This window comes from Gobius niger, assembly GCF_951799975.1.
Source record: "Gobius niger genome assembly, chromosome: 14".
Lineage (NCBI taxonomy): Eukaryota > Metazoa > Chordata > Actinopteri > Gobiiformes > Gobiidae > Gobius > Gobius niger.
Window position 1 is genome coordinate 13,200,409 of NC_136865.1, and position 72,089 is coordinate 13,272,497.

At 41.4% G+C, this 72,089-nt stretch overlaps 4 protein-coding genes and 1 long non-coding RNA gene across 5 annotated transcripts in view; 4 read left to right on the top strand and 1 right to left on the bottom strand.

The window, feature by feature from the left end:
* Positions 1-1,277: 1,277 nt before the first annotated feature.
* Positions 1,278-3,873, bottom strand: LOC306974145 (1-acylglycerol-3-phosphate O-acyltransferase ABHD5-like). Its single transcript, XM_079571312.1, has 7 exons — positions 3,785-3,873; positions 3,325-3,407; positions 2,356-2,749; positions 2,055-2,206; positions 1,723-1,834; positions 1,476-1,656; positions 1,278-1,400 (listed from the first exon to the last, which is right to left on the bottom strand). Exons 1-7 carry the CDS (start codon positions 3,829-3,831, stop codon positions 1,308-1,310), a joined length of 1,062 nt encoding a protein of 353 aa, XP_079427438.1. The 5' UTR covers positions 3,832-3,873; the 3' UTR covers positions 1,278-1,307.
* A 5,918-nt stretch (positions 3,874-9,791) lies between these two features.
* Positions 9,792-17,693, top strand: LOC306974192. Its single transcript, XR_013793607.1, has 4 exons — positions 9,792-9,935; positions 13,059-13,164; positions 15,391-15,436; positions 17,359-17,693. It is a non-coding gene; the product is annotated as an uncharacterized lncRNA (long non-coding RNA).
* Positions 17,694-22,462: 4,769 nt separating this feature from the next.
* On the top strand, positions 22,463-25,423 carry topaz1 (testis and ovary specific TOPAZ 1; the record flags this gene model as incomplete). Its single annotated transcript, XM_079570371.1, has 10 exons — positions 22,463-22,597; positions 22,664-22,776; positions 22,882-22,933; positions 23,067-23,238; positions 23,318-23,418; positions 23,488-23,653; positions 23,741-23,893; positions 23,961-24,164; positions 24,245-24,431; positions 25,010-25,423. The coding sequence occupies 10 exons, from the start codon at positions 22,463-22,465 to the stop codon at positions 25,212-25,214; spliced, it is 1,488 nt and encodes a 495-aa protein (XP_079426497.1). The 3' UTR covers positions 25,215-25,423.
* A 1,114-nt stretch (positions 25,424-26,537) lies between these two features.
* Positions 26,538-45,369, top strand: trim71 (tripartite motif containing 71, E3 ubiquitin protein ligase). Its single transcript, XM_079571241.1, has 7 exons — positions 26,538-28,249; positions 34,815-34,982; positions 38,488-38,622; positions 40,610-40,852; positions 40,926-41,423; positions 41,493-41,633; positions 42,206-45,369. The coding sequence occupies exons 1-7, from the start codon at positions 27,524-27,526 to the stop codon at positions 42,776-42,778; spliced, it is 2,484 nt and encodes an 827-aa protein (XP_079427367.1). The 5' UTR covers positions 26,538-27,523; the 3' UTR covers positions 42,779-45,369.
* Positions 45,370-71,935: 26,566 nt separating this feature from the next.
* The window catches only part of LOC306974191 (cholecystokinin-like), a gene marked incomplete at its 5' end in the record, with an annotated part of 2,016 nt that continues 1,862 nt past the window's right edge, over positions 71,936-72,089 (top strand). The window contains one exon of the mRNA XM_079571363.1: positions 71,936-72,053. Coding sequence (XP_079427489.1) covers positions 71,936-72,053 — 118 coding nt within the window. The remainder of the gene's footprint in view (positions 72,054-72,089) is intronic.

Genomic DNA, 72,089 nt, shown 5'->3' on the forward strand with positions numbered 1-72,089 from the left:
GTAATTTTCCAAACTGTATGTGGTTATGTTGATAGAGGCAAACTGGGATCTCAGACGAGGCGGATAGAAGACCAACCCTGTGTTTGTGTGTGCAACCTTTTATGTAGTTATTTGTCAGCCTTCTGTGCTTTCAATTATATCCAACCTCAGCATGAAATCCACTGTCACTTTATACAACGCTATCCCTAATCAAATGTAGCCATGTGACTGCGTGGGTGAGGGAGATGAAGCAGGAGAGTAAACCTGCAAGCATTATGGGATGGCAGAGGCCTGTACACGTTTCGCACCTCAGCAGGTTGTGTGCGCATGTACCATGGCTCCTGCTGGATTTATCTGGTGGCTGACTTGACAATCAGCCAGCCTGTCTCAAAAACAAGCAACACATAATAATTTCCCTGTCCAAGCTCCGGCATCACTTCCTGAGAGGAGAGCAGCGGTCCAAAAGACTTCTCCGTGGCGACCAGTTGCCAGGAAACAGTTCGGATGGGTTAATGTCTCTCAAGTGATGGGCAGCAGGCAAGGTTGTTACACAATAAGATAAAATGTCATCAAACAGCAGAGCGTGATTTGCTTCTTGAACTAATTTTGTGTTTGGGTGCCAACAACTGGCTTTGATATAGTGGCATCTAGCGCTACGTATACCATTACTCATGGTGCGATAAAATAAGTAAGGGCAAAATAGAAACACTAACCCACACTACACACTACTGATGATGCATCTCAAGCTATTTTTAGTCCACTACTTCTCTGACCTTATTCTGTCAACCCAATTGTGACTTAACGCCAAGTTTTACGGCTTTTAAAGCATCACTGGCCAGGTCTCCAGAGCAGGTCACTCAACTCAAGATGCAGGCAGCCTGTGGTAGTCAGCAGTCCCTGTACTCAGGAGGGATGTGCTCTGAACTGTTCTCTGCTGCCCTCTAGTGGGGACCATGAGAACACTACACAGGGTAAAGGCAGCTACTACATCTTTATTTGCAGCATCTTTAAAAAGCCAGTGTGAGGGGTGACAAATAGTTAATTGAACAAAGTGCTTCATATCGTCTTACAAAAGAGGATTTAATAGAGATTTACAAATCAAACTGTCATGTAGGAGAGGCCTTATACACAATATATGTGAAGAACACTTGACTATATGCAGCATTGCGGATTTATTTACATTATGTACAATTATTCTGGGTTTTTGTGAACTTTTGACATTTTTTAAACACTGATTTTAATACAAACCCGAACAAACCACTTTGGAATAAAGTACGTAGGAAAGAGTCGTGTCCATGTGTATTTAACTGAGACCACATGTCCTAACCTTATCTCTCATCCTTTGCAATGATTTGAAGGACAGTCTGGTTGAAGTCTTCTGGGTGGTCAGCAAATACATAATGTCCAGCTCCTCTGATCACCTACAAGAATGACATGTTATAGGTTTGTGTTATATAATTTATATAAAAATGTTTAATTACATTAAATGGACTGACTTTAATTTCCACATCTGGCCTGGTTTTCTTGACTGCATATCCAGAGTCGCTGTCGATGCTTGAGCGGGATCCATATATAAAGGAAATAGGGATGGCAGCCGGAACCTGTCCAATCCTCTCCAGCATTGGCCTCTTTGCCCAGCCATATGGAACAGTCATGTTCTTGAAAGCAGTCTCTCCACTGAAACAAATAGAACAACGTCAGACCATAGACCGCATATTGCTACATCTTGTGCTTATGTCCTACCTTGGATCTTGTGCATTCAAATGGTAGATGTAGTCAGACACAGTGTTGTCATCAAACACAGAGGAGTACTTCTGTTTAAAATCCGACCTGATTGTCTGGACGAGCATAGGTCCTGTTTCATAAATGTAAACAGAAGTAAAAGCTTGAGAGTGTATACGATAGCTAACATGCGTATAGGCTACTGTAAATATGTGTGTATGAAACAGCAAGACCATGGCACACTGACAGACAGGGATAAATGGAGACCCTGTTTGCATTGTTAACGAAGGATAAACGATTTGGGGAGAAAAAAAGCAAGAATCTACAAATATGGTGATTGCAAGAGTGCTTACCAAGAGGGCCTGCCAGTCTGAGCCCTGCCAGAGGGTTGAAAGGGCTCATGAAGGCGCCCATGGCTCTGATCCACACTGGGATGGAGCTAGGGTTGGGGTTCACGGGGCGAGCTGGAAATCCCCATGGCTCCACCAGCAAGAGATGCTTCACTCTGCAAGTCAGGCACAAGTACACGGACAGTTTTCAGTGTGAAGCTATTGTTTGTAATGAAATCCAGATGCAATAGAATAATTTAAGCAAAGATAAAAAAGACAACTAAAACCCTAAAATACAGTGTAAAGCAGCACAACGATTGGTCACCTTTGTGGATATTTAAGTGTGTAGGCAGCAGCCAGGTATCCCCCGAGGTTATGCCCCAGAAGCAGCATTTCCTCTATCCCCACTCTCTCCCTCCACTCCTCCAGGGCATCCACAAACTGCTCCTCTGCCGCCTCTGGGTCGGTGCTGAACTGTGGTCGGCTGCTGCGGCCAAATCCCAGTAAGTCTAACGAGTACACAGGCCCAGATCCGGAGAGAGAGTCCAAGTTCTGTGACCAAAGTGCCACACCAGCTCCAAAACCGTGCAGTAAGACCAGCGGAGACCTTTGATGGGATGGGAGGGACGGGGAGCAGGGCTGGGAGGAAAAAGCCAGGGTCCATAGGAAGTTGCCATTGGATATCCGGACATGTTGCCGAGAAAAAGGGCCCCTCACAACTGCAATGGCACAAAGCAGAGGCGGGTTGTTTACTTGATTAATTTTTGCTTTTAACCAGTAAAACATATTTTAATTAATGACACAAATAAATATTTTGGCTCCTTTTCCTACCTCATCATGAAAGTAATATAGCACTATAATATTATGCTGTGTAAAGCAATGTAATCTAATTCGACACCCATATTACAACTAACAAGAGTGCTGGTCATGGTTTAGTCCAAGTTTGACTAATAGCCTACATAAACAGATTCATGTTTTTAGAAAGTGTGGAAATGGGAATGAGTTAATTTGCTCTATTTTTTTCTTTAATGGCCTGTACATTTGCAGAGTGACATGATAGATTTTTATTCCAGATCCCGCTTTAGCCATAATTAACCACATTATTGAATATGGAGAGGAGGACGAAGAGAGGACTGGGGGAAATCAAACTGGCAACCTTCAAGTTCACAGACAAATGATTAAACCACCACTCTGCCATGTCTGTGAAAATGACACAAATGATGTCAATATTGCAACGAGCGATACAGCTTCCGTATCCGTAAAAAAGATATACTGAGCAGTGATACATACATACTTTTAAGCATCTTTTCCTCCGCATCTTTTAACTGAGTGGGAGAGGTGGGGCGCCAGGAGGGAAGCCAACTTGAGAGCCATGAGCTGTGAAATAAGACATAACAGAACATTGTGTTCTATTGCACATTGACAAAATGTACAGTGACCTTTGACCGCTACACCGCTGTAATCGGGAAACATGGATTCCAATCAATATTACCATAGTCATATAATATGCACACAACAGTGATAAGAAAACTGTGTGAAAGACATAGGGAATTAGCTAAATATCAACACATTACAATATACACATTTTTACTTTATAATTAAATTAACAATCGTGGTAGTAGCCTGGGTCTATTTAACCAGCATGTATCACACTGCAGCCGTGACTGTACCGTAGACAGTCACGTCACACCTGTAATAACACTGACAAACTGTAGTGAGCGTTTAACTTGTAAAATGTTGTGAACTAAACTCACCAGGATTCTTGTGTGGGAGGAATAACCTCCTCTGCCATTCTTCGCATGGTTAGTGTGACAGCTCCATGGCACTGTTTTCAACTAGAGCGAACCTAGATTGGGCCATAGTTCCTAGAAAGGTCAGACGCGTTCAGGTGCCTTCGGAAATATTTCACTAGCCATGTGTAAATACAGTGGATTTTATAATTTACGAAGTGCACGCGAATCTGTCAACCGGGTTGGTTACTTTGTTGCATCCAGGTTTCATTTATTCTATTATTTTGCAATTTAAACGTATTTTTGTTTAATTTAGTAACAAAAACTTAATATCGAGTGAACTTCGAGGATATTTTTTGCTTACATGAAGTCGCATCATTTAGCTTTGTTGTAGCCAGGCTACTTAGCACCCGCTACTTCTATTAACAGCCCAATTGTTTTCCAAATTAAATTAATTGCGACTTATCAGTGGCCTTTGAAGTTATTTTGCTCAGTTGTCACTGTTTAAGCCCCGATAATCAAAGCAGTGTCTGCTTTCTATCTGTGACTGTATCTGAATTAATATAACATATGTTATGGAGGTTTATTATGTGAGAGTAGAAAACTGGAGCCTATTGTTGCAGGCAGCCAGGTACATGACAACAGAAAAGAAGGGAAAAAATCTGTAGTAGCAAACTTGTATGTTGATCAAAGCCAGGAGTAGGTCTATTATAAATGCATGACACGTGACACAAGTTCTGAGCAAAGTATTTATTGCTGATTATTAAGAATTCAGTAATCTATTTTAATTCTACTTTTGTTTTTCCACAGGTTTACAGTCTAGTACTGAACATGGTTTTATTCTGACATGGTTGTGACTAGACCCTCCTATCAGTTTAAGGTAATGTGTGCAGATTCATCACTATATTTTCTGTGTTGTACAATAATGTTAATGTTTTTTTTTTTCTACAATAGTGCTCATGGCCAGTGAGTCGTGTTTATACTTTGCCAATGTTTTTGTCTTCATTGCCAGCTAGTTAAAATTTCATAAGGCCACGGGTAGTTATAGGCCCCCCATTGGTTAATGCTGGCATCCTATAGATTAACCGTTAGTGACTGGGATTGTAGACAACAAGTGTAACTTTCCATTTTCATTTCATTTCAGACAGAAAAACTTGCATGTATGTGGAAAAATAAATGAGTCACTCACCAAACTTTATATTTGTTACTTGTGGCACCAAATAAAGGAGTTTACAGCAGCAACTATTCACTCAATTATCTGAAATTATTATTATTATTTCCATAATTTATATAATTTTTCTTTCCAGTTAAGCTGTGGAGATGTTGAAGCACGTTAAGGAAATGGCATTGACCTGTCAAGATTCTCCAAGAACAGAATAAAAGGTTAGTCTGCAAAAATGTGATTCATTATGACTACAGAAACTGATTTATCTTATATTATTGAATATGGCTTTGATTTGTAAATGATTAGAAATAGCTGGTTAAAACCATCTTTCTAGCTGGCAAGTAACAACCATGGATTGTTTTTTTTTGTTTTTTGCCCCATCCCTGGTCTCCTCAGATTAGTCAGCAACATTGAGTGTTTCTCAGACATGACCCAGTGCACTATGGGTAATCAGAGTTAGCAGGCTGTTCGGAGAAGGAGGATGTGGAAGAAAGGCGGAGGGTCTGTCTGGTTGCTAGGATACGTGGTCGGCGCCGAGAGTGGATATGATTTATAATGGCCCGTCTCACCGTCTCACTTTCTCCACTACTTTCATGTTTCCTCTCCTCCCTCTCACTTTGCCCCGGCTCCAGTCATCCTTTACCTCTGTGGGTCGATTAGTGGGCCTACAGACGGATGACGGTATTTTGGGCTGGCACTATCAATATTTGCCGTGCTCATTTCATTTCTGCCCTTTTTGACATACGCATTTACTTCATGATTTTATGTATTTTTAACATAATATGACATTGCTGTTTAATCCAGCCACATATAAAACAGCATAGAATCTGGTTTTATGCGTGGTATGAGTGTGGTAGTAAACAAATCAATATTCTGAAGAAAAACATAGAGGAGATAATAATTCAGACTTGTTTGCTTTTACCTCTTATCTTTAGTTCCTGTTGATGTCAATTTCAGGATAAGGGCAAAACTTGGCTGCGGCCTGCGTATTCTGATGCACTGAAGACAGCATGTTTATAGTATCAAGCTACGGTTGATTTCTTGTCTTGGCTGGACAATTCATTAAGAATGACAATCAAGAACATATACTTGTATATGTTTAGAGCAAAGAGAGTCAAAAGTGTGCTTGGAACTAAAGAGTGCTCATTTCTTTTGGACCTAAGTGATACAGCAATTCAGACTGGAGTGTCCATGTTCCTCTGCCCTCTCTCAGTCTGTCCAGTGTCTTCCAGTAAATGGAGGATAATTTTAGAGCGATAAAGAGCCCAGAGGATATTGAGGGGAGGTGCACTCATACACACACGCGCACACACACACACACACACACACACACACACACACACACACACACACACACACACACACACACACACACACACACACACACACACACACACACACACACACCTACGAGCTGGTCCTCATTCGCTCTTGCACCTGCTGACCTCACAGGATCCAGCCAGATCGACTACTGCTGAGTGTGCGGCTTCCACGCGCACAGACGCAGGAATGCATACACACTTTGACTAATAGGCCTAATGCTTCCTGAAGAGGGCACAGTGCTGCATTAGCTACGGATGTGGGATTGATTTAGAAACTGAAAGCCTTCTCGTGTCAGTGTGTGTGTGAGTGTGTGTTGATGGCAAATGCCTCTGAAGATGTTATACATGCAGCATGTATCCATCTCCCCGCTCCAACATTATCTATTTGTTCACAGATAATGATGGCCCACACAGGCACATAGCACATTTACATGATTTTACATTTCCATGGCTTTCATTTTGTAACAACAGCGCTTGCATCGCACTATTGGTGATAAAAATATAACAAAGCCATATTCATTTCTTAGGAGATAATTAAAACTGCATTGCACTGAGACAAAATTAATTAATTGCACTCGTTCACAGAGACATTTAAAATACAGCTACAGAATCCCTGTAGATTAGGCAGTTAATGTATAAAAATCAATTTTCTCTTTGTGCTAGAGACTGCATTTGCGGAGCCTCGCAACAGCTAGGTTATTGTTGATGTTCATAAAATATTAAGGAAAGACAATGTTTATAAAGTAATTAAATATTATCCGTCATGTTTTATAATTCAACTTTTAACTTGAACAAACAGCAGTCGTATCACTCTCAAATTTACGTACTTTTTGGGCCCGTATTTGAGAACGTATATAAAAAACAAATGCCGGTAAATAAAAGAAATAGACAAATGCATTGCCTTTGATGACCCATTCCCAACATTGCAAATACCACCAAAAGCTCCTCTTTTTTCCTATCTATATCTTACTATTTAAAAGTAAATGTTTGGAACAAAGACCATTTGGGAGAAAACAGAAATCAGTTAAACTAACACAATAATACCATGCATTTCAGACCATGTTTGTAGAGGTCTTTGCAAGGATATGAAGGACTGTCTGGTTGAAGTCTATGTGTAAGACCCTGTTGAGACGGGATATTTGGTTGTTTGCAGAGGACATTGTATTATCTAAATAGCTGCAGCCTTTGCAATGTGCTAAATTAGATAATTAGAGTTTGATTATTTGGCAATTTATTTTGCAGCCCTTGTTGATCAAAGTAAGAAAGCCTTTTGAACACCTTTGTAAAGTGGTTTATGGTGCATTAAAGTGACAAAGTGAGATGAGAAAGTGTGATGAGGCTGACCTGGATGCAGCGTGGAGCTAAATGAAGAAACAAAGATTGTAGCACAGAGGCATAAATCACTGCTCCCAAACCAGGTATGAGCCAGTGCGGGTGCTGTGGTGCTGTGAGCTGGCAGGGTAGGGTGTAATGGGTTAAAGTGTGTTGAGAGCAGAGGATGAGGTGTCCTGGGGGGAGGAGGAGAGAAGGAGCACAGATAGAGAAAAGCAGACGTGGAGGAGGTAGGGAATTGATGAAGCAGAAAGCTGGGTTATTCCTGCTGTGAATCTGTGTGTCTTTGCTGTGTGGATGGAAGACTGTGTGTGTGTGAATGCATGAGGGGTTGTGAATGGCAGGCTCTGGCAGTAAATGAAACTGTTTATCAGATCAATATTGCCATCATCTCACAGATGACTGTGGCCTCTACTGAAGAGCAATCATAAATCACAGCAGAATATGGAGGGCAGCGATCTATACACACGTGGTGTGTGTTGCCTTTGCTCTGTGTGTCTGTGCACAAGCACGCTGGGTTTCCTTCATAATTTCAGAGATTAGAGAGGAAGCCACTTTTTCCTTTTGTGTGAAGCACCGAAGATTTATTCAGAACGATCTCCGCTATATAGTAATTGCTTCAAAATTACTTTGATCAAATGGTAATTTAATGTTTCTCTAACTTACTTTTGTGATGCACACTTTGAAAAGTCAAACAATATCTTGTCATGTAACTTATTCTTTTGCTAGTGATTACTACATGCTCATTAATTAGATAAGCAACTGTTATTCAAACAGTATAGCAGCAGCCATATTGTAAACGTGTCGCTTCCATTGTTCCTCCATAGGGTTAACAGGAGTACTCTTGTTCTGCTTCTGACGGCCCCAGTGCTCACTCTGAATAATGTAGCTCCTGATATCAGTGACAAGAGTCTTGAAACCAAAATAGCATCTTGAGCTCTGATAAATATAGAAGGTAATTAAATCGGCAGGAGGAGAGAGACAGAGAAAAGCCAGGGAATGGAGAAGGTCTGTTTCATGTGTGAGGATAAAGCGCTCTTCTGCACTAAACCAGTCGCGATCAAGGCACACTGTTAGCTGTCCCTCTTTGTGACAAACCCCGCAATGACACCAAAAGTGCTCCTCTTTGCTGCACATGTCTCCATTAGGTTTGTGGAAACATTTTTCAGATATCGAGGTTCGCGACTGTCCATTTTGAGGCCCTGCCACTACCTCTTGAGTCAGTGAGTCAGCACTATTTCTGTAGTCAGTTCTCAAGCGATGCTGGCATGTGTGTGAGACACAACTTTTTATGGCTTTTTCTTTCTCCTGTTGTCTGCAAACTTTCCTCCTCTCGCACATAATTGTTCCTTTTTGTCATATGTTGTATGTGCAGGACAACAAAGGAGTAGGATCCTTGCACTGAAGACCAGAGTGGAGCGGGGTGAAAAGGTTGCGTAAGGGGTGACTCTGCTTGTCAGTGCAACCGGGCCCCATCCTTGACACGGTTCCCGGTGGGACTGTGTAGTGAAATGCGAGTGTGCGTCCATTCAGTGTGACAGCTTGTGACAGGAAGTGACTGACAAGCCCCCTTTGCCGCCGCACACAAGCCTCTGCAGACTAATGATGACAGTTAGCAGGTCGCACACGCACACTGCTCCCTTCTTCTTCCCGTTGCTTTCCCTCTTTGTCTCGCGTCTCTCCCTCGACTACCTCTTCCTCTATCACACGCCCACACAGACAATGGCATCCTGTATATCGCCTGTGACACAAAGGCCCCAAAGCGCTCATTGATTCGGGCACGCCGCCGCCGTTATCCAGAATATAAATTATAACTCACCCAGTCATACTAGTCTTTTTGATAAACGCCCCCCCCCCAAAGGAAAAAAAAAAAAAAACTACACCAGAAAGCTACACTTGCATTGTCTGTCTCTCTCTTCCTTCCTCTCTCTCCCACTCACTCACACACACAAACACACACTAACTGCACTACTCTCTGTCTTGGAATTTTACATTTTGATGAAGGAGGAAGCGCGTCATCCAATCAGGTCGGCCGCAGCGGGGAGAGACCATGTGAGCGCAGACAGCAGGGCGATCTGCGAGCTGCTTGCCCGGGCCGCCGCTGTCACTACTGGCTGAGCGTCCCCTCGTCTGCGCGTGGCCCAGTGGTACGCTCTGCATGCTCGATAAGAACCCCCACCCCTGCCACCCACCGCCACCCCCACCCCCCTCTCCTGGTCAGCGCTAGGGTGTAGCTACTGATCCTATACTACAGCACAAGAGAGTGTGGAGGGAGGAGGGACGTCAGGTGTCACCGCTTTCTTCAACCCCAGCTGAGGCTGCATCGCCACGACAACCGGCTCCGGGGCACTGCCAGGTGAGTTTGGGGACAGACACATGCACATGCACCGACTATGTTACTCTACATGCATGCTGTTTGGAAAAACTCACATTGGATGCGCACATGCACAGGTGTTCACTGACAGGCTCCAAGATGTATGTCAGCGCGTTGTCAGTCTTTTGCACAAGCACAATGGCACGGCAGAAAGTGATGGCGCGATGACATTTTTGCCAGCGAGAGCAAGGATGTACAGTGTCATAAATATGTGTATGTTTGTGTGTGAACGTACAGCATCCCTTCGTGTGCGGTGGCGGTGGGTGGGAGACAAAGGGTCTTCTCTGTCTGGCACTCTTTCGCACCAGTGCCTCTGCTGCCAGCGGAGCTATCGGAAAGTTCTCTGTGTCAGCAAAGATGTTTTATTGACAAAGAAAAAAAGAACTAATGTCAACTGATGCGTTTTTGCTTCCCTCCCCGTCGCTGTCTCCTGACTCACGGTGATAGGAGGACACGGTCACAGCAGATGATCAGCCTGTGGGTGGGGGTGGGGGGGGTGGTGTGCTTTGAGGACACGGGCCGAGAGGAAGAACGGTAACGCTGGTGGAGAGGGTTGTGGCGGTCATGACACTGGGGCTACTGTAATGTCTCAGACGTGCCACTGAGAAGGAGGTTAAAACACGTGTGGCTGTGTGAAAGGGGCTAGTGCGTATGTGTGTGTGTGTGTGTGTATGTGTATGTGCGTGTGTGTGTGTGTGTGTGTGTGTGTGGGGGGGGGGGGGTCATCTGCCGTGCATATGACTGCGAGTGTGAGTGCACATGTGAGACAGAGAAGAGAGGAGAAAGAGCAGCAGACATGTAACATGCCTAAGTGGCTACCATTACTGACCGATGAACCCAGACAAAGGGCGGCGATCATATGTGCAGTGGCGGTATGCTGAGTGAGAGCCAGATTGTGCATGTGTGACACTGGCTTTATGTCGAATGGTCTCAGTTGTGCTCATGTACAGTCTTTCTGATGCCAGTGCACATCCTGTACAGTCCCGCTGGCACCCGTACGCACTGCGCTGCTCTACGCTCGGTCCTCTTCTGTCGGCCTTGACGCCCTTATTCAACCCATCCTGTGTGACAGCACTTTGTCATACGTCCCCTGCACCGACCCCTCTCTTTTAGTGCATCAGCAGAGTCTCACTCGCAGGGACTGGCTTCATGGTGTCCATGTAGCACCAGCTTGTCAAACGCTTCTTTGTGTCAATGACTGTAACAGATGATCTTATCCTTATTTGGCCTCTGTTAAATCGCACTCATGTGATGACAGGGAGTGTAGTCCAGATTACAAAAGCAAATAATGACATTTTTTTGCTTGAAATGTACTCCTGCAAAGCAACATCTGATCAGTAATGAATGCAAGCATAAAGAATAGTTATTCTCTCAAAATATATTCTAAAGGGACCTTCACTTGCCGTGACATGTACTGCTTTTAAATGTAAATGTGAAAACTACGAAAGACTATTTCATTTCATTGTCTGTTTTTAGCACACTCACCATACTATTACTTAACTCAACAGAAAAAAAAAATTACACAGAGGGTGATGTGACAATTCTGGATTTTGCACATTTAGTATTATGAAAATTGAGCTCTACTACTTTCGCCCAAAATTAAAAACCACTGCAAAGAGGTCACATCCCATAACCATGTAAAAGTCGATTGCCAAACATGTATTCCACAATGTGTTTGTCACTTTCCCATCGGATCTGAAAACTCCTGACTCTGACTGGAGCGGCCAGTTCTGAAAGGCAGTGATAAGAACATGCTGTACAGTTTCCCTTCAGTGCTCTCCTCTTGTTCACTCTCGTTGGCTTTCTCCTCTTCGATTTTCATCCATTTCGCACCATTGCCATTCCCCCGATCTCTCACAGGCGCATACTTGTCGTCCCCTCCTCCCTATGTGTGCACTGTCAAGCTGTAGGGTGTGCCCCCCCCCACCACCCATATTCTCCACCACATACATTACTACGAGCCATGTTACATTTACATTGATGCCATACCAAACTCATGCATGGCCGCACACTCACTGACACGCCGGCCGTCATACATGCCTCGCTTTCCGTCGTGGGCCTCTTACATTGACACATCACATGACACATATACTTTCAGGCTTTTTATGTTGGCTGCAAAGAGGGGAGGGGGGTAATTATGCGCAACAATAAGTGCTTTTTGGAGTAGAAAGTACCTCTGCCATGTTGAATAAATAAACTTTAAGCTGCAATTACAGTAATTGAACATTCCAGTACAGCCTTGCAAAATGGCTGCCGTGCCGGGTTTCTGTGATGGCCGACAAGTGTGTAGGTCTGGGGTGTCTGCGTCTATGGCTGTGCCTGTCTGTGGACGTGTTTGTATGGATTTCTGTGGAAAAATAACACAACTTTTTACCTTTCATATTTTTACTAACTAGTAACTACAAATACGACATGCCGGGCAACAGGAAATAGCTGCTTATCCATAATTATGGTATACATCCTCCGTGTGAAGCCACCACACCACAGTGAAACGCTGGTTCTTGGTCGAATTGCCCAGTTATTTGGAATCAAATTAAATAGTCACAATTATGAACAGTTCCACATACATTTCAACTGTCTGTCTGCACGGAGGTCTGATTATGTTTAAAACCTGCAAACCCTGTGTTTAGTAGTGCACTGAGAAGTACATCTTGATTTTAAAACAACAAACAAACCTAATAACCATTTGTATGAAAAATTGGATTTAGATATTTTTACAAAACTGTGCGGTCCCACAGGCATCTATTAAATCAGCTTTGGGACTCATCTTCAACGCCTCGTGACAAGCTGTGACCCAAATAGAATAATAATAATTTTAACTTAAGAACAATTTGCAGTTATATTGATATACAGTATTTTCTTGAGATCTGTAGATCCAAGCATTGATTATTTGGCGATCTATCAAAAACTGTTTCAAGATGTATGTCTATATATATATATAAATATATACATATATATTAAAAACAAATCACAGACTTTGGCTTCCCAGAGTTGCTTTTAGGTCCATGTCAACCATCTTGAGATTGTCAGCATTTCTCATGGGCTACTGCTAAGATGCTGAATGTGTTCACTAAAAAGCTGACCGTGCATGTCTTTTCTTTACAGCGTTCTGCCTCCTATGGACAAGCCTGAGTCCTACCCATCCGTTTGGTGCGGCCAAAGCTTGTGCCCGGGCCTTCTCCGGAGCTGGCAACCTTCGGGAGTCATCAGGGTTAGTGCTCCGTTGGCTCAAGTCTATGCCAAAATTATCTGCCAAGTAGCTAACTGGGACTCTGAAACAGTAAATGTAAGATTCTGCAGTAAAAAAAAAAAAAGAAAAAAAAGCTAAACAATCAAATATTAAACTTGCATAAGGAATTTGGGCCATTGCAGGGACATTAACTGCGTCTTTTAGGACGGTAGCGCAAACGTTGAGAGAATATTGAGTATCAGCAATTTGGTTGATATGATTTACTTGGACTCATATCTCTATAGGATTCGCTAAAATTGAGAGAAAGAGCAGAAATGCCCCCATGGTCCCCAATCCAATAAACTAACAATTACATACAATTACATGTATGACTACTTACATGACCCACAGAATACTGTTCTTTTTTTATGCTAGGATTGTGTAAGTTATCAAACTTTAATCAAATTGTCACTATGGCCGATCCCGATTATCGCCATGGTGCTTTTTGTGGCAGTAAAAGCTCATTGTTTGAAGTTGATTGTGGATTGTAAAGCATGGAAACTTTTTGTGTTCAGTGGCACTGGAGGTGAAAGCTGAGGTTTATGAAACGTCTATCAAACCATATTTTTAAAACCCTAATTAATGTATTTATTCATGTGTAATAAATATATTAGAGATATTATAATATATAATGTTACAAAATAACATTTAATCGATAATTGAGATTGATTGATACAAGGGAAACAATGTAGTTATTCCTTGTTGCTACATCGCCCAGCCCTACCACTAGTTTAATAAAAAAATCATGACATTTTGGGATCATTTCAAATACTGCATGTGTGGCATTTTCCTCAGTTTATCAGAGAGCCGCCGCAGAGATACAAAGCTGGACAAAATTGCGAGTGTGTGGGTGTGTGCGCATGTGTGTTCTGTTCAGAGACTTGAATGTGACAGGGTCGGCCTTACACTGTAAAATCTGTGCCGGTGTTTCGAATGCGTTTGTCATGCAGAAGTGTGGCCACAGTGTTAGAGTGAATAGCCTACAGACACAGACAGTCACTCCGAGGCAAAAGAGTGAGTATAAAGCGCTTTACGCTTGTATGCATCCGGCTGGCTCTGGGTGTGTCAGCGGATGTGTTTGCATATAATTGTGTGTGAGTGAGAGTAAACTAACCTTTCACACGCAGCACAATGGAGCGGGCTAATGAGGCAGCAGAGAAGATAATCCATGTGACTGTATACCGAAATAACACGATTAGTTATAGTTATAGAAATAATTAAAAACAATAGAAAAAAGCCTAAATCTGTAGTTTTTAGAAATTAGAACAAATTCAGTCCCCATAGAGTCATTGTAACTGTATGTGAAATAGGCCTAGATTACGTCCACGCAGCAATATTTTTATATTTATGAAATATATTACAAGCAGTATAGTATGGGAATAAATTATATCTCATTTTTCACTAAGTCTCTTAAATCTATGAAAACACACATTTTGATTCAAATGACTAAAAGTAATGAATTGAGATCATTTATGACAATATGACCCACCATGGCTTAAAAAAATGTCATTTCTGTTGGATTCTGAATGCTTCATGTTCAATCTTTTAAAGTTTCATTTTGTGTTTCAAAAGCGTTCCTTGAATGTGCTTTACATTGCAGCTGTATCATTTTTCAAGAAAGAAAAATGGATGCTCGGCAATTACTTAACTAATGCTCTCAAGAATGGCCACCACAGCACAAAACTGAAAGCCATTTGTACGTAGGTGTTTGCTAATACTGGACAGGGCTCCATTGTGAGCTGTATATATAATGTTAAGGCTCTAAATATTGCACACAGCTTCGCTATTTTGGAGGCGTAGTGAATGAAAGGTTTGGAAAAGGAAGAACAGTGTTGCCTTCTGCCTCGCTCAGCAAGAGGTGAGATGGTAAAACCCAGTGTAATGTTTGACACAAGTGACGGCCTGCTGGTTAATAGTGTCAGATTTAAAATGACGAGAAACAAGCCTCTTCCTCCCTGGTTCTCATCCCGAGTGCAGACAACAGTCAGCGTCATTTTCCAACTCAATTTACAGACGCATTAGGAGATGCTGAGGCGCGCCCTGCTCTCTCAAATGCAATCAGCCAGCCTGTGTGTTTTAAGAGGAAATGGAGGGTACCATCTTTACTGACATCTATTTGACTTCCTCTGCATCAATTATTAACATGAGTGTTATGTATAGGCCTAATTGTGTATTGACGCTTTTACATTTTCTTTGTCATATTGTTAGGATGAAGAGAACCGGCCGAACATGTAGAAATGCTGAAAATCCTTTGGTAAGTACGGTATATGTGCATTATTAAACTTTACTCTCTAAACAAGACAGTATTACACTTGTTCAGCAATATTTTATTATTTATCTAATGCATTTAAAAGGATGATAAACGATTATGAAAATTATAATATATGTAGTTATTCAAATATTCTTAGATTTTCCAAATGTATTACAGTTTGAGACGGCTGTGCGCGCCATGTAAATGTGGTCTTTGGATGTACTTTCTATTTTCTGTTCCTAGACTATCCCATCTGTCCTGTTCTAATGAAATAGCCAGACAATACTGCATTGGCTCTAATTTTAGTTGCTGAAACATTAAATAGCTACTGATATTTAATCGGACACTTGGTAAACATTTGTCTGTGCCAAACTCTAATCTACAATCAATTTTGTAATTTAAATATATTGTCTCAACATGCTGTATTGGAATGTTTTATGGCTCCATTACCACCGTATTCTTTTGTCTACTATTTTAATGAAAATTCCATGTAGCATATAAGAAATCTACATTTTGATATCGCCCTGTAATTAATTTTCCTATATGTACCTTAATAGTTTGCAGAGTGGACATTTTAGAGAGATGTTTGGAGGAGTGTAAGGGCTATCTATACAGTTCTGTTATATATAGTAAGTGTTCGGGTGGAAACATATGAGAAATTGAGAGTCTGTGCAGAAACTGGAGAGAGAGGTGGAGAGAAAGGAAGCAGGATGCCAGACAAAGAAAGGGGGGCTGGGGATGAACTGAAATGAGAGGGAGAGATAAATATATGGCTAAATGATCATGGTGACATATTCTGAACAAAAGGAGGCATCGTTAAACGGATGGTGTTTTCTATAATTCTCTTTTACACACAAAACTATCTACAGCAATCTTTCAATTCATTTGGCCCCTCAAAAATGTCACTGATCATTCATACTCCTTTACACCCTTCATTTCTCCCTGTGTCACCTCATTTCTTTCCCCAGCTGTTTGCTCATCTGTTTCACTCTTAATCCTTTCCCCTCTAATCTATTCACTTTCGGAGACATTTTCTTGGTTCTGTCTGCAGAAATTCGTTATTGCTGAAAAATAAAATACATCTTGGCGAAATGGCATAGACAAAAGATGGGTGTTACTCGTGCGTTGTAAAGTGCTGTGGAAGCGCGTGGAACTATATCGCGTGCAGGTGGAGCATGTGGACGTTATCTCGAAACCAGGGGCTGGCTACCATAGCAACCATATGATGAAGCAGGCAAGGCTATTTAAAGGAATTCAGCTGCTGCTTGCATTCCCGTCAGCTTCACACTGGCCCAGCCAAAGACAAAGAAATTGGGCTCGACACAAGAAACACAGTAGATTGCATTTTGCTTTTTGTCATACATTTTTAATTAGAAATAAAAAGATGTGAGCCCAGGTGTAACCCCTCTAGGTGAACTCATGCTTAAGGTTTAAAATGAAATACAAATAAAGATAGCTGTGTCAAAATATATGGTATAACTTAAAGCTTCGAGAAGCACATACTGTATTCCTTCATTTAAAAAGGTGTATCATTCAATCTACTTAATATATAAATATTAAGCACTTGACTGACACAAAATTATGAGTGACCTCTCTGATGCCACTTCCTGCACATGTGCTTTTTTCTATCTCCATCTAATCCCCACTTATTTCATATGCTAAGTAAAGCTTATATCCCCCTTCACTGCACGTACACACAAACTGACACAGACTTCCCTTATTGCTAAGTGTGATTATAAAATTTGCATTTAAAATGTTAAGAGTGGTGAGGTGGAGCCTGCAGAAAGCGTTGCAGGGGACGACATTGCTACCATAAGCACAGACTCAATACTATCCTTTATGCCTGGATCAGCGATAGGAAATTAACATGTGAAGTGCAGGTAAAGTTCTGAGAGGATTCTGATTTGCATGTGTTCTCTTCACAGCTGCCACAGATGTAGCAGCCTTTAAACAGTGGCAGAACCAACCATGCTTCCCCTGGAAGAACCTAATGAGGGTGAACACTTTCCTTTCATTCCCAATGGATATATGCTCCTCATAAGATCGCCATCTTCTGGTTCGGTGAGGCGGGACAGCTGGTGTTGTGAATCAGGCCGCCACAGTCCACGGACCGGCTACTTCCCAACACCAGGGTCTCTCCATCACCAATATCGCAGATGATGTGGAAAAAGACGACTCTTATATATTACATACATACATTCTACGTCTGTGTCTTTCAGTTAAAGTTGGTCCATTTGGACTAATGAAAATAAAGAAATCTTTAAACGTTAAATAAAATTGAAATGTATCTAGCCTGATTGTACTATGTTTATGTCATCATGTGTTTTTGTCAGTACTATTATGCTCTTCGTGTTTAATTGTTTCATTCATTCCTCTAAAGGTAATGCAGCAGAACAATTAATATGTTAATGTCCATTAGTGAAAAAATCCTAATTCACTGCGCGTTGTTCCTTCACCTTAGATTGCGCAGGCGCAGTAGGCAACTGAATTATTGATACACATTTTCTTCCTTTTCTAATTGTAGTACAGTTAGCTAACTGTGGTTTAAATGACGGTAATCCTTTCTTCGGATTTAGTTGAGCATGTTAAGTTAGTGTGCCCTTTTTGTTTGAGTGTCATTATTTCCTCCAAAAGCCATAGGGTCAATCTACGGGAAAGGTAAAGGCAACAATGGTGTATTAAAATGACTTGGAGCTACATGTAGTGCCGCAGAGGACGGGGATCTATCACAGATTCAACTCAAATGAAACTTGACAGTAATGGATCAGAAAATTATTTTCACGTCAAGTAAAGTGAATATGGCGTGGACGCGAGAGCAGGCGCCGCTCACGAGAGGAAAGCACCGTCAGAGCAGGCCCTACACCAGGAACATGCGTAGGCTGGACATACACAGAAAACTAAAGTTCATGTGCGGCTGCTGTGCAGATTCACAAGATCCAGTGAACAGAGTGAGGACTTCCACAGCTGGGGATTCAAAGAGCAATCTCTGTTTTGTGGGTAAATTTTGTTATAAAAAACGCAAGAACATTGACGGCCCAAAGGAACATTTAGCACACACAATAAAGCGAGTATACAACAGGAAAAGCCGCAAGGCCCGCGTGGCAAGAGGTAGATCTGGACAAGACTCCGTAAAGAGGGACGTCTCTGCCTCCAAACAAGCTCAAGGCCAGGCTTCAGCTGCAGTTTGCGCAGGGAACTCCAGGCTAACAAGTAAGTAGGTCGCTTTCCGCAGTTAGTAAAAAAAAACATGACAAAGGCCACTTCAAATTAGTGAAATAAATTGTTCTGCTTTGAATAATGTCTCAAATCGCTTATAGAGAAGTTTCCAATGGTAAATCATGTACTTTCTAATGTGTAGTGATAGGACTCTGTGCTAAGCTAATAATGCTAACGTTAGCGGCTCAACGTCATTAGAAACTTTTCTCGATTGAAATCGAAAAACGAAACGTTCACTATTATTAATAAGTGACATTTCTATACTCTTGCAACAGTATGTGTTTCTATGTTTGCAGGATTTGGTGAATGCAACCATCCCATTCCTTTTGCATTTGCTACTTCTAGATCTGTACAACGAGTCGCAGCATTTGGCTGTCACACATGTGACTGTACATATTCTGAGTGTTCTCCAAATGCGCACAATACAGTAGACAAACTCCAACAAGACGGCAAAGTTATTGTATGGGATGACTCTTTCCCCAAAGTGAGTCTTTGTGACATAAGCCCCTTATGTGTTGAATGCCAGCACAAGTGCACCTTTGTCCTTCCAGATAATGTCACATCTAAACACTGCTTTAAAGAAGAAATGAGAGCTGGATTTCGGTTCGAGCCTGGCTGTCTGAGCCAGAAAAAACAATCATTTCATGAAACTGTTCAAGTTAGAAATAATGGACAATCTTCTCAATTGACATATGTCAATGATCAAAACAAGGATGTGACAAACCATGCAGATCCAGGGTCACTAGTCAATCATGTTCCACACAATCATAAAAGTTGTGAAATAACCTGCTCAGCTGAACAGAGACCAAATAAGCTTTGCATGATGCAGAACAAATGTACTGATTCTAGCCGAAACATTTTGAGAAATGAATCACTTAACATAGAAAATGGCATTTTGTCAGAAGACTCCAACACCCAAAACGGTGATCGCATTGACTCACCATTAAACAACAATGGATTCAGTGACGCACTGGGATCTGTTTATTGTGTGGACAGTCCGAAGAGAACTGCAGAGCAGCAATTAAGGCCAAATGTTCTTGCCTTGAATAAAACAGATGAACTGGCCTCATTCACCTGCCAACGAGTTAGGGTATACTCAGGAAAGAATAGCAGCTCATGTGCACGCGCATACTTGACATGGCCCCTTGTGTTGAGAAAGCCGAGCTCTACAGAACAGTCAGAAAGTGCTGGACATCCTTCTTCTTTTCAGATCAGTCAACATTTTGAATCAGCAGACCCAGATCAACCTCCAATACCGGGGCTTTCGATTTCAAATCAAGGGGCGGGAGCAAATATAAAGGAAAATACCACCAATTATGCGGATGCATCTTCAAACCTCCTGAACAAAAACAGAGATTGTCCACTATACTCTACTCAACAAAGGCTAACAATGCCTGATATACTAGACACTTTTTGTAAAAGTTTAGCTTCCTCTTCATCTCAAAGACCAGCACCATTGCAAATAAAGGGATCCTCTTCTCTCATGATTGACAGTAGTAGGTCTACCCCCTCTCCTTTCACACTTGGCTTGACTGAAACTAGCCCCAACATTTTTCCAGATACCAATGAAGTCTTAAACAGTGTGTCAAGTTCACCGCCTTCTCTCACAACAACAGCATCTAACGTCTGTTGTGTTGATCAATCACAAACTGCGAGCTCCGTCAGCTTAGACTTGAATGATTCGTGTGACTCTTCATCTCTACTTGCTCAAGACATGGAAGTATCTTGTGATGAAACTGCAACAAGGAGAAGCCCACCAATACTCGAACCATATTTCAAAACAAGCCAATTTATTTGTAACCTAACAACCGCTTATGGAAATGACTCATTAATGTCCATTGAGAAGGGTAGAGATGGAGATCTTTTGCTTCCACCACTACTTTCTCCTCTTAACTCGCCTCTAAAGCACATCGTGACTAACACCTCAGTTGAATTTGAACATCACAACAGGGATATGCCCAAGCCCAAAATGTGGTCTGAAAATTACACACCAGAAATAACTAATGTTATTGAAGACAGCCATGCACAAAATTGTAGGAGGTCACAAATAGAAGCTTTTCCAAGTCATAATGATGTCCACAGATTTGTGGTACCAGCTGAGGAGGAATCACAACAGCAGCCATTGGTCACAGACTCGACAGCACAGTCTCCTCCCTCGATTGCTTCAACACAATCAAGCTTTTCTCCCAGCAGTAACAATGATGAATCTTCAGACCAAGATTCTAATTGTTCTGAAATGTCAGAAGACCACGAACCGGAAGAAGATTTGGAGAGTCCGGAAGTTCTGGATGAGATTAAAGCTTATGAACACGACATTCTACTCGTGGATGTATTTCAAGATGACTCTGATCTATTTGAGAAGTTACCGCTTAAAGGTCTTCTCAAACTAGGACCTGTCAGGACAAGTGACAACCCTGAACCAGGGTGTAAGAAAATGGTTAAAATAGTGCCCCCTACTTCTGAGTCATCCAAGATCACACAAAGGTACGTTAGAAAAAATGTAGTCTTGTACTTTATCTGATTTAATGCGTGGTGGTGTGTTCTGTCCTGCACAACAATTGATATGAATTTCTTAATTTAAGGAGCAGTATTACTCCTGTAAATCTGGACTTTTTGCGTGACAGTCCAGGTATGGCACACAAGATGTAAACTCACTTCTTTTCCAGTGCCAGTTAACTAATCTTTTTTTATACCTGTGTGATTTTGTTCAGAGGACAGCCCCCGAAGGTCATGGAGACCCCAATGCAACAGTACTTCTTCTGCTCTGCAATGTGGCTCTATTAAGCAACACAAACTCATGGTGATGTTTTACATGGGAAATTACCACACTAAATTTCTTTCAAATGTATGTGTCAGATACTTAATGTTTGTATTTTTTAGGTTTCATCAGAAGAAAATCGTATAAATACCGAACAAGAGAGGTGTTTTATTATTTTTTCATTATTTCATTGTTGTGTTTTTAGATCCTAAACATACTGTCTTGTTACAGAACTGTACACTTTCCAACTGAAAACATATCTCATATTTCTCCAAGTCTGGCCTCAAGACTCGGTGAGAACACGTTTTGTAATATATTTTATTGCTCCATATTATTGCAACAGTTACTGTAAATAATTTCTGTGTTCAGGGTTTATAACGCGGAATACAAGCACACCGAATGAAGCGGATATTAGATGGCAGAAACCTGCAGTAAGTGATTACCTGCATTTTCAATGTTTTTGAAAATGATGAATATGCTTGATTTTAACGTGCAAAATTTCAGTACTGCAGAAACTACTTCAGTGAATCCTTAAGCTGTGGATTTAAAGCTTGCCGTTTCCATCATGTGCCTATGGATGGAGATGAGAAGGTTTGTGAAATATTGTCCAAATATTGTGAAATATTGTAAACTAAATATTTTGTACACTAGTCTTATATTCAAGCGGCTGCACATGCAACATCGCCCTCTGCTGTTTGTTGTTGGTAACTTTGCATTTTCTAATTTTTCTTGTCTTTTGATGTAGTTTTGTACAGAAACTTTGGCGCGATTTGTTAAAAATCCTGCATGCCTTCACAAAGCAGGTATTTTTATAGTTAAGGAATCTCTCTCGTGCTATAACAAATGTCAGAAAACGATGTGTTTTTTTTGCGCTGTAGGAGCTGTGTTTACTGGCTTCTACCAAAGCAACAAACCGGGAGTGTATTTTTCCAAGCCAGTGCTGATAACACTTCAGTGGGCTCTTCTCAAAGCTGGCATGTTGTCTGATCTATTCACCGTTTTCAGAACTGCCTTGGCCCACACTATAGTGGTCAGTAAATCTTCATTAAGGTTTCATGGCACAATCACTTGTCACCTTGTTCATGTTTTTTTTCCAGCCTGAGCTTGAGTTCCTCCTTGGTGTTTTCAATTTCATCAGAGAAAAGTGTCTCATGAGCTTTGCACCAGAACTTATGCAGCTCACACTTAAGGTAACTTATTTGTTTTCTTGATGCCAGGGTGATTGATTTTCTGATTTTCTTTTTTTTCTCTAACAGATGGCCGGTGCTGGCCTGCCTCTGAGTTTAGACTTCTTGGACAGTGTGAAAAATACTGAATTGCATCAAACAGTTTCTTCAAATTCTGCAACAGCCCTTTCTGGAAACACCAGGTAACGTGAACAAATACCACCTGACTTCAAACCTTTGATTTTGGTTGGCTGTAGTTCTATAGTCCTGGTGATTTTTATTTATTTGTTTTTGCATATTTTGACCAGATCAGCGCCCACAGAGTATCTCAACTTGGCACATGCTGTGATTGAGATGGAGGTTGGTAAATAAATCCTGTTGTATTCTTTTTTTTTTATTGCTGTCAATGTGTGTGTGTTTAATTTACCGATAATCAGTTACTGTTGGCCGTTTGTGAAAGAGTAGAAAACTTAATGTGTGTGTTTGATATAAGCTTTGTACCAAACAAGAAGACTGGAAAAGACTGGGAAAGGTTTTTCAGTCCATCTGTCAATCAACCCAACAAGTCAACCAAGTGGAGAAAATCAGTGGTCGGATCGCTGTAGCTCTCCTGTCAGAAAGCAAAGACAGGCTCGTGCTGCCTTTCGCTGCGTTTGCAGAGACTGGTAGACTAATTCAAATGATTAATAAACTCATGTACAATTTGCCAGTGCCTTAAAAGATTTTTTTATTCCAATTTTACAGCGGCCCACAATATTGATGACGACAGTCCTGTTATGAGTTGTTTAGGTAGAATTGGAGTTTCGCTTATGTTGCGCTACCATAAAACTCATCAATGGGTAAAGGTAAAAACACAGAATGTGCAATTTAAGTTTTTGATGTATATCCATGTAATGTTTTTATTTTAATAAAAGGGTCTAAAGGTTGTGGAAGTGCTGTCGGCTGCAAAGGTCAGCTATGCCACAATGAAAGGGTTGTTTGGAAATGAAGACGGCACCTCACGCTGCAATCTTGTAAATGTGGCAACTGAGCTTTTCCTCCTAAACAGCAGTGTTGAAGGAGCTTTAAACACTCTAAGAGGTAAGAGCGTCAGACTGGGTAAAGGGTAAATTGTTATTATAAAACTTAGATTAATTTACAAGTGTCATGTTTATCTTTGGTCTATAGAAAATGAGTGGTTTCTGACATCCAGCTTGTGGCCATGTGAGGCAGCTGATATTGAGAACCGGACTCATGTGCTGTTGCGTCTGGCTGAAATGACTTCTCACAGAGATACTCTGGAAATCCTCAGCAACCTTCCAGGGCTCAAGGAGCCCAATGGTATAGTAATACCACTATGTTTTCACGCGTCCATACTAATGTTTAAAGTGTTTCTTTCCAATTTTAGGCCACGTCGACATAGCCAGGTATACTACTTTCTTTTCTGCTCATCTGCAAGTCTGCCTAGACAGACAGATTCTGGCATTGGCATCAGACCTGGTGGATTTTATGCTCTCCAAAGGACTGCAAGTTGACCAGGCCATGCTTCAGATGCTTCTCCACAAAATGGGAAAACAGAATCTTTGGCTCCGGGCACGAGCAATCTTCAAACGTAAGTTTCTTAGTTAAGTATTGCCAATATTCTCTATCTTTGATCAGTATCTATATCTGATACTGATTTCTTTCTCTTAGGCTCGTTGAACAAAGGTTACTATCCGGGAGTGTCTGCTCCACATGCAATGATGACTTTGATGGTCCCATCTCAGCTGGGAGAAATTGAACTCGCACTTACTTTTGAGATGTTCATTACAATGAATGCAGCTGCCATTCTTGCTCTCCCAGAATGCACCACTTCTACCATGTCCATCACTCTCAAAAGGTAATTGTCCTATATGAATGTTTCCTTATATTACAACAATTTACGCCCACAATTGACCAAAATATGTTAGTGTGGAACAGTTTTATGTGTTGTTGGAGTAAGAGGAAAAGAGGCACATATATGTAAACGCATGAATGTACAGCAGGGGTAGGCAAGTTACTTTTCTGACTTATCAAAAGTCCAAGAGGCGAATCCCCCAAATCATGACCAAAGTAAAGCCCCATGTTATTCAAATCCCAGTGTTCATCCTATCTGTCCTCATATGGGGGTTGGATCATCTTCTTGGAAATTTTGAAGTAATTGACAGTATTTTCAGTATTTTTTAGGCCACTTTAGCAGGTATTTGATCCCTGTTTTGCATAATCACATTTCTCAAAAACATGTTGGGGGCCAGAAGTTCTATACTGGAGAGCCGGATTTTGTCCCGGGCCTGACTTTGTCTACCTCTGGTGTATAGTGTATGACGTTGAGCATTATATGAGCAACTCTGGTGGTAGTGAATGATTTGTGAATGATTCATACTATAGTGCCTAATAAAGCCACAGTGATTCTATTGGTTGTGTTTTTTTTCTGTGCAGGACTCAAAGTGGTGAAAGTGACTATCTTTCTGCTGGTAGTCGTCTACTTTCTGCTGCTTGTATTCCACAGCCCAAACTTAGTGTTCGCTATACGTCTGTGAACTCCTCGCAGGACCAAGTCTTTGCACTTGACATTTCATCAGCTCGGCGTTGGCTTCGAAATAATCACTTATGGGCCAATGAGGTTTGGACTATCGCAACATAAACTTCCACACCTCAAACCACTTAAATCATTTTAATTTCAAGCCTTAGCTGCTTTTGTTCATGGACCGATGTCTGATAACAGATGAAATCAAGATTTTCTGTTAAACAAAAAAAAAACATATGAAACAGAAAGAATCAGATGGTCTGTTCCAAAACAGTGCTATTGTTAGAACTGCAACAACAAAGTTACATTGTTGAGTGAAAATAAGCATGCCTTTGATGACATTGTTGAAAATTTTGTGTTTTATATATTACTTTGTGAAAACCGTTTGAATGTAAATATAAATGTATATTTATACGGGAAATTAGTTTTATACAATGTTGTGGTGCTGGTCTATATTATGGAAATACTGTTTGAAGTTAAAAAGCTGTGGTTTTCTTTGCAAGGTTTTATAAAACAGCAGTTTTATTTTTTTTTTCATATTAAAATAAACTGCTTAAACGTTTCTTTACATCTTAAACATCTGTTCAGCCAATATTCGCATTATGGTTCTTTACTTGTATAACAACGTTTTGTATACAACAATAAAGAGGACATAAAATTGTTGTAAATTTTTGTTGTGCGCACAAATCTTCCACTAGGGGGAGTCATTTGTTATACCACTAACTCGTTACTGTTTGCCAAATTGCATTATTGTTTCTTGTATCAATCTGGACTAGAATTATCTCTTGATACAAACAAAATGTTTCCACATGCTTCAATGCATGCCATAGCCTTACACATGGCTTCATCATAAACACTGTCATGGGGCCCCACTCCATTAGTCAGGCGTGCAGTAAATAATGGAAAAAGGCCATATTGGGCTAAGAGCATCATCGCGGAACGCACAAAATCCCAATTGCAATGCGTTGATCACACCCTGGCCGCCTGAATTGCAAATGGTCCATACAAGTAGCAACCATTATAAGCCTAGGGTTTGCAATAGATTTAAAAAGGCCAATACGAGGTCAGTAAAGGATTTGAACTATGCTGCAAGAAGGTTTCCGACTGTGACATTTTCCTACTGAAGGCTTTTGAGCCATCCATCCTTTTGTCTGCCTTCACGGTTTTGGCTCGTCGAGGTCTCATATTTGATCAGATATGTTTGAGCTTAACCTGTGTTATAAAGTAAGCAACCCCCACGAAAAAACACATCATGGGCAAAGCAATAGATACAGCCTAATATATAAATGCATAAAACAAAGTGGCACAGACTGGAGCACCCTTTCGCCTACATTTGTGAGCGCGCCTGCTCTTCTTTCGCTCACGCCCTTGTCTCCTCCCCAGGGCGGAAGTAGTTGGTGCGTTTCCCCCCCCCCCCCCCCCTCAGTAGGACGAGAGCCACTGGAAGAGCCAGCACCACCGTACCACGGGCCTGCGAGAGAGCCCTGCACGCCTCTCGCCTGTGTCGAACCGAACATGATGGAACCAAGCAGCCTTTTTACTTAAGTAGTTACATGTAGAGCCATACGCCACGGGGAGTTTTCTGTTCGGGGACGTTCCAAGAGTCCACGGACTGTGCGCATTCCTCCACGCAGAGCGCAGACTGGGGCGAGCCACCGACGGACGGGCTGCCTTCGAAAAGAGCACCGCACGGCCTCTTCTCAAGCTGCACGGATGATTTTTTACCTACGGACTCCGCGTAAATGTCCTTTACCCAAGCTCCTGTTTGTTTATGGCGCCTCTCTGACTCCATGCACACTGTGAGATCTGCGCTTTGATGAATAATTTACGATCCAGTGAACTGTGGCTGGCGCTGCAACTATCAACCGAGCACAGGCTGCGCGTAACGCCGCCTGAGCGGACCCCGATGGTTGATTAGATTCGAAACGGCACGACCAGACGGGCTAAGCTGGAGGAGACCCTAAACTATTATGATTAGTGTCCTAGATTTTTGAAACACTGGGCCATGTTTGTGAATCGGCGGGGGAGGAGAGACGTGACCCCCACTTCTCCAAAACTGATCCAGTGCCCCTCCAAATTCGGCTGGATTTTATGAGCTTGACCACCTATTGTAATTTTTTTTTTTTTTTTTTTTAACCCTTTCAACTTGAAGCCTTACCAAAACTAGTAATAAGGACTAGTCTGTTGTTGAAGGAACAAGTCTAAAAAAAAAAGTGTTATAGATGTTTTTTTTGCATCTTGCCTGAGTTATGCAATACAGATAATGTCTGTATGTCACTGACCAACATTTCCACTGTTTGAACCTCAGTACCTCATGAATCTACCTCAAGAACCAACTGTGTATCTAGACAACACTGTCGACCCGTGCATCCTCAAATGAATACCTCAGCAACATTGATATAAACTGAGCCTGTGTTGATCTGCAGATGGCTTCCTTTCCAGACTCCGACCTGCAGACGTGCCCCCTCTGCAAGGAGCTCTGCGGCTCCTCTGCACCCATCTCCTCCAGCTCATCTACCTCTTCCTCCTCCTCGCATACATCCTCTTCCTCCTCTCAAACCTCCAGGAGGCTTCATGTCTTACCCTGCCTCCATGCCTTCTGCAGGCAGTGCCTAGAGGGGCAGCGAAGTCCCGGGGACCCTCTGAAGCTGCGGTGCCCCACCTGTGACCGGAAAGTGTCCATTTCTGAAGCCGGTGTGGACTCCCTGCCTTCTTCTAACTTTCTTTTCAGCAACTTGCTGGATGTGGTGGTGAGCTCTGAGGAGCCGATTCAGAACAAGAATGGACATCATCACCGTGGTCTGGGGGGGTGCTCCTCCAGCTTTCCTCACCAACACGGGGGCCTGCTGAATCACCTGGCTGAGCCTCAGTGCAGCTCCTGTGATGAGGAGAACCCCGCCACATCCCATTGCCTTGACTGCCAGGAGTATTTGTGTGACAACTGTGTGCGAGCGCATCAGAGAGTGAGACTGACCAAGGATCACTTCATTGAACGCATCGGAGAGAGTCTCCATTTAGGACGGGTCAATGCCAACAGTAACCCAGGCCAGGCAGGTGTGTCTGTGTCTCTAGCCCAGTCCCTTCAGAATAACTTCGCCCTGCTGTCCCTCTTCCAGGATCGCATGAGCTTCTGCCAGCACCATGACAATGAGGTGAGTGACCGCCCCTTTGAGTAGGCTTTTGCATTTCTATAGTTGTTGTTTTTACAGTCACTGCTATAAACCTACACATGAGGTTTGAGAGGTGCATTAGACTTGAATATCCTTACAGCCCAGCCCCCGCTCTTACAATAGTATTCAAATCTCATAGTACAATTGGATTAACTGTAGTATTGGCCATGGAGACCATATGGCCTTAAGTTCGCAGTGGCTCTTCACCTACTTCCCTGGAGATGCATGTAGGCACGTGGGCTGAGCTGGATTTGCACACACACTTATACACTTCTATGCAGACACATGCAGAGTCTAGTTAATCTGTACCACACCGCCATACAGGCCAAAGAGAGGCCTCAGTAACTGCACACATGTTTCTTGCTCTGATAGAGGGCCTATCAGTGAGGGTCGCGAAGATGTAGGGTTTGGCTGAAAATGGGAAAGACAAGTTGGGACTCGGGGATCAGAGCTTTTTTCTTTCAATTTCTTTCTTTTAAGCTCAGGTTTGAGAAAACTACAAAGGCTTGTTTTTGACTGTTGCAACCATAACCTCAATGTTGATTATAAACTTGATTTGATCCCCTGTTTCAGAAAACCTATTCCCTCACCTTTTGAGTTTTTTATGATAAAGGATTTGGGAACTTTTTTGGAGGATCCTGCAAAGATTTGAGATGATATAATGTAGGGCTGGGCGATATGGACCATAAGTCATGTCCCGATATATTTAGGTTGAATATCGATATACGATATATATCCCAATATTTTTTCATTTTAAGTGATATTAATAAGCATTCACCAAACCTTAATCAAGCGGCAAGTATCAGAAGTCGGATCGGTTTTCCAATTTGGTGTTTTTAGTGAGTCACACCCTTCCTCACTCCCCCCACCAGTGCCAGTAACTAGGGTTCAATTTTCCAGTAAGAGATTCATCTTCCAGTAAGAGGTCCACAGTCCTGAGAGCCTCAGGCCTGGGGGAGGGAATGACACAGAAGAAGAGGCTTGTCTGTCTTTACCTGGGTGCAGTGGCCACGCAGTCATTCTCATTCTGTCAGCTCCTTGATATAGAGCTTGTGCGTGTGATGTCATAAGAAAATTGAGTGGCTATCTCTGCATTGTTAATCTTTTGGTGTTCTTTGAATTGTCCCTCAATTTGACGTTACATCTTATGTTATCGTTTGATTTGTTTTATTAATTTGATTTGAATAGAAATCGAATCTGCGTAAGACTGTGATCATAAGCCAGTTAGTGTTGTTTCCCAACAGTTACTTTTATTTGGATGCTCATAATTGTTATTAGTGTTTTAACTGCTCACTGTTGGCCATAAGTGTAATGTTGAGATGGGCTTACAGGACATCATTTTGCCCTCAAATTGTTTATAAGATAAGATAACCTTTATTGATCTCACAATGGAGAAATTCACTTGTTACATTCAGCTCTCGGAAACACTCAGAATAGTGTGCAGAATAGACAAGAAATGTGCAAACAATTAAATAGTAAATAGAGGTATCTTATATACAATGACTACCAAAGAACTTTAAGGGGGAAAAAGTATAAACAGTAAAACATAAAATAAACAGACAAAAATAGAAAAAAAGATAGAGATTATTGCATATAGTTTTGCATAGTGGTTATTGCACATGTTACTTTACAGTAGTGTTATGTTTTGGCCTTATCATTCAATAACACCCTTCAGGTTGTGGGAGGAGTGACAGTTTGAGAAATACTGGCCAACACGGAGAATGTGTGTGTATTTTAGTAGTGTGTAAATACCACTTGAGGCTTGTGAGGCTGAGAAGCTCCCCTGCTGTGTGTGAAGGGAAAATAGAAAATGGGATTACATCAAAGGGTTGCCCTCTGCGTGCTGTGATGTCAGACTCTGACACATACTCTGCCCATCTGAGAAATGTCTAATGATATGATAATCGTGACGGCCATCTGACTCACATTATTCAGTTGACACCACGGTGGCGGGACTTGGTTTGTTCTTATTCTTGGAAATTGATCACATAGCATTTTGTAATTTCTCAGCCATTTCTTTCTGAAAGTGAGAATGGAAACTATCACTGAAAACATATGTTGGCTTGGCTTTGTCTCTCCCACTCTGCAGCTTTGGAGCGAGAATGTTTGTAAGGAAACCTAACCCTGCACTGACGCTGATACAAGGCCAAAGGAATTCCTGTAACTTGAGTTTATAGCTTCTGGGTTCTCTTTTTCCCTTTTGCTCTCCCTCTCACACACTCTGGGTATTTCCTCTGTTGGCTCCTGCCTTTCTCATCAACCCATGGTCTGCTCTGTGTCAGAGACAATAGGCGTTATAGAAGCAGAAAGTCTCCCTAACATGATTTAGCAGCTGTTGCTGTTGAGGGTAAAGTCATTACACATTTCATGACCCTTGGAAGTATCCCAGTAAATGTGTGGCTGTGCGCTTTCCTTTCTAAGAGCATCCCCCATCTGCAGGTAGTTATCCTCTGAAGAGGATTTTAGTATGTGTTTCCACACAGCCAGCACACTCGGATTATATGAAGTCGGACTTCCAGGGCTTTAATGCACAACATGTGCCCAATTATTGGAGTGCATTCCCCTTTCCTGTGTGTTGTGAATGTGTTTAATGTAGGCTCACTGTGTGTGTGTCCATGCTTTGATGTACAGTTTAGGACTTTGAGCCATATAAATTTAATGGTTAGAGAGGAAGGCATTTATCACATTTCTGTGACAACAGGATTTAAAACCTATCCAGAAGCTAAACCCTGCCACTTCCTACTCGGTAGCTGCTCTCAAATGGGCTTTTAATTGGCCATTATTTGACCTCTCTCAACAGGATTGTGCCATTAACACATTTCTCATTGAAGGCTTTAAGCAGTTTAATCAGACTCCAGCTGTGATTTGTCCTCGGAAGAAGTAGAAAACTAGAAACTTGAAAAGAAAGGCAAAACACTGATCCTTATGTCACACCCAATTTGCTTTGTAATAATATGTAAAGCTTATTTGTGTGAATCATTTGTCTGCCTGTTATGTGCATGCAAGAATGTTTTACAGAGAAATAGCTTGAGGGCAGGCTGGTGGGCTCTTTAAACTAAGGAAAACAGTATTGGTGCTCTTGTTAGTTTACTATGGTTGAATATATGTAGTGTGGCTAAAAGGGCGAGGTGTGTAGTGTATGATGCCCTGGAAAGCCTCATTAACTAAGAATAGCTGGATGCTGTACACAGTTGTATTGGTTACACCCAGCTGCTCCACATTTCATTCACACAGCGTCTCCGTTTCAGCCCTTGTGTTTGCTCTTAGACCTCGTTCTCATATTTCTACGTCTTATATGCTACTCTTTCCCTTTCAGCTCTCTCTTTTCTCTTTATTGTGATGTTTACCTTTTCCTTTTCCTCCCTCTCTGTCATTCCCCTGTCTGCATATGTTTTTTTGTTTTTTTTTACAGTCCCAAATATCTAATGCAACACCCAGTCACATGCTCCTTAGGTAATGAGGCCAGCTGACTCTGGTTTGTTTTCCTTCTCTGCTGCAGGGGCCATCCAATCAGCTCGCTGGCTTATGGCCACCGCCCCCCTATGTTGTATCTGGCTGAGTGTCAAAACATTGCCAGGCATGTCCTGTGTCCGTGGCAACAAGCCAACAAGGCTAACCGTTGGAAAGGTAGCGGAAAATGATGACGGCAAAGATGTGAAAAACATTGTTTAATGCACAGAAAAATAGATGTATATATGTTTTATGTTTTTTTGTATATATTATTTTTATGTAGTATATAGCTAATGTAAAGTTGGAATGATAAGCTTCTTTTTTTAAAGTCTGCAAAGCCTTGCAACCCAAATAAGTTGTTCTGTCTATAAACTCTTGCTCTGTGCATTAGTTGAAAGCCTGCAATATATCTTTCTTTACTAAAAAATTGTCACCTGACATCACCATTCAGGTATGTTGGAGGGTTTTGTGATGGGTCAATATTGACAAATGGGTAGATGTGGTGAAAAGAACTTGTTTCTTAACGGCTGTAGCCTGTGGGCTTCACTCATCCAAGTTGCTATTAATTGTTGTTGTATCAATGTTGGTAGAAAGTACATTATATAAAATGGAGGGGAAAAAAAGACTCTGTGTCATGTCAGCATGCGTAAGTTATTTCTCTTTTTGAATCATTAGATTTGTACTATGAGCATGCCTGCACTGTAACTGTACCCCTGTAATCAGCTCGGGATTTTCTGACACCACATTGTGACACAACGTAGCCCTTGTCCCTTCCCCCACCACCGCCGCCGCTGCTGCTGCTGCACGCGGTCCGCGAATGCTGCACGGAGTGATTTTACTGGCTGCCTGCGCTCGTGCCCTCTCCCCCAGTTCTCAGTACCTGCAGGGGGAGGGGGAGAGATGAGGGAGGAGAGAAGGGCCTATCCCAGAGTCTGCAGCCTGCTCCCTGTGTGCTATAGTCAACATGATGCAGTCTTCCGTCCTGATTCTAAAGTCTTAGATGAAGCCTTCTAGTCTTGTGTGAGAATGATGTTACTAATAAATACATAAAAATATGAATGAACATCCTTAACATCAAAGATACATGCACTACTCTCAGCAACTGCACGTAGCCTATATTAATTATTGTCAACCTTCTGACAATAATTCAGAAGGCTGGGGCAGAATCTTCATAGGGATAACTTAGATGTTGACAGAAGATAATATTGGATATAGCCATTGATATCTAAAGATACAGCAGTGTTCAGAGAGAGAGGTTTGAAACCAAAAAAGGTCTTACTAAAACTGGCAAGACGTGTTCCGTAAAGACCCTGCCCTGCCTCAAGTGACTGATCCCTTTTACCAGTCACTTGAGGCACTTTTATTCACTTTTATTTCTTTCTAAGTTGAATAGATAAACACAGTCCTTGTTTTAAGCCATGTCAATAATGGTTCGAAAGGAGTGATTGGTAAAAATGTCAGAGGCAGAGAGGAAACGAGATGCTTTCATGAAGACCTCTGGGAAGAGCCTGTATCCTGTGCTCGTCAATGATATTGACTGGCATTCCAAGAGGCTGATTATTACGTAATCCTACCATGTGCAGGGGAGAGTGTGTCTTACCTGGGACCCACTGTAGGGATATCATTTTGCTGTCAGAAGTCGATACTGCTCACTTATGCAATGAATTTAATAATTCAGCAAAATCCCCACATGGTTCACACTTCACAGCATGGATAATGCATCCAATCCAAACCGATCTTTTAGTTGAGGATACCAGAGTGAAGTGTCTACTCCTTCTGTGACCCTTGTTTGATATAACTTTAACCATTGCCATGCTGTGGGACCTGCACGAGGCGCACAATGGTGTTGACTGCCTCGTGACTGGATTTTAAAGCCTATTTTCTTCTAATACACATTGAACTCATGTTAAAGCCAAAAATCACAATTTCAATGGTCGCAAAGGCTGCAGCTTTTTGGGAAATTAAAAACACTTTTGTTCCAGTCTATTTTATATGAAACAAAACAGGATGACTTGCCCTTTCATAGCAATTTAGGCCAAGTATGTTCATTTTATTGCATCCCACCAGGCGCAGGGCTTCACTGGTGGCAGGTGGTGTGGTGTAATAAAAGTTATTGGCATGTTTAATTAGCATGACCTAATTACACCGTTTCTGGGCAATGTCCTCTCTTCTCATGTAGCTTTTCCATGTAAAATGTTTTGTCGATCCTTGGTAAGCCCTGCCAATGTTCAAAGCAGAAGCCCACATTTTTAACCATCAATCATCCCGTGCCTATACGTCACCCCCAACTGCCACCTTCACACACCCTTCAATGTCTCCACTTCTGTCCCAGCTGCATTCTTCGCTTTTGTGCGCTCTGTCCCCTTGGAATTCAGAAGATGCTGATGAGGAAGAGGGGTGGGGGTGGGGGGTGGTCGGATCAAGCAGGGGGAGGCCTGTGAGTGACAGAGCTGTGTGGACACGACAGAGGTGGGACTCGGCAGAAGGCCAGGCCGGGAGAGGGGGGAAGAATAGGCTCCGCGAGGGGCTTTAGGAGCAAGCGGCGAGCGGGATGGGGCGCAATCAAGGGGAAGTGTTTCTCTGTGTGTGTCTCATTAGATTATGCTGCTCCCCGGGGGACAAGTGTTATTGATGGATTGATTGCAAAGGTTCCTCCCCTTCCAATGGCCGTTCGCCCTCCATTGTGGTTTATTGATGGGTGTCTTTTGAAAATGATTGACTATGCATTTTTTTTTACTTTTTTACAAAAAAATGTTAGAATTGATGAAGGCTTATGTATAAGAAGGCTCAGAGAGTACATTTTCATTATGAACCACGTACAAACAAACAAAAAGTTGGAACCTGGATCTGGGTTTGCTGCATTTGGTCAGGTTTATGTATAGAAGCATTACTTTTGGATTAGTTTAAGAAGGCTATAGTGAATGTGTGCTGTACTCAAAGCCAAAGTTGCCACATTATTTTGGTGGTGTATTGTTTTTTTTTGCAGGCTTTGTATTTACTTGAACTGAATAGGCCATCTAACCGTTGTATAAGTTATTTTAGTCTCTTGTATTGTTGTTAGTTTGAAATAATCCTCCTGTCTTTCCTCGCTCCCCAGGTGTTTCTTTTCTTCTGTGAGTCCTGCTCTGTGCCAATCTGCCGCGAGTGCAGCGCTGGTCGTCATATGGGCCACACAGTCGTTTACCTCCAGGACGCTGTGCAGGACTGCAGAGCCATCACCATCCAGCTACTGGCAGATGCCCAACAGGGACGGCAGGCTGTGCAGGTGAAGCAACATTCCCACCGAGTGTCTACGTACACTCGTCAGTCGTCCAGGTTTAATTAATCATAGCAATGTATTAAAAAAAATATATGTAGTGACATTTTAGAAGCGTTTCAAAATGGTGCCGTAATAAATGAGTCTGTGAAGCTGCGTTCGGCTTTGACATACAAGTAGTATGTGAGCAGTGCACGTTTGAAAGTGACCGGTCCTGTTTGCTTGGAGATGTCCAGCTGGCCCTGAGCGGGGGTGGGTCACTCAGGGTGAGGTCTGGCTGGGGGCTGTGCTGTAGGTCAGAGGGTAGGAGGAAGGAGAGGAGGGCTGGGGGGAGGGTAAATGAGCTATTTAAAGGATTTCAGAAAAGGAAAACTCCACACCTCTTTTGACAGAAATGAAGCACTTTTTGTTCCCCCTCCTGCCATTCACTTGCTCACTTATTCAGCCACTCATCCCTGCCATTACTCGCCCCACCCTTTCACGAACACACAAGCGCAAGCCTTCTTCATTTCAATGATTATAGAGCGTATGGTAGCCTGACAGACCCCCCTCCGAATGTAGCTTTACAGTTGTGAAAGGATCTCCTGCTGAAGGTGTCAGCTTTTGATTATATGCAAAGCACCAGATGTTGCCGGGCATGATGTCGTCAATGTGGGCGATATACCAAAACTATATGTTATATCCATTTTCTTTACTAATATTTAATTTTAAAAGGTAATTATAATTACGTAGTTGTACGAGCTCCTTGGTTAAATTCAGCAATCGTATGTCCTAATTTATAGAGGGTGTGGCAGTAGTGCGAACTTGTTAAAGAATCATGAAACATTAGCTGTTTGCCGCTCAGGTCATGTGACACACTGCCACGGGATCTCCTCATCACAGCCTCGTCTCATCTATCCCTTTATCCCTTCTCTATCACTTGCACCTTGCACTATGCCATCATTAAATTCATACTCAGCCATCGTGGGTTATTTTTTTACATTGTACAACAGGCTACATTGAAGAATTTGCAAACTCATAATGGGGGCAGGGGCCAGTATAGCTCTATGCATAGCCCTTAAATCGCTTCATATAATCAAGGATTAGCTTCACAAACCCACCTTGTTATTCTTGTGGCTGAACATGATGGTATAAAGCCTGTAATATTTAATTATACAAACTCATTGGAGAACAAAAAATAAAAACAACTTTAACCTCAAATGATTAGGGCCGAGTGACGAACATTGTGGCAGCTTTTATTTCATGTCCATAGCTCCAGACATTCCAAAGATTATCAATGAATCAGAAGAAAACATCTGCACGGTTTCAACAATTTTCCGGCTGCATTTCATTTTCATTACAAACTATCCATGGGTCTTCACTGAGTTGTTATGTTTTATTTTTATAAGGCCCCAAAATGACATCTTTGATTGGAACTCCCCGACCGTTTAGAATAAGACGGCACATGAACGCAAGCCTATTAACCCGCACCGAGTGTTCAAACTACAGGCTCCACATGTACTACTTTATACTTTATGGAGTGGAGTGGCTCAAGCCTGTAGTTGAGTCACAAGGAGAGCAGCGCCTACCATCTGGCCGTTAGTCATTGGTCACACAGGACTAAATGCTGACGCCAGATAGTATACACGCTCCTGTCCCCTAAGGTAGGAAATTTCCTCCCTCTCCATATCCATTATCTATCACAACCCCCGACCCCGGGCTTGTGACCTTCTGGTTGGCCGCACCTCTTCCGTTGCAGTTCCTCATTGGTCGGTTCTGCCCCTTTTGTGCTGCATGCGCCAGTCCTCGGGGACTGTTGTGGGATTTAGAAATGTGAGACCAGCAAACAGCAAGAATTAATACGACCAGACTCCTCAAAGCTTCTGATTAGCCATACCATTTATCATGAATGTTTGCATGACTTTTTATGAGCTTTTGATCTAATGGTAGACCTTTGACATAGAGGATTTCAGCCCAAATTCATCAACTGTAGCTGCAAAGTAAAATGACTTGAGCTATTTTTGATATTAAGGAAAAACTCAATATTCAATACAGATTTTGTCAGCAAGATGACACCTTTGGCTCATTGATGTAGCTTTATATGGAGCTTGTGTCTATTTTACCAAACCCATAGTGATACAGAATGTTCAATTAATGCAGTTTTGTATATAAAATAGGATGCTAGCTTAAATGTTGGCACTGCTCATTGAATTCTGAGGCCAAGGAAGATAAAGTATAATCGATGGCGGCCCATATGATTATCTAGTTCATATCTGATACTATGGCGAAAATGTTTTGTGGTCAGTGACTGCCCTGCAGTCACTGGATATCACCAGATCCTGGGTTTTCTTTTCAGTGGCGCTGTACCAGTTAAGTCATTTCACCCTAAAATTTAAGTTGACAGTCTTGCATTTAAAGCCTATGCAGACTGTCACTTTATGTTTGTGAAGCTTGAAGAATGGACAAAATGCTAAACAGACAGAATGAGTGTGACTGTGACATTATTTATATACTGAACTGGATATTCCACCTTCTATTAAGCTTGTGATCATTCTTGAGTCTTAGCATGGCGTCCTGCCTTACTGAAACTACTGGAACAACCTACCTCAAGCTGGCAGTTTGAAAAGGAGCTTGCAGCCCAGCTTTGTTCCTCCAGGGCTGCTGTGGGGGTTGGCCACGGTGGGTCGTAAGACAGGGGTTGTAGATCATGACCTGTGGAGGTTTAGCTGACCTATGATCCCTGCGGCCAATATCACAAAGAAGACCTTATCCCACCTCCCCTCTGTCGATGTGAGGTCTGCTTCACCCTGTGACCTCCCCCGAAAAGCCAGAGGAAAGGCCCAAATAAAACAGCTGAGGAAAAGCACAGAAATGCCCATCATTTGTTCTTCAAAGCAGTTAGTTCCTTTAATTGCTAAATTCAGTGTATTTCTCTATAAAGGCCATTATAATTGTTTTTACAGATTAATAAATGTATACATTTAGTGAAATGTATATGGGCAATTTTACAAAACCCTCATGCAAGGATTCAGTATCTAATCAATAGAAACGCACATTAGCATAGAAAGAGACCTGTGGTTCTTGAACTTTTTCCCCCAATACCACCCGACCTATTCAGGACGAAACCCGGTCTGAAATAGATTTAAAAATATTGGGTTACATTGTGTCTGAATTGGGTGTTTAAACCATGTCTAAATCAAGAAAAAAAGCCTAATTTAAATGAATTTATGCTTTTGTAAAGCATTGGTTTTGATTTAACGAGACCAAATTTGACCTGAACGCTTTTTATCTCTTTATTTCAAGCTGTAGACTTGATTGGACCGGACAGTGTTCTGTGAAGGGGGTGAAGCGCAAGTACTTTTCCGTAGCCTGGATAAGATCTCCCATTGTTGAGGCAGGGAAAGGAGCATATGTGCTGCTGTTTATCCACTACAGTAGATCATGGTGATCTTCTATAATGAGGACATATGATTGTGCTTGAAATAATAGTTAACATTTACATTAACCTAAATGGAACGGTGTTCTGTGTCCACAGCTGAGCATGGAGAAGGTCCAGTCCATGGCAGAGCAGGTGGAGATCAAGGCAAAGGTGGTGCAGACTGAAGTGAAGGCCCTTGTCCTGAGACACAAGAAAGCGCTGGAGGAGCGAGAGTGTGAGCTGCTGTGGAAGGTATGCCCCTTTTACAGTTGCGCGACAGCATTCAACGTACTACAGTTTAGCAGATTGTATAAGTGCTAACTGAAGGCTAAGTTTGCATCAGGAACTGATCACAGTAGACAGTGGACAAATGTTGGCATTAGCAAATATTCTAATAGAAATATCTTTCGCCTACTACTCATATAATTGGTCATAAGTGGCCAAAGGGATTTTTTTTTTTGATAGAACATCATTTAAAGTTGTAACGATAACAAAACTACTTGGCGCATAGGATATGTTTTAATCAAAGTGCCTGTTTGACCCACTTAGCAATTCTGTATCCCTCCCCCATGTGGTGTCGATGAAGTCTTTGTGTTTAGGTCAAAGTGCCGTAAAGAAGGTCTTCACTTGTCCTAATCCTGCTTACGTCTCCATGGGTGTCTTCCTCTTCTCTTATCTGATAATGTTATTAAGACAAACCAAAACCATTTCAAACTGTGCAGATCAGACCAGATTTTATTATTACATAACTTTCTCATAGAAATCAGTTTGTGTGTGGACGAATTGTCACAACAGCTAAATGCATGCTGGACTGGTTCTACTGTTGTAAATCATCAATGTTTGCTGATGATCCTGTTGCTGACCTTGTGTAGTAAATATAAATATCTGATGTGTACCAGCAGTGCCACATGGTGTATGTGCAGGCTACACTGTTTAAGGCATATTGTACACCTGTAGTCCAACTATAGACGTTTGAGAAAATTAATGTGGCTTACACGAAAAAATCTGTGTAAAAGACCTCAATGGGACAGTCCTAGTCACTTATTTGTTCCTGCTGGGATCAAAAATGTTCATGCAGTTTTGAGAAATGTAATGTATATATTTGTCAGCTCAACAACTCTGAGAATCAGATTATTGACAAACCTCAAAATCAGTGTCACATATTACCAGTCTGAACTGTGGCGTCACTGGTATAGTTTGTGCTCTAAACCTTTCTGTGTTGTTTGGTTTTAAATTCTTTTTAAAATGTCTGTAATAAAGGTTTGATTAACTAGCAGTAATGTGTCTCGAAGTTAACACGAAGGATTTCTTTAGCATGAGTGCCTCAGATGTTCCTTCCCATTTTTAATTTTACTGGTCAATATCTGGCCTCAATCCTCAAAGTGCACCTGCAACACAACAGGACCCTGTGATGCACTTTCCTTTGATTGTTGATTCTGAACACAAAAAAAATGTTTAGACAAAGCTATGAAGTCGTTGCTGCTTTGGGCTATTGACATTAAAGCTTACACACTGTTTGTCTCGTGAAGCTGTATACTGAATAGTCATACATCTGAAATATTATTGTGGCTGGACCACTTGATAAATTGTGTGCAATGCACATTCACTGTAAAACAGCTACGAACGATATAGCCTAGTAGTATTATTGTGACCAGAATGGTGCTGACAGCTGTCCTGGCAAGGAAAAGCAAACCCAGAATAACATGCTGTGACTAAGTACTGCATTATTGCAGTATGTAGAAGGACTAAAAACTAAATATTTGCACAAGTGAATGTAAATGTTAGCAGTGATGGTCTGCAGACACACCTTAGTGTCTGCAGACTATTGGCTCCTATGAAAATGTAGTTAATCTATTACGTTACGTATGTAGTTATTGAAAGAAAAAGAAAATACATAGATGTTTTGGGTTGTGTGAATAAGCTCTACAATGTAAATAACATATTTTCCCTTTTCTACTTTGCTGCCCTCTACTGGCTCATTTCAAAACCACCACTGGCGTATATGTATATGTATATGTATATATTTCTTTTTTTAATATACAACACTTGAATAGCAAATGATTTGTAGTCATAAAATGTACCTTTTTCCTTTTTTTTGATTCAAATGTTTGGGGTCACTTAAAATGTCCTTATTTTTGAAAGAAAAACCCTGCTATAGAAGCTATAGAACTGGCTATGGTGTATATTTGGATGTCACAATTTTATGATTGTAAAATAGCTCCTTTTTGCTCACTTTCAGATTGAAAAGATCCGTCAGGTGAAGGCCAAGTCGTTGTACCTGCAGGTTGAAAAATTACACCAAAGTCTGACCAAACTGGACAGCACTATCGCTGCTGTCAGCCAAGTGCTGGATGAGGGACACCATCTTGATGTGCTTTTGGCCAGAGAGCGCATGCTATCACAGATTCATGAGCTCAAGACCCTCAGGGGTCTTCTGCAACCTCAGGAAGATGACCGCTTCATGTTCACCCCTCCAGACCAAGTACTGATACTACTTTCTGTTTCATTCACTTTTAAAGCGAACATAAAGCATAACATTGTTCTCTACCCTGCAGGCTCTGCACATAGCCATCCAGTCCATGGGTCTGATCAGCAGTGGAGCCTTTGCCCCAGTTACCAAAGCCCATGGAGAGGGTTTGAAAAGTGCCCTTTGTGGGAAGCCTGCCTCTTTTACGGTTATCGGATATGACCACGACGGTGAGCCCCGCCTGTCCGGTGGCGATGCCCTGTCTACAATAGTCATGTCTGTTGCCGATGGAAACCTGTCTGCAGCGGAAGTGACGGATCATCTGAACGGCTCATACACCGTCTGCTACCTGCCCAAATGTGAGGGCGAGCACCTCGTGTCTGTGCTAGTTTGCAACCAGCACATTCAGGGAAGCCCCTTCAAGGTCCTGGTGAAGTCGGGACGCTGCTATGGCTCTCTGGGCTCCCAGGTCTCTGCTTTTGGCTCTGAGGGTGAAGGAGATGGCCAGCTGTGTCGGCCCTGGGGCATCAGTGTTGACAAGGAGGGCTATGTTGTGGTGGCAGACCGCAGCAACAACCGTATACAGGTACACCATTTTCATGCCATCTATTAGAGAAATGTGCAGTGTTGTAATTTAGATTTGATATGCTTTCAGATATTCAAACCTTGCGGTGCATTCCACCATAAGTTTGGCTCTCTGGGGTCTCGACCTGGGCAGTTTGATCGTCCAGCTGGGGTTGCATGTGACAGTCAAAGGCGAATCATTGTGGCTGATAAAGACAATCACCGTGTTCAGGTATGTCTCAATGTACTTGTACGCTGTCCAACATGAAATTCTCAGAAAACACATTTTAAAGGGATGTTTCAGGATTTTTGACATAGGGCCTCATATGTGTTGTTGATTTTCTGGATATATATATATATATTTTTAATTCATGCTGTCCTTATGTTTTAATAGTTTAGCGACGCTAGGCTAGTGCTAGGCTAGCGCATGTCTATGGTAACTAGTAGCCTGTGGGTCACACTTTTTAATGCAGGCTACTAGTTACCATAGACATGCGCTAGCCTAGCACTAGCCATGTCTATGGTAACTAGTAGCCTGTGGGTCACACTTTTTAATGCAGGCTACTAGTTGCCATAGACATGCGCTAGCCTAGCACCACTACTAAACTCTTCAAATATAAGGACTGCATGAATGAAAAAATATATATATCTCCAGAAAATCAACACCACCCTGAAAAAATAGGAAATGAGGCCCTATGACAAAAATCCTGAAAAATGCCTTTAAGCATTTAGCATTGTAAGCATTGTCAGATTAGATTATAGGAACAACATTCACAATTTAAATATGCTGTCTTCCCTTAACAGGTGTTTAGTTTTGAGGGCCAGTTCCTGCTAAAGTTTGGGGAGAAGGGCACCAAGAATGGGCAGTTCAACTACCCATGGGATGTGGCTGTCAATTCTGAGGGTAAGGTCCTCGTCTCAGACACCAGGAACCACCGCGTGCAGCTCTTTGGCCCCGATGGCTCTTTTCTCAATAAATATGGCTTCGAGGGTGCTCTGTGGAAACACTTTGACTCTCCCAGGGGCGTGGCCTTTAACCACGAGGATCATCTGGTCGTGACTGACTTCAACAACCACCGCCTCCTGGTGATCCGGCCCGACTGCCAGTCCGCCCGCTTCCTGGGCTCGGAGGGCACCGGGAACGGCCAGTTTCTGAGGCCCCAGGGCGTCGCCGTGGACCAGGAGAACCGCATCATTGTGGCCGACTCGCGCAATCACCGCATACAAGTGTTTGAGCCCAATGGCAATTTCTTATGCAAATTTGGCACACAGGGGAGTGGCTTTGGACAGATGGACCGACCCTCTGGTGTGGCAGTGACACCCGATGGAGTCATTGTAGTTGTAGACTTTGGAAATAATCGCATTCTCAAATTCTAAAATGTTTAATTCTTTTTTTTTTTTTCCTCTCTTCCTCTGTTTGCCTTTTGCAATTTCGGAAGAAGGAAATGGAGGACAGAGAATGAATCAACAGACAGAACAGGAGGTGAGCTCAGCCAGGATTCAGAGCATGCCGCAGTGAGGGCAACTTTTATACAAAGGCAGGAGGTTTTGCCATTACACCTACTTTTTTTTTTTTTTTTTAATCTGTCGTCCAAATGACAAAAATGATAATCAGTCTAAAAAGAGCCATTTTGTTCCCAGCACTGAGCAGCTCTGAATCCTCTCTGTAAGCTCTCCTTAGGTTTCATCTCAGGGAATTTCTCACTTTTCTTGAAATCTTGTATCCTCTGCTCCACACCTACCTCATTTAAAGCTCTTTATGAATGTACTCATAGTCTCTGAGCAGAGGTTTATCCGTGAAGTTTTACAAAGATAAATAGTCTACCTCTATACTATTTAAGAGAGACAAAAATTGACTCTTCAGTTCAAATTTGCACAGGATTCATGGAATTTTTGCTGTGCATAGATAGAGGTGAGCAACGTGAACCTCCCGAATGTTGTTGCTGAGACAGTACTCAGACCATTGTAGAGGCTGCATGATTCATTAGTAGATGGCTTTGCTGGGAAAGAGGAAACTAGTGTTCAATGGTTTCCTATAAAAAACAAACTGTAGGCTTAAAAGTTCTTTTTTCCCCCCTCTATTTTCTTCCTTTTTGTTTTGCTTCTACATCAAGTTTTGCGTCTAAGTTGGTGTCTGACTTTAGTGGAGTGAAAGATGGAGTGCAAAACGATGCCTATGTTGATAGATTTTAAATTAGCTCAGGTCATGCTGCACTGAAAAATGGCACAGACCTTTTCAGGCTTCCCCTAAAGCATTGCTGTCTTATAATCTTAGATGCTAGATGAATTTATTATGAGCAAAATTGTTCAGTAAAAAAAAAAAAAGTAAGATTCCTTATGATTATTAGATGTTTTCCATTTCCCTCTATTTACTTTATGAACATCTTATTAGAAGTGAATATAAGTGTGTAAGTTGTTGGTCACAAAATGGCTAAAACAATAGTTATGCACATCTCCAGAGAGAATCCACCAAAAAAAAAGGTGGGATGAACTATCCAGGAGTAATTTGTGATTGCAGTTACCCCTTGTTATTTGAGGCATTTTGTGTGACAGAAGCCTCAAGTATGAGAGAAAAAAGACAGACGTCACAGAAATGGCCAATATGTCAAGTACCTCACCTTAAAGGCCTACAATATAATTTTTGGGTCTAGATAATGCTTTGAAAGCCGCTCCCCTGGATCTTGTTGTAGTATTTATTCAGGTCCCGTGAGCAGATGGGTAGACCCACCCTAATCGAGCTGATGAGGCTCCTCCCTGTGGGGCACCTGTAGATTTCTCCTTATTTGAAATCTGTAGAATGACTACTGGAGTCAACCAAAGTTAGAATTTCTGCACAATGGCCAACTTTACATTTGACAATGAATTTAACGAGAGATCTCTTTCTAAACATTTTGGAAGTAATCACTTTTGTTGGGATGTCCAATGATCAGAGTCGGAGTAGTTCTTGACAGTTGCTCTGATAAAACACCCTGTCTGCTGTATCAGACAGCTTAAAACAGGACACTCACACCAAAGAACGTTAGCCATTCTTTATCTTGCTTCTTCCACCAAACTGGTTCATCAAGATTAAACGGCCCATAGGTTCAAAGTAGCAAAGTAATGATCCTCCATTCACTTCTGTTGTGGGGCTTTAAACCAGTTGATCATTCATTCAGTAAGTGTCCCATGAAATGCACTAGACAATATCTTCCTTCCTGAACCTAGTAAGGAGAATCTTAGGATGTATGAAGTTTCCGACAGGCTGTGTGTATAGTTGGTGACGGTCTGTCTGCACATGACTAGGTTCAGCATCCTCATATCTCAGACCTCAAAAGGTTCGACAACCTCTTGTAACTTCTGAATACCTCAAGTAGGCTCTGTCACACAGACCTACTGTGTTTAACATGCAAATGTGATATTGTTTTTTTTTCATGTACCTCATTCTTTATACCTCAGTTCTTGTATTTATGCTTACCTCATCAGTTGTGTATACAGACATATACCTCATTGTATTACCCTTACAGTGCAGTACATGCCTCAAAGCTCTCGGACCAAAGATCATGGTACTGTTTTAAAGAGCATCAAAAGATGCACTCCAGTCATCTTTTCATTTTTGTAACCATGAAACGCTCATGGTGTGTACAGTCTGCTGTTAGTTGCCTGGTTAACTTTGCCTTCATCACTTACAAACCAAATATTTCACATAAGAGCATTGTGCCAAAATGATCTGTGTGAGTTCTGTGCCAAACATTGTGGGCATTTGGACCATGCGTTAAGCTGCAGTGTCACTGGATAATTCTCTCATAGACACATGTTGAATCAGAACACTGTGGGTATATCTCCTCAGATCAGATGCACTTAAAGGGCTGGGCCCTTGATATTGTTGACCTCATAACCACCTGACCTCAGATTTCACTTTGTTACTGTTCAGTTAAACTTTTTTGTCTGCTTTCCAAGGCAGGACAATGTGCTCAAATTGAAATACAATACTGTATCCCATGTTGTTTGAGACCGTTGCAAACTTCAGGATCAGTTTTTGAAAAACAACTTTACATTTTGCTTAACACATTGACAACTGGCTGGTTAAATATTTCAAGCCTTTAGCACAGTTCTGGTCCATCAATTCTGCTGCTTTGATCTCAACACATGTTCATTATGTGTGATTTCAGTATTACTGTGTGAAATGTTTTTTTTTTTTTTTTTTTTACATTGCAGAATTCTATCTTTAAGATCTTTAGGTCTTCACTCTTAAAGAGCAAAAATATATTTTAAACCTTATTTTTCCTTTTTTGCATGCTTTAAAAGTCCTTGAAGTATACTGGTGTCCCAATGGGTGTTAAATTGATGGGTTTAAAAGCTGCCTTTTGGGATGGTTTTACCAAATGATATACCCAAAGATGTGTAAGTGTGGTGGTGGATGGAACTAACCTTTGACCTTTCCGATTGTATTTCCTATTCTCTAGAGACTCTGCAGAGCACATGCCTCAATTGATGACAAAAGGAAGGGTTTTGATACATGCAAAGAGCTGGCGTGTCCTATGTTTGTTTTTTAATATGCATTTATATGGGTAATTCTATTAGACATCATTGATATTCACATGTATTCACTGTTAGCTCAAGAGCTTTTTTGATCTATCATTAAACAGTTACAGTTTTGTGTTGGAAGCAGCCAGGTCCTACATCAAATATTCAATCAACCTGTGTTGAGTGTTTGAAATGAGAGAATAATGCATGAATTGGTTGACTCGGACTGCATTCGGTTAGGGCAGATTTTAATCATATGTCCATCCTTTTTTCTGCCCTCTTCATGCCCTCTGTGTGGCATAAAGAGAAAAAAAAACTGCTCCAGATTATACGTGCAAGGTCTTAGACCTTATATTGATTGTATCCTTTTAATAAGAAAAAAAAAATGTTGAAGAAACAAAACAAAACTCAGGTAGATCTTGGCAGCCTGCCCTGCAGGTGTCTCATTGAAACAGTGTGTCCCATAGTGATATAGTAGTGTTTCTTCCCCACTCTTTGTACTAGTCTTTTTGTGTGCCCATCTACATATAAGATTATTTCCCAATCTTCAATGTGTTTGATTAGTTCCCTTGATTCATCTTTTGCCAATGTTTTCTTTCTATCAGAAGTACAAATACAAAACACTACTTGATGCTCATGGACTTTTAGAATGTATTTTGTGAACAAGAGAGTTTTGTGAGCTCTTGTTGATGCACATTCAGCTAACACAACTGACTACAGGCAACACCACAAGGTGAAGAGTAGACCGGTAGCTCTGTGCCCAGCTGTTGTGCAGGAGCAGTCGTGCTGCAGGTATCTGGGTACAGTTGCTATCAAGCTCATGTCAATCTTGTGTTTTTGCCCTGGTGACATTTGTGGGAAGTGTGCATTGTGTTTGTGCGCTGAATCTGTGTTCTCTAAGCAGAAATCCACTGAATGTATCCTCCTCACAGTCCAAGAGGCAGGAGGCGCAGTGTGGCTAGCTGAGTTTAGATGGGTGCTGCTGGTGCTTTTCCCCAGCTTGATGTGTATATGAAAGACCCCCCCACCACCCCTCAGTTACCGCGTGCACACGGCTCCGGGGGAAGCACAAATGTCAGGTCTTCACTCTAAATAAGGCAGAGGAGACTATAATATTTTGGCCACCTGCTGCTCTCCTTGTACTCTCTGGACTTTAAACATTTCCTATGCAGTTTTGTTTGTTTATGTTTACACTTAAATAAAGTTGTACTTCTCTTATTTACGTTGTCTGATTTACTTTGTAATAAAAATCATATGGGGGGGGATATATAACTATTGGTTACCCAGGGGCGGGTAGAGGAGTCAAAATATTTACTCAAATAAAAGTAACGCTACTTTATAATAATTCTTCTTAATTACTAGCAGTAAAAAGTAATGGACCAAATAACTCGAGAGTAAAACAGTACCTGGGAAAATTTTACTTGAGTACCAAGTAACAGAGTAAAAGTCCGATTTGTTTGAATTGTGACATAAATTATGAGAAACAAAACATGGAATGATGTGAACATTTATACATTTTCAAAGAGAATGCCATAAAAACCTATAAAAATGCATTATCTTGAAGAATTGAATCAACGAAACTAGAAATACATCCAGAGCCGTTTTTTCCTATAGGCAAACTATGCAAGTTGCATAGGGCCCCCGCAGCCGCAAGGGCCCCGCATCTCAGTCAAACTAGTGTTGTTTCACTGATTAATCAAGGCGTTGTTACAGGCCTATTTTGTCTCAGACAGAAATAACTGTTAGGTGCAGGTGTTAGTTTTAAATCAGTGGTTCCCAAACTGTGGGTCAGAGACCAGAGGTGACAGAATGTGACCATTTGCCAGTTTAAAAAGTTGGGAAATAGACGAGTAGTAGTCCTAAATCCCAGTCTCACAGTAGCTTAGTGGTTAGTGGTTCTCACACTGAGGGGCAGGGCCTGAATTGAGGTAATTATTTTCCACTTCTGCCCTGCACTAATGCACAGTGGAACCGTTTTTGACTATACATGGATTCGCTCTTCGTCGAATAACCATGGGACGTGTACTGTAAGGCCCCCGTGTGAATTTTTGCTTAGGGCCCCAGAAGGGCCAGCACCGGCTCTGAATACATCTAAGGACGGAGCGGGTGAGTTTTATGTCGGCTGTGGTCCAAACAGCTGACATAACATGCCAGTTAGTGATAGGGATTGGATGTTTTTAGAATAAACGTAAGGATAAAACAATTTTCTACTCCACTATTTGAAGGAATAGGCTAACCATAAAAACGGTAAATAACGGAGTGCGCCTTGTACATTGCAGAGTAACCAGCATCTTCACCACTAGAGGTCAGCATTGCTACGAGTTTCTCCATGAAATGCAGTGGCCTTCAAAACCTCACATTTAGAAAATAAGTTCACACCAGAGCTTTGTGTCTTCATCCATACGGAAATATTCCCAGGACTGATGGAGATGTGGGCTGCAGCTGAGGAGGTGGCAGGTGGCTCAGGATTTGATGCGTAATTCGTGAACTGGCAGGTTTGATAGATGACACTGAAGACATGAAGCCGAGGCCGTGATCAGACACAGAACAGCCGGCGGGTGGGACATCTGAGGGACACCTGTACGTGTACGTGTGAGCCCTGGGCCCCGGCAGATGGCATCACGAGCGGAAATGATGTGTGGGTAATGCCTTTTTTGATGTAACACACAGAAACGCGAGGCATCTCAGTGGAGCCAATTAAGCTGGGCAGAAACCAGACTGATTCAGTTTAGTGGAAAATAAGAATCTAGATTTACAACCAACCGAGTGCATCTGGAGGTGCAGTGTTTTGGGTAATTTACTTAAGTGGATAAATGAAAACAATGATGTAAAACTAGATTTCTTTTGCTATAGGGTATATACCTACAAGTTAAGTATAAAAAAGAAACACTCACCACCACTTTGTATGACAGCCCTTAAACTATAATAATAGTCTAACTGTTTGCCTTTTTATTTGCTGGTGAACGGCAGGTTACGCCAGCTCTTCCTCCTCAGCTCAGTTGACACTGACCACACATCCACACATCTTTTCCCATGAGTCTTGAATTGGGTGTAAGGTCTAGCTCTCTCTCATCTGAGCTGTGGACACACCTTCTGACAGATTCAGCTTAGCAGGGAGTCGCGGATGATGATAAAAATCAGTCTTCAATATGGTTGTGGCTTCATCCCTGTGATTCCTCTTAAACAGCAGGCGATTTGTTTGAACATAAGTGAAAAACAGACGCTTGCCATCCTGGAATTACGTTTCTAAAGTCAGGATTGTTGAAATACAACAGTGTAACACTAACCTTCAAGGATGCAGAGCAGAGATCAGGACCATCTCCTCAAACAAGGATCTATCACCCAAAAGAATCAAGATCATAAAAGGGCATGTTCCTCAAAGTACATAATGGCATCCTTCAACTTGCTGTGGTCAGAGGCTGTGGGCAAAGTTGTTTGACTTATAAAACTTCAATAATATATATTTTTTCCCCTGGACGTTATTTACATAATGCTTGAACGAGATACAAAAGAACATCTTCCCCCAATAATATTAGACCTGTCTTTTTACTAACAATAAGCAATTCAAAAACAGCAGCCTTCATTATAAGATGAGCCCAACTTTTCCGGTCAGCCCGAAGTAGATCAAGATGACATGCTGAGTCGTGATCTAGAGACAGCTGCTGGGACACTGGTGTGCCCCTTCGAAACAGGGCAAGTCTGTGACACACTGTTGACGTGGCCTGTACCGGGACATTTGCTTCCTTTTGAACAGAAGACGATGGATTTTACCAACTAATTGAATTGTGCCGTCTTTATCCATTTCCCCCTTCCTGGGACGCTAAGCTTGCTGGATGGGTAAAGGTAGGGATATGGAATCAGTGGAAAAAGCTTGTTGTAACCAGTCATCTTGCATTAGACATACAGTTGTAAGTGCCATTCTAACAGTGATCAAAGTGACAGGTCAAACATGTCATGTAGAAGCTTGTTGACCCTTGTGCACAAAAGCAAATGACCCGCATATCATTCCTGGACACAATAAGCCTGTGCTGTCATCCATGGCAGGAGAACCATAGAGAGCTAACTTGGAGTTTGCATATTTTCTTTCTGCATGCTTTCCTTTGGGTACTCGTGACTGATTCAAGATCCTGGCTTTGGATATTTGTCTCTGAGTGCCTGCTTTAGTCCCATACAGCTGTTACCCCAGCTGTATTGAAGGCTGTGTCAAGTGCAGGAGAATAAATATAGCTAAAACTTTAATTTAATTTTGTGCGGTTGTACTCTAAGGGGAATGCCATGGTCAGACAAGAACAAAGACCTGTTTTGCTTTCATTTGTTGTTTTTCATTGCAAAAAATAGAAATGTTTTCCAATAAAAAACAACTTTGTATTTTTGTTTCTTCTCACAAAGCATCCCTTGAGACTCCCTTCCAGGAGACCAGTGAAGCGTGTGTTTCTGTCAATCTTATTATGGTATAGATCCTTTACTCACATTTGTTGCATGTGTATCTCAGCCCCGGGCTTTGTGTATGAGCGCATGACAAACACGTTCCTCATGTGTGAACAGGTCGATAGCATGTGGACCTCCTACTCTGCCCTGTGAGTTTGAGTCTTTAGCTTCATCATTGAGCTTTCCGTTTGAACAACAGGCCGACCACTTCTCTGACGGCAGCAGTAAAGTGCATCAAAGTTTGTTTCATGTGTGTGCAAATGGCAGTCTTTTTATTAGCTCTCTCAGAACACACAAAAAAGGAAAAGGCTCTGGGGACACAAAATGTCCAGGCATTTGAAAACCACAAATGTCAAACCTGCAGCTCGTCCAAAACTCTTTTTCACCATTCTCTCTATTCTCTTTACTATTATATACTTTCTGGCCAATATGCTGCAAGCAACAGGCGACTTCTTACACATTTATAATGATTGAAACTAATGATTTATTCATGAGAAGTAAATAATTTATCACAGCCCTGTATATCAGTGTGGGTCGAGTTTGTTGTCAAGTGTGCTCTTTAGCTGTGTTTACGATGTTTTTAAGGGTAATGAGTGGTAAGCTTATCAGGGAGTATTTCTATACTTACAAACTTACTTATACTCCAAAGAAATTAGCAAAAATATGTTATATTCTTTAATGGGCTCTCTTTGTAACAAACCCAAACCAGGATAAATTCAGAAGATTTTATCAGAAATGACACTGAAAGGAACTAATGTGTTCTTTGTTAATTTTCTGACAATTATACAGTTTTTGCTTTCCAAAATCTGAAATAAAGACAATAGTGAAATCATTTCCCAAATGCATTACACAAACATTAGCAATTATCAACACACACAGAAGTCGTGAGGCTAAATGTGTGCCCAGCATTTAAAAGTCATCGGATAGAGAGATAAGAGGTGGAACGGCACTGAGATAATGATTCTGTCGATATCCATAGAGTACAACAAACACCAAGCTATTGGCAAACAGATAACTGATCGATTAACAGCGCCAGTTCACAAATCACACAGTCAACAGTCAATTACTATTACGGATCTCTCCTACAAAAAAGGAGAGGCAAACTAAAAACGTATCCCATTTATGAGAACATCCACGCTTGTCACAACACAAGCGATTCTAAGAGAAAACAATAGAGTAGTCAATATTGATGTCAATATTACTGAGCCAAATACTGGGAAGATTAACATATACTTGTAATCATATTAGCAATGGATTTTTTTTTTTACGGGATACCTAGTAGTTTGAGTTTTTAGTATTTAGTCTTACTTTACAAAAAACTGCAAAGTTCCAGTTTTAATATAGATGATCATGTGGGTACCATTTTGACAACCCTTGTCTACCCATCCATCCATCCACCCACCATTCTTCCGGGGCTGGGTCGCTGACGCAGCAGTCTGAGCAGAGATGCCCAGACTTCCCTATCCCTGCACACTTCCTCAAGTTCTTCTGGGGGTCTCCTGGCGAGCTTAGAGACATAGTCCCTCCAGCATGTCCTGGGTCTTCCTGGGGCCTCCTCTCAATGGGACATGCCTGGAACACCTCCCGAGGCAGGCGATCAGGAGATATTCCATACAGATTCAGATGCCCGGGCCACGTCCGCTGGCTCCTCTCGACGTTAAGGAGCAGCGGCTCTACTCTGATCTCTTCCTGGGTGACTGAGCTCGTCACCTTATTATATATCTCTAGGGTGTGCCCATGCCACAAACAAAAACATGTACATTGCACACAGTTTCATTAAACAATTCTGCTAAAAATGTATATGACTTGAACTTTTTCTTGAACCAATTTTTTAATGCCCCACTTTTCCTGTTGTTTGTGTCATTTACTTGAGAAGATTTTGTCATTGGAGAGTTGTGTATTTTCGCCTGATTGATAAAAAATGCAATGATTCAGACAAAAACACAAGTCAATCAGTTTCCAATGACAGCAATACATTGCACAGTAAGTCATTATGTGTCATTCACTTCACGCAAACAAGGAACACAACTGTCAGTGTCTAGACTGGTTTGGGACGGACTGACAACGTAACATTACATGTTGTTAGTGGACAGGGATGGATTTGAGGTTGGCACGCTGGATGGGAGAGGGAAAACATAAAAAAATGTCATGTCTTCCCTCTGGTCTCCAGTTCTGAGGACAGTAGGCCAACCAGCCATAGTGCATCAATAATGATTTGGATGCCTGGAAAAGTGTTCTTTCAGCCACAATTTACAATACTGAGCCTGGTTTAGATGTTTTTAATCATTGGCGCTTTAGTCATAGGGATGTACCATTAATTGCCATTGAATTAAAATCCCAACTTGAATGGATGAATTATGTATTTGCTTACTCTGTAGTTTAGATCTGTAGTTTAGACATCTTTGCAAAGCTAATCACAATCACCAGATTTTCAAAGATTGTGCAGCCGTACTTTGTGTCTATCTGTTCTAGCTCAGCTTGCTGGTTTAATTATTTATTGTTTCTTGCAATCTTTTTTATCATTATTGCAGCACAATTGAAATAAAGTCAAACCTCGGCTGTGGCAGACAGTATGGAGACATATGTTCCTCAATGTCGTTCCTACACCAGACAGTATCACACTTTTCCGGAACTTTTCAGCTGCTAGGATTTCTTCAGCATTGGAACCACAATGCCTCTGCAAATCTCAGATCATCAAATATTGAGGCGCTTCCTATTAAAAATGCATGAGGTTAACTATACCATGTTGTTTTTGTGAGCTTTGCACCACAGATCGTTTTTAAGGACCAGACAGGAGAATGTTCACACAAATACTTGGCCAGCTTTTAAACATTTTGTCTGGACATTGCAAATTGCCTTAAGCCATCTCAGTTTCTTCCTGTATTGCAAGTCCGACCGCATCTCAGTTTGAGCTTTCAGTGCTGCCATAGCCGATATATTCAGACATCACACAGCATTAATTCCCGGCGTTTATGTACCAACAGGTGACTGCGCTTAACGTTGCTGCCTCACTTTCATGTAGGAGCCTCTGTATATTATATGACTTTCTCCATCCCCACCTCTGTCTTTTCCTCTCCAAAGTGCCTATTCTGTATTCCCCTTTCTCCTCTCTCTTGCTATCTGAAGTCGTGAGCTAATGAAGACCAGAGAGACTTTGTAATCACGCGCCGCTTTAAAAGTCCGTCGGCGCACATGGAGAAAGATGCTGTTTGAGCCACAATACACGTCATTGTGACAAGGACAATTTGGCTTTGCCTTTTCAAAGTTTGAGTTTGTTTGATGTTGGAGAAATAGCAAGGGAGGAGACCTACATTATGGTCAAATCGTGTTACGCAATAATCCAGCCAAAAGTCCGGAGCAAAAGTAGCATGGCAGTCCAGATAAATATAGATTTTTGAATCATCTACAGTGTGCTAAACCAATATGCAAACAGCTGCAGACTGGATCACTGATTTCCAGTCGATAAAGGTTCTTAAACCGTCATCTGTACTCTAGAGTAAAAGTCTTCCCAAGCTAAATCATTGTTGTATTAATAGTTAAGAACGAGGCAGGGCCATTTTCAGCTTTCAGAGATGTTCAACTTCTAACCTTAACAACCCCTGAAGCCACACATAGAAAATATACTATAACCTATTGCTATTTGTGTATTGCACAGTGTCTTTCCATTTCGATGCAGTTCTGCCTCAAGTGTGCTGACCCACCACTCTCACAAAAGTCACGCACTCTTGCTGAAGTTGAGTTTCACTCCAGAGCTGTATAATAATGAGAGTTCTTCCAATGGTAGCCAGGAGATTTCACAGGGTAAATGTCATCAAATCCGAACAGAGGAATTATGATGAATGGTAAAATTTGCAGACCTCTTCAAATGCACCGTGAATGAGAAATAAACTTTAGTGCGCAGAGCTGACAGGAAATCAGTCATTTTGATAAGTGGCCTTGTGAATGGATGAGGTGATTGAGTTACGTGTGAGCCCTGACACAGGTGACAGAGGGGTGCTGAAGAATGAGGAGAGGAAACACCGATTTGTGAGATTGTCAGAGAAAGGTGAACATGAGGCAGAAGCTTTTGCATTTTGGATAGTGTACTGTGTCAATTTTAAATAAATAGTGCCCTGACACTGAATGTTCATGAATAGTCGCAAAATACTCGTAAGTAGAGTTTCCTGAAGGTTCTGACTGTGTGTTTTTGTTGGGAGAAAGATCTGTTTGAAAACAATAGTCCTGATATATTTGCAATCTTACAGACTATCACTTGAAGTATTTTCTTAGCTTAAAACACAACATGAAAGCATCTTACTCTGTCCATTCCGCAGTGTCCCACAGAAACATGGACTACCAATACGAAGGCAGGCAGATGTTATCACGCCCTCTTTCTAATTAACAGGTGTCAACATTCAGATCGACTGTTGTCGTCAGGGCCCGTGAGTCAATCGGCTGCACCTCGTCCTATGGAGCTGATACTGAGCTAAGTGGCCTAATCTGCTTTTGTGTTAGATTACATACAAATTACTTTGAACAGTCACTTACAGAACATCAGCTAGCACAAAAATGGAAACCAAATCCCTCCCCTAAGCTGACCGATGTCTTAAAGCCTAATTTCAATAGTAAAAAAATACAATATGGCTTTTGCGTTTTCAGTCTTAAGAGAGTTCTTACAATGTTACGGTCCTCCTGCTTTTTTAAGGAAAGTTTAAGGGGCATGACCAGAACATTGTCAATGCCGTTGTTGCTGAGAATCAACTCTGAAAAAAAAACGCAATAGCCGATGCTTTGCTCACACCTCCCCAATAATAATGTTTTTAACCAATTACACAGCTACTGAGCATCCACTGAAACTGTAGCGGTGCTGTAATCAGTCATCTTGTTGAAGGACTGATTCAGCGCCCCAGATGTTTCTCCAGCCGTGTACGTGCGTGCTACATATAGCTCTTGTGGATGTTGTGCGTTGTCACTAGCTCTATTAAGCATCCGCGTGTGAATAATTTGCATCCAATTAACTTGACAAGTGGTCATTAATCAGACACATTTCTAAACTCAGAGCAATTAAAAAGCTTTGGATGAAATGCCGGCTGAAGACACCGTTTTTTAAAGCTCATGGTCAGTGGTGGTTTGTAAGAAAGTCAATTTACTTAAAGCCACACCGCGTAGAAATTTACCCAATAAATACAATTGAAATACAATCATTTATTTAATGACAGATATTTAAATTTTCACAAAAAAACATGTGCTTTTGCTGTGAGTGGCTCAGCTCTCCTAAGACATGACTGTAACTTTACCGGGAGTGGGTACGTGTCCAGCCCGTCTCCATGGAGTTGTGACTAAAAGCAGCAGAATTTAAGATTGAAACAGGTTATGTTCTCATCCAGATTCATTCTTTGATTACCCGCTGCTGGTCATTAGGAGCATGTATTGTACTGATGGCAACAGTATAGGCCAAAATGTTACGCAGTGTGCCTTTAAGTACCCGTCTTAAGTAGATATGTGCTTTACTTGAGTAGTGTCTGTATTGAGAACGCATTACTTTTACTCCACTACATTTGAAAGATAAATAAAATACTCCACTACATAAAAAGTAAAGGTTCCATAGTAAAAAAGTATGAATTTGGCAGCAGATTTTGCCCCATTTAAAGCCTTGTGCAGATGTGCTGACAATGGGAGTCATGAAGAAGTCCCATGAAGAAGATTTGTCGTACAAGTGGTGAATTTGGGAGCAATGTTTATAAAGCAGTAGAGTTATTATTCACACTTCAATTTAATGTAATTAAAATACTTGTACGTTCTTAGTACTAGAGTATTTTCTACTGCAAATACAGTTTTTACTTTTCTTGTAGTTGTATCTGACTGGGTGCATTATGTCCTTTCACTCCTTTCACTCTCACCTTTCACGACCATCGTTTGGGATTTTAGATCTAAAGCTTCTGGAACATTATTTTGCACATATTGTAATAGTAAACTGGTCACATAAATGGCCAGTTATTCTCAGCAGGTAATAGATATTTGAGAAACTGGTACAATTATGTAAATACATCTCTAGTGTGCCTCACTGGTCATTTCTATATAATTTGTACATAAGGCGCGAGTCCTATCTCTCAATGATAACATGATTATCTTACCAAGCATTTTCAGCCCTTACTTTTCTCATTATATGCATTTATTTATGACAATATCATCACTTTTTATTGTAGCTACTGTATACTGTATGTTCTTCCCAAACAGCATGACCATAAATGGCTTATGGTCATGCTGTTCTTTTGTTGCAGATGCTACTTGCCACCAGACTTGTACCTATTTCTCAGGGGAAATTGAACACGTACAAAACCAATCTATCATATGTGGTTCACGGACATGTGACCCAAGGCGCAAGATACTTGGATGGAAGAGTCCGCATCAACTCCATTTCCACAGCGGACATTAGGTGTGTTTGAGATGCCGTTGCGGCTCGCCTGGATGATCGGCGAGAGTAGCCGGCGCAACGGGGGCGGAGAAAAAAAGTCTGAAGCCAATCCGACCCTCCACATGCAGAGAACAACGAGACTGGCCTCAGATCACGCAGCGTCTCGTTCAGATATCGCGTTCATTTAAAGTTTATCCTAAATAAAAGTCATTCACCTCCTGCTCTGTTTCCTTTACTCCAGAGACATCATTCTTCATCAGAGGAAACTTTCCCATTCGTTTGTTTGTTCAAGTTTGTGAGATAAAACACGTCCTTTTAAATCATTAGTTTGTTCTGAAAAGAATCAAACATGAGCTCTATTTTAGGGGCGATGCATAACTTTAATAGTTTCAGTCATAGTTTATTTGTTCAGATCTAAAGAGGAGAAAGGAGGGGGCGAGGAGCACGTTTCTGATCACACAGACTCGTATCCAATCACCTGAGCGTGAGCCACGGACAGGTGGGAGTTTTCCCATCATGCACGCGGCCGTGGAGCCGCTGCAGTTGCCTCTGGAGAGATGCAGCGGCTGATCAAGTCGGCTGCTCTCGTTGGGGTCTCACGATCTTTCCGTGCCCCACGTGCCCGTGACATCAGAGCCCGTCTAGAGCAAGTCGGACAGAAATCTAACCGGCATGCACCGTGCGTCTGCAGTCGGCTGTCAAAACTGCGTCCGTCTGGCTCATCTCAAACACACCTAGTATGCAAGCAAACAGGAAGCAGAGTCAACCAATCAGCGAAGGGCAGTCAACGGCGTTATTAGCGGTTTTGCGTTAATACTCAAACAGAATTATGAATCACAAAACTACTGTCCACGTGTATTTGGTCATTTATAGATAAAACTCTCTCTCTCTTGTGCGCCGTCCGTAGATTCCGCATCCTTAGAATGACGCTGCTCACGAACAACACGTGACCACAAATAAATGATTCTGATTGGACAGGCAGGTTTGAGTTCGGCAGCAGTTGCAAAAGCGAACGCCCACCCAGAGTGAAATCCCCGTGTATAAAATATACAGAGGGGTATCATTTTGGATACCAGGCTAGCTAGATACAGCTGAGCTCTAACCCATTCCTCTGCTTAGATTAATCTACAAAATTAAAACAACAGAGCAATATTCATGAGGATACTTGGCTATTATAGACATTGAAAAGTTCGTAGCCAAGATGTATTATGATAAGATATTTCAGAATTAATTTCATTTTCTCTGATACTTTATAATTGTTCTGATTTTATATTGCAGTTACAATACATTGTAAAATCAGTTAGATCTTCCATTTGATTTACACATTTTTTAGGGTTACACTTTATTTTACACTACCTTGATTCATTGTACCTAACAAAATCTAGTACAATGTAATGTGCATTGTAACAATCTGTAGTAACTTGTAATAATGTGTCTTAGTACCTTGGAGGTCCATAATGTAATAAGACATATGAGCCTTAGGGTTAGGGTTGGAGTTAGGGTCTTATGTCTTATCACATTATGTACCTCCAAGGTACTAATACACATTATTCTATAGGTACAAGTTATTACACACTGTTACACAGCACATTACATTGTACTAAATTTGGCAGGTACAATGTATCAAGGGTAGTGTAAAATAAAGTGTAACCAAATATCACAATAAAATCGTTATTTGGAATATTCAAGACGATTATCAAAGACCACAGTTCTTTTTCATGTCATGCTGCCTTGATGCAGATTACTGTATGTTAACAACTCAATGGGCCTTAAAAAGAAAAAGCATTTTAAAATGTAACCTGATATATGAATGGCTTCCCAAAGACAGGAATCAAATTTGACTCATTAAGCTTAGAAGAAATGATGGAAGCTTTGAGGGAGCATTTTGGAAATAACTGGAGAAATGACAGTGTTGCACACACATGGCACTTGTTGGATTTAGGCTTGGCTGGCGAAGCACACGCCCTTGCGCTGTGTTCTGAATTGAAATAACCGTTTGCCGATTGACGAAGGTGGATGTAGGTCACTCCCACTGAGCAAGCACACATGTGAACCCCAGAGGACCCCATCTCTCTGACACTCCTTGTACACGGAGGAGCGGGGCTGCTGCAATAGCTGTGAAAGAGCATTTTCTTTTCTCAGCAAACACTGAGATTGAGTGTAATGCTGTTTTAATTTTTAATCAAAGGTCCAAGAGAGGAATCCAAAATATGACTCAGACTGAGACTGTGTGTGTGGGAAGAGGAAGCAGCCTGCGCCACAAGTCTGATCCCAAAAAGTAGAAATAACTACAAAGAAATTCATATTTTAAGTTGAATAATACAGTTTTTCAGAGGGGATTTTAGAGTAGTGGAAATCAAAATAGTAAGGCCACAACTACACTTTAGGTGAAGTGCAGGAGGGGCAATAATTAATCGGGTCAGGGTTGAAAATGTTCTTTTTGAGACTCTCCAAATGTCTATTTATTGTCAAGGTGAATAACTGATCTAGATAACAACACTTTAAACTTTCGCCGTTCAATTTACCTAAACACAGACATATACTGTCATGCACTGTCGCAAGTGTGGAGGTGTGGTGATTTACCAAACATTTAGAGGTTGATTTCAAATGTATCACAAATCCTGTGTACTTTGCATTAGGGCTGTAGCCTGGCTAACACCAGACTAAAATCACAAGTGATATTTAGTCTGGGGACCACCAATTCATTTTCTCGTAGGAGAGGTGTGGTCTACGATCGTCCATAGTCGTTTATTGGGCGATACGAAAAAAAAAAAAAAAAGTCTCATGCGTCTGCACGTAGCCCCAGCCAATCATATCATCGTATGAGATGACGTATGACGTACCCGCTGTAAACTTTTGAGCTAAATTATTTAGAACAAGGTCTAAAGCTTGATCAAAAAATACCATCGTGTCTGCTGCTGTCATGTTGGATCCGTAAATAAACTTTTTTTTAAATTATCCGTAAATAAACTACAAGCTTCCATATATCGAATAGCGCGTCATCGTCTTGCCGTCCCTCCTCGCTCTGTGATTGGTTCCCAAATCCACCGGAGATTTGGCCATGGTCCCCAGGCTGTTGTGCAGTTCGAAATGATTCGAGCGCACACAGCAGCCTGGTGTTAGCCAGGTTATTAGGGCTGCACAATATATAAAAATATATAGTATCACGATATGCAATATCCATATCACAAGAAGCCACAATTAATCACAACATCACTAAAGTCTTCATCGGACTGAGATCGACACATTTAATTTCCATTTTTTGCCCCCCAAAAATGCACTGAATTTATACATTTGTAAAAGTTTAAGTTTGGTTACATTTTAGTCTTTCGCGGCGCTTATGCAGTGTTTTTTTAAGTCTCGTTTTGACATAATTTGCTGAAAAACTAGTTACTTACAATTTGTGTTTTAATTTAGAATGGAAGATGTCGTGCTGAAATGGTTTAGTGAAGCATCACAATAATATCATTATCACGATATTAAACAGCAATATCGCAAGTTACTTCAATATCGTGCAGCCCTAAGTATCTTTATATTGCTTTTAATTGGTTAAATCTCTGTCACTCATTTTGAACATGACTGATTAAAAGGAGGAGTAAATGGAGAAAAGTGTCTGTATGAGCACAGATTGTCACACATTGTCACAATATGACAATCTCCCTAAAATCGCAGGGTAAAAAAAAAGTTCAAAGGTTAAATAGCATGTGAAGGTTACATTTGCATCATCATATCACTCTGCTCCAATAAAGTGCGTAATAGTTAAATTTCTAATTATTGTATAGTCGTATGGTTTCTCATATTCACAACAATAAATCCCGGGGGAAGCAGTTCTGCCCAAATCCATCCAAAAAACAAACAAAAAAACATTTCATTAAATAGTAATGTAATCCCACCACGCAGCAGAAAGTACTAGGTTACCACAGTAAAGGCTCTGTGTCCACTGCATTTGTGGCTGAATTACAGGAAGGGCATGTTCTCTTATCATCCATGAAAGCGATATGAAAGTCCCTATTGATTTTACCTGCTGTAAAAATCAGCTTAACAAAGTAACAACCATTGATTTTCGTTTATTGATATTTTTGCAAACAATGAGCATTTCATTCAGTCAAATAAATGAATGGATAAGCGTGAAGCCAGTAGCCCAGAACACATTTTATGACATGTACTTTTCGTTGTTTGCAAAGGATGTTGCAAACCTGCGATTTGCTGTTTGTAACCATTTAAATGGCTGTTTCCATTCAATTGTGATTAATTGTGCAGCCCCAACATGTTCATTTTTCATAATTGGGAAAATGCCAACCCTCGGCTCCAGCATGTGGCATCACCAGTGGGCTTTTTGCCGGATGGTTGTCTATACCATAAATAAATCCTGTCACTTACAGCTCTTTTAGTGGGGATCTAAATACAGTACAAGTGAATCTGTTACATGCTTCAGTAATCGTTGAGAGTGATTCAAAGCAGTAGGAATTGTTTTTATGTTTCACAGATTGTGGAAGTTTCTTTTTTTTTCATGTATTGCTGAGAATTGCTGAGAATTATCACGCCAACATAATTTAATAGAAGCTGTTAGCTGTTATTTTATCGATCCGTTGAAGATTGGTTTCAGTGCAGGTTTACTGGTGCTTGCGTTTGGATGTTATAATGTTTATCGTGTGATATACAGTAGATGTACAGGACAACTCGTACAGGACAACTCGCTGAACAAATGGGCCGACCAAATGTTGTGATTACAATGCATTATATGAGAGGGTTTTCAGAATGTTTTAAGCCACTGATGATCGTTTTTACACAGGTTTTACACAGTTATGGTAGCCAATGTTCTTATCATGGAGCTATCTGAAAAAAAACATTACTAACCACACGAGTGCAGGTAGTTTCTGCCTGTTGATTTGTCAGTTTCTAGGCCAGATGTCCTTACTGAAGCGTTTCCCCATTTAAACGTAGAAAAGCTGCAACAAATTACCCTGGTTTACCATCTCCTGTGGCCTAACTAGTTTTAATACATGAGCAAACTTCAGTGGTGAGGTTGTTGGTTTATTTTTCTAAACATATAAACTGGATGTGGAATGATCCATTTGCATTATAACGTTTTTAAAGCAGAACTAAGTAACTCATGCCCCAGAGGCCATAAGCGCCATTGCAGGTGTTGTAGCATGTTCCTTTTTTTTTAAATACTGCTAAAGGAGTGCTAGCCCGCAGTTAGCTGTGCCTGTTAGCCTGTTAGCTTCTTCTTCGTGATTCCATTAGTGTGTATTGGGTCTCTGGGTCGGTGAAGGGAAAGTTGCAAGCGTGGTTTTCTGGCCAGAGACACCAGGGGGAGATGAAAGACCCCCCCAAACATCCCATCAACACTTACAAGTATTATCCCCAGAGGGACTATGAAAAGGATTTATTAAGGTAAACAAGTTACTTAGTACTGCTTTAATATCAGTGAAACCAAGTATAGTGAAAAATACAGTAAGCCGCTTAAAATTGCAGAGATTCTGAATCCTCCACACTCTCTCAATTCCAAAATCCCTGTACCTGTCCCCAATCAGGTCTATTTCTGTGCTGGCCTTTGTTACTGAACCTTAACTACGTCACTGCTTGCAATCTCTGTACTCTCCTTGTTGAATATAGCAATGGCATTATAGCCTCTCATTACAACCTCTCATTTCAGTAGCTCAATACTAAATGTAGTTGTCTATACAATTCAATTCTGTCCCGGACAGAACACAGCAAAGTGCCCAAATCTGCTAATGAATAATTGCTGTCTGTAGCTGATGTTATGTCACTGTTGTCTTCCTGCCAGTTCGTGTGAGACTGCAGACAGCTAACAGCTGAACAGCGCTGACATGTTTTTTTCATGTCTCACACAATAACACGCTCTGAATTAATGCCAATCATCTGCATGTTGGTCCCACTCTTTCTCTCCAAAAATCTTTCATGCAATTATGTTCTTGCCTGTCCGATTTTAAGAGGAGCAGATATATTTTATTCATTATCGGAGTTTTTGGCAGCCAGAGAGTGTGAGCCGTAATCTGACAAAATTTAGCAATTACTTGAAAGAAGTATGTTCTATCTGTCTCAAATTCTTCCTCCATTCACGAGAGATTTTGTGGAGTGATTTCCTCCCTGCATTACTGTTGTCAAAGATGCACTTGTAAAAAAGTGATAAAAAAGAAAGAGTAATTTGCATATTTTCTTGAAAGAGGGTATGTATAATGTACTTAAATAGAGAGTGGAATACACAAATGGTTTAAAGTCTATGTCAGGATGTTGCAACATACACCAACAAAAATAATAACCATGAAATTGCAAGAATAGCATCAGAAAATCATCATAGAAGTCTGGAAGAAGAGACTGAAGGAAAGATTGTTGGAAGATGTCTTTTGAGTCATCCCTCTCCAAAACTGGACACTTTAATAACTTGCTCAAGTAGTGCCAGTCTTCAACAATTTCCACATGCAGACATTAATTATGTGTCATCATTTCCCCAATCTAACCAGGTCAAGCTTGTTCAAAGGTCAAGGGGAAAAATAAGTTGTTGTAGTTAGTTATATGAGTAAAACAAGTTACAACAAGTATCAGTCACAAGTTATTGATACTAATAAAATTAAACACCCTACCTAGCTACCTACCTACCTACCTACCCACCCATCATCCATCTTTACAATGAATGTATGTGCTGAGCGAAGTATCCATTCATTGATAATAATTTTCTCTGGCTGTGATACACTAAACAACATTAATCTGATTTGACTTCCAGGAATTAGTCACGCCGCCTGGACAACAGCCACACTGGAACCCAAATAGTGGTTTAATATGTTCACACACACAAACACAGACACACTTTCCGATCCCATCTCCAAGCTTATCGCATATGGATGTATGCCGCCTCGGGCCACTTTCAAATACAGTATGTGAGGTATGCCTGTGCGCTTCCAGGACTTATAATGAATATTTCATATTTGGAATACCTGGTGCGGACGAGCAGATGCTACCTATGCTGCTCTCTCTTAAGCACCTGACCCTCTTTACTTTTTAGCATTTAGGAACTGCTGGTGTCATACATCCCTTCTCTGGCGAAGAACTGGTATGCTCGCTTCCAGACTGGTCTAATTAGTTCAGAGTTGATGAGGAAAGCAGATTACATTCAATACATAACTTTATTATTATTTTTTACTGTTATAGGAGGGGACAATGGGGGTCACGTGTGTCACACAGTACATGCTAGGGCTGGGCTCATCAAGCCTATGCCCCAGGTTGTATGGACACTGTGGTGGGCTACTTGTATTAATTTTTTACATAAAATCAACCATTCCTTATGAAACAAACTATACAACAACTCTGGTGTTTTGGGATCAGGCATAAAAATCTGTTTCAGCTTATGTAGTTTGACACAAAACACAACGCTCTTGGCTGCAACGACCCCAGCAACAACCAACTAAAACAGAGCCACCATGAGGCTCCCATATAAAGACTTACATCTGACTCATTCTTAACACATTCTTTGCTCAAGAGAAGTGTCAGGCTTTACTGCAAGTGTTAGACACACTGGCAAAATATAGCAAAGTTTAGCGTTCGCTAAACAAAGTAGCCATCAAAGCAGCTGTCTTACACTTACTTATACAGTCAGTTCAAAAAGGGGTTCAGAACCCTTTTTAATACAATTTCAGTATCAGACCAATAAACATAGGTAGAAAGAGAAGGGTGCATCCTCATACAACTGTATTTCTTAAAAGTTCCAAAAACTGTGCATATTTTGACAATGAAGCCCACACTTTAAGTCTTTAATGGATGGCGACACATGTGCAGAGACAAAGGCGTCCCATTAGTGCACCATGTGATCCACTTCATTCCAGTACAAGAAACCTCCTCCTGAATTTGCAGACGTCTCCTCAGAGACACATCCAAATGCAAAAGACAGCACAATAGGCAACAGATGACGCGAGAGGAGCCAAGCCGCCCCTCTCCCAGATGGTTCCACACAAACACTTAGGCGGCTGCGAGCTCCCAACACCTTGAGCAAGCAATAAAGCCTTGGTCACTCCGACAAAACCCAATTAAAGTGGTCTTCTGAGAACACTTCACGTATCCTCTGTCTCTATTATATTGGAGCTGTTACTGCATGTTTGTGTCCTTTTCTTTTGCACTGGTTTGTTGTCGGACGCCAAGTGTGACCTCCTTAACTTTTCAGGAATACATATCATTAGCCACATAGCATAATTGTCTAAGTCATTTTGTATTGTTAAAATGGCAATAAGAGAAAAACAATGTGTTTCATATTATGAAGCACAGAAAAAAAGAATATAGTGAATTCCTTTAGAGCCACGACCAATTCTAACTATTAGGCTGTGTTGACTATGAATGTGTGGACTTGAACCAGAGCTAAACCTAGGCTAAACTAGGTCTAAATGAGAATGGATTGCAGATTAGATGAGGACTGAAGCTAAAGTTGACCTGTAATTAGTCAGCGAATACAGACCTCAGGCAGCAGAAACCAAGCCTTGCCACTTCTCTTGTTCTAAAATATTTAATTAAAAATATTCATGAGAAACAGAGGGAATCAAATGTTACAGTACAAACCAATGTACTTTATGTGAGCTTAGAAAATGAATCTTGTCTGAAGCCCTGGCTCCTAGACTAATTCAATACACTATGCTTTCATTTCATTGTGCTCCTACTTTTCAAATAAAAGGAATTGGCTCATTCGGCTACGAGATGGTGACTCTGTTGTATATTACTAGTTGTAAATGTGCCTCTGGAAACGGGTGAGAGAATGTGGTTGGAAAATCTCGAGAATAAGAAGATTTAGGCAATTTGCACATGATAATATGTGTGACTACCTCCGTCGTCATGGCGCCATCTCCGCAGTGCAGTGAGGTTGGCCTCATCAGCCCATGTCAGAGCAGTTGAGGGTTAGGTGGATCTGTGTAATAGCCCTTAAAGCCTGTCCGTACTCTGCTACATCACCAGGGGATTCTTTCACTTGACACAGATATCTCCAAGTCTTATGGATGTAAATTGGACTGGTGGGTATGTGAGGCATAATTCAACATATTCATATAATAAATTAGTTTCTTGAAAATGTTTAGAAACAAATTATTTATTTTCAATCAATAGAAAACATTTTGTCCAGTATGTAACTAGGCTTAAAAATCAACTGCACATTTTTCTTTGGAAATCCCTTATTCCCTCCCACATTACCAGCATTACAGAACCACTTTGTATACATATCTATTATAAAATGTGCATGTATTCTAAGGAACATTAGATATTTCAGAGCAAATTCAGGTTGAAGTGACACCTGAAACAGGTGTCGCTTCAACCTGAATTTGTTTAGACAGAAGTGGGTTCTGTCAGGCCACCTTTGTGTGCCCACAGCAGGTTCACACTCACACACTGTAGTCATTAGTAAAGGCTTGAATTGTATTATGAGGAACTACAAATCTGAGTGTGCGGTTGTGGCAAGAGAGGTCAACAACTCTGCACTTAAAGGAAGTATTACCAGCCTCAGAGCTAAAGGTTACGGGCACACAATTAATAGTCAGTGACTAAAGGTGAACATTGGAGGATAGCATAGTTGTTGAATATAATTGCCCAAATGTTGTGAGGTAGTGTGTAGAGCTTGCGTTCAACATGTTCTTAACTCTTTATTGAGAGAAAATGCACAAAACATACAATGGTAAGCCCCTCACTACTTCTCATTTTAAGTGTGTGTGCCACAATGTACACAGGGTACACCATAAGTACTTAAATTTCATCACACTTGTTAAATATCCAACAGACTTTGTGCAACTGTAAGATACCCTATAAGAGTCATGCATAATTTAGTATTTGTGTAGAAATTAAGAACCAGTGCAATTAGAATAACTGATTGTAAAAAAAGGAATGTGGTCATATGTTTGGCAGAAATACTTAGTAACATATAGCTTGAATGTCATTGCGCCCTGCAAAACCTGTTTTTTTACTAATGTGGTGAATAGATCATTTTGTTCCTTTTTGTTCTTTAGATAACAGGAACACCCATTTGAACGTCAGATTCTCTTTATACAGAATAAAACAATATAAGCCCAGATGAGAGACATTGCCTTTCACTATTACTGTCAGCAGCATGAACTTTTCTGAAGAATGAATTTGTAATCTCTCAGTCATACAGGAAGAGGAGGAGTTTGCCATTGCAGCCAACGTTTACAATTAACTAGTCATATGTACTATAATATGAGGAATGAGAAAGAAAAACAGAAATGAGAACGCTTCCTAGATGAGAGGTGAAATATGAGATTTTTGAGTAGTCATGGCGACGTGTAAACAAGCAGCAACCGCCCTCTCTCTTGGTACAGCTATGTCTTTTGTCTTTACTGTGTGGTTTCTGTGCTCCACATTGTTTTACTGGATGCTTTTGTACATCTTTGCCATGTTTTTGTGGGGTTCGATTTTTTTTTTACTGCAGAGAGTCCACAATGGTCCTGAAGAAAGCCTCCTTTTAAAAGTAAACAGCAAGTTTAAGAGCTAAAGACATTTGACACCTACACATTTCTTCTTCTGAAACACTGAAGAGGCACCAAGAGCCCCTCACAGCTGCTGCACTGTGGAGGCAGCACAGTGGAGGTGTCACAAGAGGCGCTACAGGAAACAAGGAAGGGATAGATGAGGAGGTATCTGGGCGAGACTCACAGCTAAGCCACACAAGTCTTCTGTCCCTACTTTTGTTCTGGCTAATGGACATTCACTGGAGAATAAAACAGATTAACTGCTAAGCTCTTCCCAGAAAGATTGTTGTGGGTCGGAGGGAGCTGGACAGGAGGATGAGGAGGTGGAGCTGACCAGTGCAGGACACCACGCTCTGAAACAGGGGCAAACCCAGGAGGCGCTGCACCGTTTCAGAGAATGACAAATAAAGCACTTAATTACTTAAATGTGTTCAAGTATTAAAAACAACAATAACAACCTGGAATAGATGATTCTAACATAAATGTAGGTAAGGGAGGGTTCAGGGTGCCTCCTTTTAAAGTTACACAGAAGTCTAATAATCTACATTCAAACAGGATATTTCGAGCCACTGCAAGACTCCAGATGTGAGTTGCACGCAGAAAGTCGATGGAGACAGATTGCTCGCTCGCCCACTCGTGGAGGTGAGAGAATGAGCAGATACAACAGGTTGCCTCGAGGCTGTGAACCAAAGCGATCTCTATTTTGGAGATTCTCATTTACAGGAGTCCGGAGCTCAAGTAGAAAAACTCACAGACTCTCAGGGACGCACACATTTGGCGCACACGCACGCCTCCCACACCACATGCTTAATTAATTCTAATTTGAACGCCCATGGCCTCACCTCCCACTCTCCTGCCTTGTGATGGAGCCCGGAGACAACTCCATTGCAGTGGAGTGAAAGAGAGCGAGCGAGCGAGGGAGAGGGGAAGAAAATCGAACGGTCTAGTGAAAATGAAAAGTCTGTAGACAGAGAGAGTAGGATGCTGTGAGTGACCAGGTGCTCGAACCACTTCTCTTTGACATGTGGGACCTGTGAAGTTGAATTTTGGTGAGAATGAGAAAATTCTGGGCCCAATGTAGAAACTATTTTCATCCAATTGTTACCAAGCTCAGCTAAGTCATTTGCCAAAATTAACATTTCTTAAATGGTGGAACGAGATTTTGCTTAAAACAATGACCTAGTTTTCACTGGTTTGTGATGTTGGCTATTGGACATGAGAATGGCATGAGAATCGACTCAAACCGGGAGACTTGACAGCTATGCTAACCTCACGACAACTGCCATCCAGGCAACTGCAGATGGCAGTTCAGGCTAGTGACAGAGTTCAGTTTGGAGAAGCAGAGCAATGCTTTCTTTTCTTTTGTCATAATATGGGAGACTTTCGGGATAATACGGTGGGAAAGATGGATAAAATAGTAGTCAAAGCAGGAGACTTGACAGCTATGGCTCGGGCTAGTAAAGGTAAACATTCCTTTGAACCAACACCAATGCAACACCCCATACCCATGATTATCATAAATTGCATTTTATAGCTGTTTGGCATTTTATTGTTGCATATTATTTATTAAAAGCCTATGAGTGGTAAACAATAGAGGGTATGCAGATGATGTCAAAGCATGACGCAAGCAGGGTAACAGAAACTAAATAAGTGTCCATTAGTCACTCAGTACTTTAATCTTTATTTACGGGACAGTGTGCCGAGACATTAAAGGCCTTACACCTGATTTTTTTTTTATACAAACAAATAAAGAGGAAGCCATCATATTAAAATGTTAGCTGTGGTCTAAACACATTCATAACTTTCCTAACATATCTGTAGCATATAATTAGAAGCACATTGTCTTGTCTAAGTTTACACTATACTGGGGGAGGACAAAACAACCATTACAAGGAAAACACATCAGGTCAAATGCCTTTAAGCTCATGGAGACAGAAATGTACCAGATTCTTCTGACACACAGTCTGGAGAATTGAGAGTGAAAGTGCACACTCTCTACAGAACACTAAACATTGTTCAACTTAGGGCTCTTCAGGGCTCAGTTCTCGAAAACTCACCTTTTTGAAGGAGACAGTCTCGGCTTTGTCAGACTTCCTGATTGTTTCATATTTTCAGATGTGGCAGTGATGTTCTGGCTGACACACATTTTACAGCATGGAGATTGGGAACATTGCCATGATGAGAAGCGGCGTGGCCTGTGATGCTCCGATCCGCTGTCACGAGCTGATAGTCAGACTCTTGGGGCCTCCTACAATGAATACATGAATGGAAAAATAGCATGACTTGATGAATAAATAATGGCAAGACAGTAAAAGAGCTGTTTGACAACTGGGCGTCTTTCTAACCGATCGCGACAGTCGGCGGGGGGATGCATGGGAATGTGTGATTTCATGTTATTTTTCTCCTCCACTGCTAAAAAGCCACTTGATCCATTTTTCAGTGTCACTTCCGAACAGTCTCTCAAGTGCCACAAGTCATTAGTGCATGTCCTTCCTTACTGTTCAATTTCGCAAATAGCTTGGCCATTAAAGGGGTGTCCATGCTTAAAACCCCTAAAGGCTGTGTGAGTGCAATTCCTCTGTGGATTTTTACTGCATATAAAAACTCCCAATGCGCAACGTCACTGTGCACATATTCGAAATAGCACTCTCAGGGGGTAACAGAGGCTGTTCCGGTGTCGTGACAGCCAGCTAATCTCCTCACGCCTCACCGGAACATCAACCTTGTTAAACTACACAACAGGTCTCGGCGGCCGATCGATGTTATTGATCGAGGCGGATTGATCACCTTCGCCTGCATGCACTATCAATGGAGAGGGATTAGGGTGTGTGTGTGGTTAGGGAGGAGGAGGGATGGGGAGGGAGGAGGGGAGACATCTCATTTGGCTCAGTCACCGGTTAAATGGAGAAATTTCATGATCTTACTTTTATTCCGCTTCCACCCACCAGTCCCGCTCCAGCATCCACTGACATCTAATGCCTGAGTGGGCGTGTACTGATACTCAGCCTCCCCATTCACCCCACCACCCACGCGACGGCCTACTCGGGAGCGGCGATCCGGGGATCTATCCAATCATTTTGGAACTTATCTTTTCGTTTTAGTTAACTTGCATGGTGATTCACTTATTCATACTGCTTTCATTCAAGGGTTTAATGTTTTAAAGTGATCAAACTAATTAAAAAAATATAATTAGAGCAGGGGTTCTCAAAGTGCGGCCTGGTGGCCCTCTGGCTCCTTGTTGAATTGGCACACATCGCCAGAGTTGGTACTTTTTGCTGAAAGTATTATAATTCTGCAAGATTATCACCTCAAAATGAACATTTTATTGTGAGAAAGAGCTGGAATGAATGAAGGGGCTTGGGTTAAACCTCTACTAAATGCCCCCCATTGAGATTTCACTGCAATGATCACTGGGCCACCGGAATTGTGATTTATATTTCACAATCAAGGCACTTTTTAAAGGGCATCTAGCATTAAAAGGAATAAAAAAGTAAATACATGAAGAAATGATATATTACAACTTTTTATGGCTTAAATGTGTTTTCTCACACAGATGCTCTTATTAGTTTGTGACATAAATGCAGTATCTAGTGTATAAAAAGCTACAGTATGTGGGTTTCACTATAAACAGAAATAAAAGTCTTTTGATATCCTGCCTTATTGAAAATCATAGCCAAATGCAAAAAAAAATTGATTCAATAACCATGATCCAGTCTACACCATAGCAATCAAAAATGCTGCTTATAGTCTAAAAATGGTGACCACGGCGATGCAGAATAACACAGTAGTTGCATCGAAGACGTGGGCACTACGTACCATTGACGTTGCACCCTTCGGCCTGACGCAAGAAGTGCTCCACATAGGACAGGTCACATGACTTAGAATGACGGTGAAAAAACAAACAAGGAAAGTATATTTTAATTGTCCTAATGCAATAAATCTCCTCTTAAGGACAATGTCAACTCCACACATTTTTGACCAATTAACCAAAACAAACAGATAAAAGTTGAACCCACAGTTGTAATGACTGAGGTTGTAACCATATCGCTCAGTGACTTGGAGACGCACTAAGCCAACACACACAATCCAAGCTGCGGCGCAAACACACACACACACACACACACGCACACACACACACACACACACACACACGGGCGCGCAAAGCCGGAGCGCAGTATAAAAGGGGCCAGTCTCCCAAAGAGCGCAGAAGTGCTCTCACTGCTTTCACGCTCCTGCTACAGACACTACAACTATTCTCAAGGTAAGAAGATGCTTCGCTATAAAGAGAAAACATTTATATGAAAACTGAATATACACCATTATAAAAAACTAATTTCAATGTTACATCTTTTTTTAGTGGTATGTTTTTTGCTCGCACTGAAACCAGATCTTCTTTCCTTCATGGATTTCTTTATTGAGTTAAATATACTTAGATCTTGCATTTGAGCTTGTTGTCCTTTTGTATGTATTGGAGAAAATAAATAATAACAAATGTAATTGTACTATTGTGTTAATGAACAAAGTGAAATGGTGTATTATATAAGGACATCAGATGTTTCCTTGCAATGATTGTGAAGTTTGGAATAACGGATAAAGAGTTGAAAAGCAAAAGTCCAGTCACAGTGTCACACATCGCTTGGTTGGACATTTGAGATATGCTATAATGCGGTGCAGGGTAAAAAATAAATATCATGTGTTGAAATCAGTCCTAACCCCCGTCCTCTCTTCTCTCAGATGACTGCGGGGCTGTGCGTGTGCGTTATCCTTGTGGTCTTATGCACGAGCTGTCTGGGGCTGCCCTTCTCCACACCTCTCCATGACCAGGGACAGCGCGCCGTCTCTGCTCCAGAAGGTAATAGCGCCACATCGGCACCACTAACGCCTGTGC

Excerpts from the sequence above, each read along its gene's own strand:
- LOC306974145 (XM_079571312.1), bottom strand. The coding sequence starts at position 3,831 with ATGCGAAGAATGGCAGAGGAGGTTATTCCTCCCACACAAGAATCCTG. Across the intron at positions 1,657-1,722 it reads TTGAATGCACAAGATCCAAG|TGGAGAGACTGCTTTCAAGA; the intron begins GTAGGACATAAG and ends TATTTGTTTCAG. Across the intron at positions 1,401-1,475 it reads GGCCAGATGTGGAAATTAAA|GTGATCAGAGGAGCTGGACA; the intron begins GTCAGTCCATTT and ends TCATTCTTGTAG.
- trim71 (XM_079571241.1), top strand. The coding sequence starts at position 27,524 with ATGGCTTCCTTTCCAGACTCCGACCTGCAGACGTGCCCCCTCTGCAAG. Across the intron at positions 38,623-40,609 it reads AGTGTGAGCTGCTGTGGAAG|ATTGAAAAGATCCGTCAGGT; the intron begins GTATGCCCCTTT and ends GCTCACTTTCAG. Across the intron at positions 41,634-42,205 it reads AAGACAATCACCGTGTTCAG|GTGTTTAGTTTTGAGGGCCA; the intron begins GTATGTCTCAAT and ends TTCCCTTAACAG.